Raw genomic sequence first — 60,948 nt, 5'->3', positions numbered from 1 at the left:
CATACCACGACCACAATTATAATTTAATCATTATAGATTACCACAATCAGTATTTTAAGAGAGCCACGCACAGGTCAGATCTACCACCATCACACACTATTGACGTTTTACCATCCATTATTCATTATTTCCACCACCCATGTTACATCATACCACCCACACACACACAGCTGGTGCACCTCGGGTGGTATTTAAATCTGGGATTTGCTGTGTGAACAATTCATCTCCCGATGGTCAGGTACTGCGCTATGCATCCGCCAGCGCACCCATATTAAGAATTTGTAAATGCATCATCCAGTCACAATCCACGCCTGTGGTACTCAACGGCTGTGTCCAATCATCGAGGAGCTTACTCGCGTGTGTTGTTGGTAAGGCTATGAATATAAGTGTTGGTTGCGTGTGTGAGACAGTAAGGAGCGGGTCGTGGTGGTGACACAACTCGCTCAAGAACTCCACAAGTGTAAGTGCTGCTCCTCCCCTTACAGGTTGTGTATCAAGCGACGAGTGTTTTTCAGTGGTGTTTACAGTGGTTGTGAGTGTTAGTGTTGAGTGAGAGTAAATGTAGTTGTCGGAGGTGGAGTGTATCCCGTGGGTCAGCCCCTGTCCTGCGTGCTGCACACCTGAATAACAAAGTAATTGCTGTATCTCGTCCGAGAAACGAAAAATAATAAATGTGACACTATTAATCGACAATGCTGGGTGATAATCGTTTTAAAGCTGGCAGGAAGTTTTTCTTCATACTGATCAAAAGATTAGAGTCTACTTACCCAAGTACAGGTACTTCAATGAAAACAATTGGCACTAATGGAATTTGTTGAGTTGCTTCTACTGAGTGCTTATGGTCAGAGGCCGAAGCGATATTTTTGTAAGGTAACATGAAACTTTTAGGGTGTACTTTTTTTATAGTAAACACTTAACAGTTTCTCGTAAAGCCACAAGCAGTAGATCACAATATTTTCTGCTCCATTAATTTACAGTTTGGAGGACTTGCCTGTAAGTGCTGAGGTGCTCTCCTGCTTGTTCACTTGTTTTCCCTCTTCTCCGACGTTAACGTTATGCCCAAAGTAATGGATGCAGACAAACAAAAACATCCGAGATTCAATGTTAACAATAAACAAATTTGCCAATTTGAGCGTACTCTTAGATAGACTTATCGGCTGTGTATTGTTGGAAATTATTACCAGTGACGGGTAATGCCGGTTAGTTTACCGACCTTGGTGGAGTGACTGAACACTTCCCCAGAGGAGCACTACAGAGCTTATGCATCACATGCATAGCGCGCTTTACTAAATCGCTTTTTATACCTAAATATTATTTATTTCTATGATTTCTTGTCTCATGGGTAACACAGAAGTAAAACAAGATAATTTTGATGGTAATCTGAACGCTTAATAACATCCTGAGTGAACGTTGGATGTCTACTTTTTCGGTGCTACTATAGTGTGCGGTAGAACGCATACTATAGTAGCATCGTTTTCATTTTCTTTTTATTTCATGGTAATATGTAGGTTGAGGATTGTGGTGATCGAGTCAGTGGTTCGATCCAGGGTACCCCCAGTTCACCCAGCTGTAAATGGGTACCTAAGTTTACAACTTGGGGAAGTGAGTGCAATCGAGTGCAGTAACGGCCATGCTGACTCCTAGTATACAGTGTGATGTATCCACACTGCTTAACGAGCAGTCACGTCTATGGGACCCACTTTCACTTTTCTTTTAATTCCCACTGAGTGTGTTAGTTGTTCGACAGACTCCCCCACGAAAGACTAATTAGAAAGGTAGAAGCTCATGGCATCAAAGGTGACATCCTTAAATGGATTAGGGCGTGGTTACAGGACAGGAAACAGCCAGTGAGCATTAACGGCACTAAGTCCCATTGGAGCAACGTCACAAGTGGAGTTCCCCAAGGCTCAGTACTTGGACCATTATTGTTTATTATATACATAAACGACATAGATATCGGCATAGACAGCAACATAAGTAAATTTGCTGATGACACTAAAATAGGACCTGTTATCAAATCTGACGAGGACTCGGCAAAACTACAGGAAGATCTAAACAAATTTTTCGAATGGTCTGAAAAATGGCAGATGAAATTCAACGTCGACAAATGTAAAGTACTCAGTATAGGAGATGTAAACAGGGAAACCAGATACCAGATGAACAACGATGCCTTAGAGGAATCCGACTGCGAGAGAGATTTAGGAGTAATGATAAGTAGGAACCTTAAGCCAAGTAAACAATGTGTTTTTGCTCGTAACAAGGCTAATAAAGTACTTGGGTTCATACAAAGGAGTGTTAGTTACAAGACTAGCGAGGTCATCCTAAAACTGTATCTTGCTCTTGTGAGACCACACCTGGATTACACAGTTCAGTTCTGGTCACCGTATTACAGAATGGATATAGAATCCTTGGAAAGAATTCAGAGGAGAATGACAAGACTAATCCCGGGCATTAGGAACCTTGAGTATAGAGACAGGTTAAAGCATCTTAATTTGCACTCCGTCGAGAGACGTAGAGCGAGGGGCGACCTGAAAGAGGTGTATAAGTGGAAGGCAGGGCTAAACAAAGGGGACATTACAAAGGTACTCAAATTATCCAACCAGGAGCGAACTCGTAATAATGGTTTTAAATTAGACAAATTTAGATTTAGGCGTGAAATAGGTAAACACTGGTTTGGAAACAGAGTAGTGGATGAATGGAACAAGTTACCAAATATCATCATTAACTCGAATACGCTGAATTGCTTCAAACATAGGTTGGATGCTCATATGAGCAATAGGGGTTGGGTGTAAACGGGACTGCCCAGTATGGGCCAATAGGCCCGCTGCAGTTTCCTCCATTCTTATGTTCTTATGGCAGACTGTGTTGTAGTGTGAAGGGTTTGCAGTACTATAAACACACTTTAACTTTGCTGTGTGTTAGTAGCCACTATCTGGTAGTTAAAGTCAACCTCGGGGTTTAGGTTACGTCAGATTAGGTCTGATTAAGTTACATTATACTAGATAAACTTGCATTACGCATCTCTGGCATGTTACATTTTTAGGGGAAAGATAGTTTACATTATTAGGTAAAGTTGGCTTTCCCTCGCAAATGACCTAAAAATTACTTAACCTAATGTCTTAACCAAGGTTTCCGCCCTCCTGGACCCCTACAGTAAAAGATGCTTGCGAAGGAAACGTCATAGAAGAAAAGTGGCTTAGAATTGTCGAAGCTAAACTATAGATTGTGAAGGTAAAACTCCAAAGATTCCCGTGATCCCCGAAAGTAAAATAATATTGGTTAAGTTAGTTTACTTGATGGTAGGTTTTAATCTGACTAAAATTCAGTATTGAAATATTTACATATACTAGTTTGTTGAAGTGCAACAAAATATTCAGGGTCATACAGACAAGGGCGACGAGTCCTAAATGCTCCTAAAACTAGATCAGTTCTTCGGAAAATAAATGTTCTGACTCGTTTTCCTAATCACTTTAAATGTGTGCGTTGTTTACAACCGTTTCAGAAATTACCTGCCAGGTGGGGTCCGATGAATTTCAAAATGAACAAGCGACTCCTATTGTGTCAGTCAGGTTGTCGAAGTCCTTCGTCCGTTGTGTCATATTGTCGAGCAAAAAAAATAGCAGATACTCTTTGTAGCGAGTGTACACGAGTTCCGTGGCGTCCTCAGTCGGAAGGAGTGTAACAGCGATATACCTGGAATATGTATTTTAATGTTGGTTTCATGCCGAAAACAGATTGTTACTCACTAAAATAAATAAACGTAATGACCTCTGCTAGCTTGACATTATAAACGAGTCTTTACGAAAATCGCTGACTTGACGCATTTAAAAGTAGGACCAGAGAGTATAGCCGCTCATAGGAAAAGAAACTAATGGAAATTACTTATTGCTAAACTGTTATATAATTGCTTAATCAGTAGAGGCACTTGTTACCGCTCTACCCGCTGTCGTCAGTGTCTTCACAACCCATTTCTTCTAGACTGCCATTCTTACTCCTTTCACGACGAAAGTGGATCCTATCAACCCATTAGGGACAGTGTGGATACGGAGCAGTGTCTGCTAAACTCTCGGTATATTAGCAGGCAACGTGGCCGGCACTGTAGTCGACCGCCTTCATTCCCCAAAAATATAAGGTTTGGGTACTCAATTCACAGCTGGGTGACCTGGAGGTGCCCTGGACGCGGCCAGATGACCCTTAGGACAGGAGGCGAGTCTTGTATTCATTAAGCCACCACCCCCTCCTCATTTACATGTTGAGGTAAAACTGCCTCAGTTGTCCAGTCAAAGTACAACTAGTTTACCCGTTTGTTAATACATTACCTTATAGAGTACAACCAACACTATTCTACCTAGAGGTCAGTGTGTCAGCCATGTATACAAAAGTTACACTTAATTCGTTTTGGAATGTATTATATCTTTCACGAGTAAATAATATACAGTACAGGGAGTACAGTTCTTCCTGGAGATGTAAGTAAGCACAGAGAACATAAGAAAATAAGGAGTCTGCAATAGGCCGGTTGGCCTGTGCATGGCAGCTCCTGTCGAGAGTTACTTCCACTCTCTATCATCCATGAATCTATCGAGCCTCCTTTTAAAACTTTCCACTTACTACAAAGTTGCTAAGTTTGTTCCACTTGTCTATACACTATTTGTGAACCAGTTCCTTCGTGTCTCCCTCCTATAACCTAAACTTATCCAACTAAAATCCGTTGCTACGAGTCCTATCCTGCTCGGATATTATAAGAACTTTATCTACAGGTATATCTCCTTTATTGATTCCTTTCACCCACTTAAATACTTCTACCATATCTCCCCGTACTCTTCATCTTTCTAGGGAATGAGGTTTGTCTACATCGTTAATATTTTTGAACACGTCGATGGCCAGAGACTGGTAGTTCACTGGCTACCAACAAGAATCTCGTATTAAAACATGGAAAACGGCTGCATTCGCATGGTCAAACAAATTGGCGCATGGAATGAAGCAAGGGTGTGCGTTGTGACAGAAAGCATGACCGCTTTTTATTATAAATATAATTGCCCAACCAACACCACATCACGGTTGCCTCTCGGGATACACACCATATTACGCAGCAGTGGTAGACAACATGCAATGTTGAGTTTCACACTAGAGTAAAGATAAAGATCAATGCTCCTTAACTTTAAATGTGTATTGTTATAAATGAACTGTAATTTGTTGTGTACCCTTATCAATTCATATATTTCCAATTTATATTTTAGTGGCTCTTGAATTATTTTAATAATCAAAAGTAGCTTCATTTAACTTTTTGTATTAATATCTTTTATATCTTCTACGAGAAAAATATATAACTTGAACAATTATATAAGCAGGTGGCATGAGAAGAAGGTGACGGTGCGTGTGACCCACTGCTGAAGGACAGGGAGGAAGAAGCGCCTCGCCATGTTCATGATGGTAAGTCACCTCTCTGTCATGATAAAAATTTGCTATGCCTTAAGATCCACTAGGAATTCAAATTTGCAATATATATATATATATATATATATATATATATATATATATATATATATATATATATATATATATATATATATATATATATATATATATATATACACGACCACTTAAATCATACTACGTTACATACTGTAGATGTAAATCAACAGTTTTATAGAAAAACTAATCTAGCCTAACTCACAGTAAATTGATGATGTGACTGATAGAAGAGAAATGATGAGCAGGATAATACTGTCCTGCCAAACACATAAGAAATATATTTACGCATGTAAGAGAGTCCCGGTAGCGGAATCTTAATTTTTTCTAGATTATCCTGTTAACTGTCGGTGTACTCGTATATGAACACTATATACACCTAGTTACCACTCCAGTTACACTGACACTTTATCTGGGTACATTTTATCATCCTATCAACAAAAAAATAAAAATATGAAAAAAAATATTCGATAATGTAAATCCGAGTTATCATATATTTATATGTTCGAAATTTCTTGTAACTTTTGAGGAATGTCTTCACGTCTCTCAGTAGAGAAAGTGACACAAGAGTCTTTGGGAGTCTTAATTGAGTACCAACACTTTCAGGCACTTGGGAGAGTCGCAGTAGTAGCGGCTGTGTTGGTGGTGTTGGTGGTGACGACACAGGCTGCTGTTCCTCTCAGTATCACTCAGTCTCAGCCGCCAGCAGCAGGGGCACTTGTCCAGCAGCAGGAGGACGTGGTGAGTCTCCTGGGTGAGGTGGCTGGGGGGCGTCTCGCTGCCTGCCATCCCATCATCCTCACACATAACATAACTGCTTCACCTCGCCTACACACCATACTTCTCGGGGTAAGACGCGGGCATCATGAGCTCATTTATTTGGTTAATTGTTATTTAAAACTCAATTATTATTATAAGTTTTTCTGCTGTTAACACTCGGGCGTCGGGTTATTTTTCCTTTTAGGATTGCAATTAGTCGTTAAAATACTGCCTCCTTTTATAAAATCAACAAATTGAATTTTATTCTAATTACTGTTCTAACACAACCCGATAATTGACTTATTAACTTCACAATAGGTGTATTAAGTGTTAATCCCAGTTCCTTTGTAATTTCCACTTTCTTAATCCATCGTTACGTCAGTGGGAAAGTTTCGTTTACAACTCTGTTGTTCATCGAGTCGGTTTAGAGTCAAAAGCTTCGTCGCTTTTGGTGTAAGAGTTAACGTTCCATATACAGTACATTCTCTTGTTTTCTGTTTTCTATTGTGGTTTTCTTATATAATTATTTGGAAGTACCTTACTTTTCCATCTTCCAATATATATATATATATATATATATATATATATATATATATATATATATATATATATATATATATATATATATATATATATATATATATATATATATATATATATATATGTGTGTATATATATAATTTTGTTTATGATGTGTGGAGAGCGTGGGAAGATTTTCCGAGGTTAATAATAATAATAAATAAGTTCACGTTGGATCTCATTTTCGGCAGCTGCAGCAGTCCATGACCAATGCATTCCTCATATATGATGTAGAGCCCTACCTCAGGAGCTTCCCGCCAGGTGTTCCGCTATTCCGACGTCAACCCCCAGAGTCTGATGGTACCTACTGCGTCGCCTACTACGTTCTTGCTCCCCTTCCACTCCTCGCCGCCGCACTCTCCGCTATTCCTAAGACAGGTGAGCTGTTGTATTCACATCTTTCATCACAAAAACCCCACCTCTTGTGATTTACCCTAACGTGGCCTAGCTTCGCCACGTTTAGGGTTACCTAAGCAAAGAGTAAACTCAACCTAAGTCTAACCCACCTTTAAAATTCCTAAACTAATATAACCGAAAAACCGAAACCAAACACTAATCCAACCCTATGCTAATATATACTAAGCCATAATCTACCAAAGCCTCCAATAACCTAACACCCTCTCTGTCTGTGTTGTATGAAAAGTCAGTTCTTCCTTATTCTTGTTCTTGTCATCAATGATTTCGTCCCCCAAATCTCCTGCCCTTATAAGAAGACAGTTCCCTTACTCCCTGTTACACTTTCATGACTTAATTGCTTCTCTTCCTCTCCCGGGCATGAATAGACTGGTTCCCCGGGGCCACCAGGTACTTCGTCTGCTGTACTGGGAGCAGCAGCAGCCTGGCCATCAACACCCTGGAGGAGGAACCCTCTATCCTGGCCTCTTACAACACGCTCTACGTCTCACACAACCCCTACCACGACCCCCAGGACAACAGGTCGTGGTCACTCAACCTCCTCTGTACGTAGTCTGTCTTCCTTCCTACCAACAGTCTTTTCTTATTGTTGCTCTTTTTCTTGAATGAAAATTATTGTCTAGCTGCTTAGCCAGTTCTCTACACCAGGTTTATTAATAATTAAACTGGTTTAGTTACCAGAGCCCCACATGCTTTTTGTTAAAATGAACGATTGACATAGTGAATCAATACATACCGTCTGTGTTCCTAAAAAATGTTTAATGGTCTTTAATAATTATTTATTTATTGTCTGTCCAATTATATATATTTATGTTCATTTAATTTTTCCATATCCACGTGAATCTTTTTGCGTATCAATACGTGCATCTGTCTATGTGCTCATCTCACACATCTATCAACTATAGAAAATTACATAATTGAGTTGAAATATTTTCATTCTCACGTTATCTTAAACAACAGATTTCATTCCTCATATGTAAAAAATGTTTTGGTAGTGAGACGTAATCATTACAGCCAACTGCCCGTTCTGTCGGTCTGGGGAGCCAGAGGTCATCCTGCGGAACAAGTGGAGTCCCTGGCGAGGCCTCCAACACCACACTGACCTCTTCCCTGACCTCTTCCGCGACTGTAACGGCCACGTCTTCAGGTAGGTGCTGAGGGTCACCAGTTGTAATAGTTTCCGTCTTAATGGGTCCTAGTTCCAAGCGAAGAAATCCTAATTGTATCCAATTCTAGCACTTGGATTAAGATAGGTATGGCCAAATTGACCTGCAACAGATACTGAGGTGGCCATGACCTGTGATGACCTGAGACATAGTGTGAAAATAAATAGGAAATGGAGAGCGTAGATGGTTTCCTTATGTAAATGCCATGAAAGGTAACTGACAAGTAAAATTTCACGATCATCATCATGAATTACTGCTGCTAAAGCAATGGTAGACGGAGGATGGCGGCGTGATGGTGTGAGGCAGGCGATGGTGGGGATGTTGTCTCTACAAAAGGTCAGGGGTGATAGTGTCTCCTACAATAAGACAAGGATGATAGTGCCTCCCTACAATAAGACAAGGATGATAGTGTCTCTTACAATAAGACAAGGATGATAGTGCCTCCCTACAATAAGACAAGGGTGATAGTGTCTCCCTACAATAAGACAAGGATGATAGTGTCTCCCTACAATAAGACAAGGATTATAGTGTCTCCATAGAATAAGACAAGGATGATAGTGTCTCCATACAATAAGTCCGGGGTGATAGTGTCTCCGTACAATAAGACAAGGATGATAGTGTCTCCGTACAATAAGTCCGGGGTGATAGTGTCTCCGTACAATAAGATAAGGATGATAGTGTCTCCGTACAATAAGACCGGGGTGATAGTGTCTCCGTACAATAAGACAAGGGTGATAGTGTCTCCATAGAATAAGACAAGGATGATAGTGTCTCACTACAATAAGACCTGGATGATAGTGTCTCCGTACAATAGGACCGAAGTGATAGTGTCTCCGTACAATAGGACCGAGGTGATAGTGTCTCTGTACAATAGGACCGAGGTGATAGTGTCTCTGTACAATAGGACAGGGGTGATAGTGTGTCCGTACAATAGGACCGAGGTGATAGTGTCTCTGTACAATAGGACCGAGGTGATAGTGTCTCTGTAGAATAGGAACACGGTGATAGTGTCTCTGTACAATAGGACCGAGGTGATAGTGTCTCTGTACAATAGGACAGGGGTGATAGTGTCTCCGTACAATAGGACCGAGGTGATAGTGTCTCTGTACAATAGGACCGAGGTGATAGTGTCTCTGTACAATATGACCGAGGTGATAGTGTCTCTGTACAATAGGACCAAGGTGATAGTGTTTCTGTACAATAGGACCGAGGTGATAGTGTCTCTGTACAATAGGACAGGGGTGATAGTGTCTCTGTGCAATAGGACCGAGGTGATAGTGTCTCTGTACAATAGGACCGGGGTGATAGTGTCTACGTACAATAGGGCCTATGTGATAGTGTCTCCGTACAATAGGGCTGGTGTGATAGCGGTAATGAGTTGTGGTATCTCCCTTACAGGGCCGTCACACTGAGTTTCCCTCCCTTGAGCCACTACTTGTCCGGTAACTCAACACATCCGCTGGTGATGGAGGACTGCCTGGACAAACGACTCATCGACACTGTCGCCCAAGTACACAATTTCACCTACGTGGTTAGTGGGTCATCTCCGAGCATCTCAAAAACATTAATTTCAAGCAAATACAGAAATAACAACGAGCACAAACACACACTCTCTCTCTCTCTCTCTCTCTCTCTCTCTCTCACCAGCTACCATGTTGGTCTGCCCACCTACATATTGCTGCAGAGAAATATGTAAACGGTGTGTACTAACGGCCGTAAGATGGAGGGCTATTTCAGCGAGGAGGGGCCATGGGTTGAGGTGTGTCTAAGGAGGAATTTAGGGCGGGTAATAGGAAGTCCTTAACATAAGTGGCACTCACTACCTGCAGAGGAGTCTTCAAGTTAAGGATACTCTCTCAAGCATGTCCGAGGTGATCTTCTGCACGATGGGATTGTCCCAATGTGTCTGTGAGTGTCTTCTTGGGTACTTGGTGGCTGCCTACTTGAAAATTGGATCGTTAAGTCATGCAGTCGGTTTAAAGTATCGTGGGATATTCCTCCAAAGCAGATCGTTGGATGCCATGCAGGAGGATAGAGGTGCTGGCATGCAATCTGGGAGTCTTTGTTGATGAAATTTCTTCCTAGATGGTTGGGGAGAGTTCGTGTTCCGATTTGAGTCCTCCACGGAGAGGTTCACGGCTTTGGTGAACCCGGCTTTACAGAGATAATTGTAATCTCCTAATTTGTGGCTGTTGACATCAGGAAGCTCTTTGGTAATGGTACAGGACGTCGTTCAGCTTATTTTGGAGGACGACGGGGAGCGCGTTTCATAATTTGAAGTGTTCAGGGCGAGACATAATGCCTCTCCTGTGTCATCACTCGCACTATTTCCAAACTTTAACCCTCTAGAGCAGGGATTCTTAACCTTTTTTGCACCATTTACCCTTTGAGCTCGGCATGACCAGCCATTTACCTCCACCCCTTGGGCTATTTCAACTCACGATTGGTTGTGCAAGTTTAACCCCCCCCCCCAAAAAAAAAGTATGCACAGCATTTATTATCGTAGTGATGAGCAATAATAAACTGTGATCAAAGGAAAAAAAATAATTATATTCTTGTCAATCAATATCAAACACTTTTAAAACACCAACAATAAGAGTGCCAATGGGAACAATGCTACTGCCTCGCCTTTGTCACTTTATCAATTTGATAAATTTATTTTCTCGGTGAAAGGAGAAAGGATTAAAAGTTGCAGTATTTTGAAATTGGTATATTTACTCCAGCCATGGGATTTTTTACCACATAAGGATAAATTTACTGAGACCCGCTGTTCTAGAGGGCAGGGATTTCTCTCAGCTGAATAAAATTTTCTGGCTTTAGTCAGAATAAAATACGTACTGTAAGTGCACCGCTGCTCTCTAAACGGCTATAGGGTTAATCGTATTATAGTTGCTGTAGAAACTAGACCTTCACTTTTCCTCCAGAATTACAGAAAGATAATTATGTACATGAGTGAAGGACACATAACTAAACTAAGTCTTCGGTTTATAATTAATTGCCCTTAATCTGTGAATATAATAAGACATGATTCAACAGAACACGTTTTTCAATTAGATACTCGATTTATCATACATAGCCCTGTGTTTGTTGAATTTTGTCATCCTTTTCAAAAGACACTTTTTATGTCACAATTATGGTAAAACTTGATTGAAGAGAATCGGTTTGTTAAATACTTTTCACATATATTTAGAAGACGTGTTAAGTACTATAGTACCGGGATGCCCATGAAATTGAAATACGATTCTCCAGTGCAGTTGACCACTGATGGCTACAACTTCAAATTGACTTAATCTATTAGTGAATGTTTTCTATTGTTTCCGCCATCTTTAGGTTCATTTAAATTTAGTCTTAAGTCTCTGGCATCTGGTATTGTGCAGACCTATTGATGGGTTGAGGGGTACCATCTGCTACTGTTGTGGACAGGTATATGAGCCAGCTGATGGAATGTGGGGTTACCAACTGGATAACGGCAGCTTCACTGGGGTGTTGGGCGATGTACAGCACTACCGGAAGGACTTCTCGTTTGGTGTCTCCTTAACGGCCGAGAGGGAGGAAGTTACCGACTGCACAATTGGCTACATATCGGATCCTATTACCTTCGTCACCAGGAAACCTAAGGTGATTGTATGGTCATTTTTCATGTTTACCACAAGATCGTCATCATCCTCCACGAACCTAAAACTTGATGAAAACTTCTTCCACCAAAGCCTTCCTTATATATCCTATTTTAAACCATAAATATTCAACGGTAAATGATAGATATCTTATATAAATCCATGTTAGATTATATAAAACTTTTAATACTTCTTATAATATTATTTTCCTTAATGGAAATATTAAATATTCTAAGAGATAATGATACTACTAACGTAATTTAAGTTACAAAGGGTTATACAAGTTCCTAAGTTTATATCGTCAACATTTCCTTGTTGGTAGCCGCTGCCACAATGGTTGGCTCTGGTGCGTCCCTACCAAGCGTATGTGTGGCTCTCCTTCCTGCTGATGCTGGCCGCTACTGGACCCACCTACTGGCTCCTGGAGAAGCTGTCGGGCAGCTCCCAGCCCCTCCTAGAGGCCACCTTCAATTTGTATGGTGCCATGCTCACTCAGGTGTGTGTATGTGTGTGTGTATAATAGCGTGCCATTTGTCTCTGTTGATGTACAGTTGCCTCCTTCTATGAAGGGTGCAGCGGCTCACGTGTTTTTGAGATCACTGTTTGCATACAGCGTAGTTAAATTAGCAGAATGGGCAGAACTACCTTCGCTTTGCTAAATAAGCAATCCTCCCTCTATCTGTGAATGGATGCATATCCTACATGGTTATAGTTTTAATTTAGATTACCTAGTCGAACATCATTGGCTCCTATCTGTTGTGTGGTGGGCTGTGGTGCCTTGATTACCTACAGTATATACATAAACAGTTGAGCATGGTTAGTGGTTTCATTTTGCTTGTGGGGTAGAGTAAATTAACTTAGGAAGAAATTGAAGTGACACTGCACTTTTCCCATGTTCAAGTGGTGCTCAAGCGGCTCTTAAATTTACGCTGTGTAGCTCTAGAGGCTGTGCCATTATTTTCCTCTGTCACGTATTGAAAACGTTTAGTCAACAGTTTAAAGTTTACTCAACTTTCAATAAATACCTTCTGAAATATCTATGTAAGATGTTAATTAGAAGTTCCTCTAGTGAACAAATTGTAGGGTGTTCCCAGTGGATTTAGGTATCAGGAAAGCAATAGTCAGTATTTCTTAAATATCAGTCATGAAGAGGGCAGTTAAACAGACATCAACAGCTAAGTGCTTATAATTGGTCTTATATATATATATATATATATATATATATATATATATATATATATATATATATATATATATATATATATATATATATATATATATATATATATATATATATATATATATATATATATATACACAAATATCATCAACAGGATAGACTGGATCATGGACAAAACGCCATTCCTATGCTAGGTATAGTCAAATGCACAAGAATTTAAAGTAATAAATTACAAAAGTAGACGGAAGAATAAGAGCACTGTGGTGGTCCCGTATAATGGCGCTCATAAAGAACAAGAATAAGAGTCTCAGACCTGATATCACTAATAAATGAGGAGTAATGATAACGGCTCACTGGCAAGAGCACGTAAGTCACATAATGAGCAAATAAGAATCATGCAAGTAAGACAAATAAGCATCAAAGTAGCACATGAAGCTGAAAAGGTCATTTAGATGATAGAGGTAAAATACACAAAGATCACTTAGCCGTAAAGTAATTGATACGATGCAGAATCGACAGTTCTACACACTGGCCGTTGATGGAAGAAGGAAGAGGGCAGAGATTGCTTGAGACTTTGACTTCCTCCTTCAACAGCCTGTGTGTAGAACTCTCGACATCTAAGCAGAAGGCCGGCTTCATGGAAACTCGATGACTTGCTATACACGAAGTTGATTGGCTGATAAGTGACGTCTTCTGAATTGAGAGCCGGTGAATTAGAAGGGGGGAGGGTTGGGGGACGTCAGGATCACTGGTGCCCGTGTGTCGAGTATGTGAACATTATTGTAGTTCATTTCACTAGATTAACTTGATTTCGTGGACAGGGTCGACGATGGCCGTCCAGTTCGGCAATGCGGGTGTACTCTGCTTCGTGGCTTCTCTTCTGCCTGGTGGTGACGGTGTCTTACGTGGGCAACCTGACAGCCTTCCTCACGGTTCCGGCCCTTTCCCCGACCGTCGACAGCTTGGAGGAACTCATAGACTCCGACTTTGTGTGGGGCATTAATGACATTGGCGCTGCTGACTACCAGCTCTTTAAGACCAGCAAGGTATGTGTATAATAATGATAAATATAAATTATTATGATACTAAGAAGATATTTCAAGTAATAACATTAATAATAAAGGTTCGCATAAATTGGGTTAGATATAATTTACAGGACAAAATGAAAGGAATTGTGTGTGTGACAGAGAGGTAAGTACTAAAAGACCAAGAAATTATGTATTCGTATGCAACCAATGATGCCGTCGAGACCACTATATCTGAGACCAAGGCATACATAAGAACATAAGAAAATAAGGAGTCCACTTGAGAACTGAACCTCGGCGAGGTAGGTTCTCCCTGCTCCCCGCTCCCTGCTCCCGAGGTGCCGCGTGACCATGTTCACCTTAGACCAGGCGAAGGTCGTTAGACTGATTCCGGTCAAGCACCCTTCGCGCAAGGAACGCAATCTCCTTGTCATGAGAAAATTTTTTGACCACTTCGGAATCACGGGGGTGACAGGGGTCGTCCGCAGTAAGAGCGGTAGCCTTATCGTCACCTTCGCGGAGTGGGGACAGGGCCAGCAATTTAAACCAGCCATGAGAATCAATGGAGTCGACGTCCTTTTTGAAGCCTGCCTTCAGGACAACTTGGTTTTGGGAGTCATTTCCCACACAGAAATTGAACATCTCGAAAAACAAGAACTTGCTGAGCTGATCGGAGATCAGCTCTCAATAGTTAGGAAGCTGACCAGCACAGCTGCCCTGGTTGGCTTCCCAAAGGAACTTCCTAACTCCGTTTTACTGGGATGGGAGAAAATCCCAGTAAAACCGTACCAGCAAAGACCTACTCGTTGCTACAAATGCCAGAAGTACGGCCATCTGGCTCGGAAGTGTTGTGCTCGGGATGTGTGTTCAAGCTGCGGGACACCCGGCCACATTGACGCTGACTGCCTGGCGGCCGCGAAGAAGTGCGCAGCTTGTGGTGGCCCTCACTCCTCCTCCGACCGGGAGTGTCCCAAGTGGAGGGAGGAGTGCAGGGTGGCCAAGCTGCGGGCTAAAGAAAAACTGAGCTACAAGGAGGCCCTCCTTGTAGTGAAAAATCAAGAAAAGAAAAAGCAAGACAAGAACAACCAAGACAAGAACAAGATCAAGGAACCCGATAACATTACACTATCTTTAACATCGCTTATTGATGTGTACGAGAATATCCTAGCAGAAGACCAGAAAGAAGAAGACCAGAAAGAAGAAGACCACGAAGAAGAAGAATGGAAAGTGAAAAGCAAAAGAAGAAACAAGAAAAGAAAGAAGTCCAACCAATCAGCTTCGGCCGAAATAGCCTAACGGCGAAGAGGCCAGTAATCCCCAACAACTTTGACTTAAGGAGTCTACAATAGGCCGGTTGGCCTGTGCATGGCAGCTCCTGTCGAGAGTTACTACCACTCTCTATCATCCATGAATTCATCTAGCCTCCTTTTAAAACTCTCCAGCGTTCCAGCACTTACTACAAAGTTGCTAAACTTGTTCCACTCGTCCACCACCCTATTTGTGAACAAGTTCCTTCCTATCTCCCTCCTAAACCTAAACTAATCCAACTTAAATCCGTTGCTACGAGTCCTATCCTGCTCGGATATTGTAAGAACTTTATCTATATCGTCTTTATTGATTCCTTTCACCCACTTAAATACTTAGATCATATCTCCCCGCACTCTTCGTCTTTCTAAGGGATGCAAGTTTAGTTTGTTTAACCTATCTTGATAAGGAAGGTTTCTAAGTCCCGGAATCATTTTCGCCATTCTTCGCTGCACCGACTCCAGTGAACTGATATCCATTCTATAATAAGGGCACCAGAACTTAACCTCATAATCGAGGTGCGGCCTGACTAACGCAAGATATAGTTGCAATAAGACCTCTGCACTCTTATTACTTACACTTCTAGATATAAAACCTAATACTCTGTTTGCCTTATTTCGAACATTAACGCACTGTTTTCTAGGCCGTAGGTCCGGGCTTACAAGTACCCCTAAGTCTCTTTCACAAGTCGACCTCTCTAGGTTGATGTTGTTAAGGCTGTATACATTGGCAGTATTTGTTCTACCAATATTAAGTACGCTGTACTTGCTGGTGTTGAATTTCATTTGCCATTTCTCTGACCACTACTGCAGTTTATTTAAATCCTCCTGTAGTGCATTTGCATCCTGCCCTGAATTAATCTGCGGCCCTATTTTGGTGTCATCCGCAAACTTGCTTATGTCACTACTGATTCCAGTATCTAGGTCGTTTCTATAGATTATGAACAAGTGTGGGCCCAGTATTGACCCCTGGGGAACCCCACTGGTTACCCAGCCCTACTCAGATTTAACACCATCTATGCTGACCCTCTGTGTGCTATCGGTGAGCCACGATTTTATCCATGTCATCTGAGACCGAGGTTATTAGAAATCAAGACCGATACTAAATGCAATTTTAGCTTTTGTTTATATGCATGTGCATAAGCCAAGTTTTTAATGTCTTTTTTTTTCTTAGTTAGAAATTAGGGTCTCTGTTCATACAAGTATGATATGTTGGAATATCTGAAAATTAGGCACCCACATTATTTCACCTGTAGATCTAACACTCTAACGCTGCCGTGTCTAATCTTCGAGTGATCAAATATCTTTGAGGGGTTAAAATACATGGAAGATGGAGATTCAGTGTTGTAGGAAAACATGGAAGCGTTTACCAAATAGTATAGGTATGTGTTAAGCCGACTACCATATGATTTTATTTGTTATAAATGTTATGATGAACAGTTCTTGTGAGTATTTAATACAGCGTCAGGGGCCCACTGTGACGCCTTCCTGAACGTGTGTGTAACGTGTAGTGTGTGGTCAGGTCATCACAGACTGATGGGGCCTCACCTGACACCGTGATTAGTGTCAAACTGTCGTTGGTACCGTACACAAAGGCGTGTCAGGGTCAATCGTGCCCATATAACAAAGTGTTGGCACAGTCAGTTCACGGCCGGTGCAGCCAGGGAGGTATAATAGGGTGGAGGCGGCATGAGCGGTGTATAGCCCAGTCGGGAGTGAAGCCAGCCAGCCTCCACACCTCACCAGCCAACGACGTGCGTACTGCTAGTCTACATGAATTATTGTCCTACTGTTCATTCATAAATACATTTGCTAAAGTGTAAACAAGTGAGAAAATTCATTAACCTTTATTACTCACAAAAATATGTACAAATAATACAATAAATATATGTGTAAATACGATGTTTATAGAGTATAGTACATAATCCTACTGGCCACTCAAATGAATGAGCTTTGTGTATAAATCTATCGACTCTTTACCCTAATTTGAATTTGTAACTTAGCAGTCCACTATTTGCAGCTTATGCAAAGCTTACTTGCAAATAGCTTTAATCAATAAATGTATGTGATTTGCCATAGGTTCTGTATCAAACATGTGGTGAGGTAGTTTAGGAAATCCTTCTCTCTCAGTGTAACTTAATAACACTGAATGAACAAGTCTGTGAAAATCTACTCTTCATAAAGCTAGATCTGTATTTTGTCTGCATGACATGGTTACTCTAAACTTTTTTTTCACAATTAACACAGATATCTATAACATCATCTGAAGGATATCTCCGGCCCCCTTTGGATTTCAACATAATCAGAGAATGCATCTCGCCAACATTAGTGCTTGTTAAGGCATGAACACAAGCTTCACAGTGTAGAGATTTCTTAAACCGAAACACAACCATGCCAGCTATATATATATATATATATATATATATATATATATATATATATATATATATATATATATATATATATATATATATATATATATATATATATATATATATATATATATCATGTAAATCCACAATGAAAACGTGGATAAGATAAATCTTGATAAAATCACACGGGAAAATGGAAACAACGGAACCTTAGCTTTCGTCTTTATTCAAGACATCTTCAGTTGCCTCTGAAGATGTCTTGAATAAAGGCAATATATATATATGCTAAATCACTATGATCTAGGTATATGCTGATAACACAAGGAAAAGAAAACACGAAGTTCCCAAGCGCTTTCGTGTAATTCACATCTTCAGGGGTGAGTACAGACTAAAGAGAAGTACAAAACAAGGTGTATATATACAGAGGAGGGTGAGACCAGGTCCACAATGGTCAGGTATTAGGTAATGACCCTACTAATCTTTAAATAGCACGGCAACGGTCGGTAGTCAGGTCAGAGGGTAAGGTGACCCAACCTTCTCACCTGGTTACAAATCTTCTTAATTACAAAGTTGTCCAGTTTGTACATGCCATTACTCAAATTCATCTTGAATGCTTCAGTATGTTTAATGAGACTAGATTCTATGATGTTCCTACTATCAATTGAATTACAAGGTAATATTGAGGAGGCATTATCCCAGTCAATGCAATGCTTGTTATCCCTCAAATGAACAAACAGAGCATTGGATTCCTGGCCTGTCCTAACACTATATTTATGTTGTTTAAGTCTAGTTACAAGATCTTAATATTACCATTTCACAAGAATTTCTCACACATTCCTTTACAACTAAAAACCTGGAACGTCAATGTGGCATTTAAAAACTCATGCACTGTTAAACGAATGTTAATCAAGAACTCCCCCAACAACACAATTGGTTGCATTTATAAAGTTCCTTGCAAGGAATGTAATATGTTCTACTTAGGCCAGACAGGTGGAAAAGATGATTTTAGACTCATGCTCGAGACTGCAACCAAAGTGCTTAATCATAGACATATTTGATGCTACTCCGTCAAAAGTTAGGGATATAACAGTAACACATACTGAATGAAGCTTAGTTAAACACTGTTGAACTAAATTTCCTTGTGGAACCTAGCAGTACATCCATAAAGAGCACACGATACTGGCATTTTTATACGTTATACACACTAAGAGAAACGTGTGCACATGTGAGCTGGTGACTGTTAACTAGCCGGACACGGCCTCGACTTTACCTTGTTTGCCAACCACAATTGGCCGCCGGCAGCTCAGTGTGACCTCGCTCTTCTGTGCGGATGCCGCCTCCACCCTATTATACCTCCATGGGTGCAGTGGTGCGAAACACTGGTCCACCACCAAATGTTTGCCCAGGGCCTCATATGTGCTGAAAACGGCCTTACATAATAAAACACATTGTACCACAAATTCAAATCCTAGAATTGTCGTGTTAGTTTCTACGGATCTCGGTTTCCGGTAGTAGGTCTTTGACTCTGTCTTGTTCCCGGATTTTGATGGTCTCGACTATAACGCTAACTCTAATCATAGTGGGTTTTATTTATAATGTATAAGTTGAATTAAGATGGAGATTGTAAGGTTTACAGTCTATAACTACTGCGGACCATTTAATTACCTACTCTGGTCTGCACCACAGGTGCCCCTGTACCAAGAGATCTTCAGGGGGCTGACGTTCTGCCCGTCGCTAGTAGAGTGCATACAGCAAACCCTGGACGAACGTTTCGCCTTCATCTCCTTTCAAATTTACCTGCGGGACGCCATCGCCATGTTCTTCACTGATAAGAACGGAGACACACAGGTGTACCTGGCCAAGCAGAGCTTTTTTCCAGCTGACGTCGCCTTCGCTACACAAAAGGGATCACCCATGAAGGTAAGCCCTTGGTGCATATAATAACATAAATAATGTAAAGAATAATGATAATATTAAGAATAATGAAAATAAAACCGTAACTGTATTAATTCCTTTATCACTAATAATTCTAAGAACAAGGTATGATAATAAGCTTCACTATACCTTTACTAAATTTCCTCATGGTTTTAGTTGTAATCATTAGTAATACCATTTAATGATGATATCTTGAAAGTCAAGGTCAAGATTCAGTAGACCCTCAAACTTTAGTGTCCTGATTCCAGACTGTGTTTCTTGACGTCAAAGTGGTGAGAGTTAACATAGCCACAAAATTACATTTTATGAAGGACAATTAATTTTTTTGCTTTACTAAATTATTTTCTCTGTATGATGGAACTTATGGAAGTAAATCTCATATTCACAGAGAGTTTTTGACAAAGTCTTCAAGCGGCTGCTGGGTGGAGGCTTTACTGCAAGATGGATAACTACACTGATCGAGGAGCACACGCTGGCCACCCGCAGGAAGGCCACGGTAAGTAAGGGCACACAAAGTAGTGCAGGGTTTGTGTGAAGGGGTTGAAGGGTGAAGTCAGGGAAGGTTTGTGTTGTTACTGGGCCACAGTACGTGTATGGGAACAGGTGTGAACCAACAGGTTATGAATAATAACATACGTGAAAGGGACAGTTGCAAGTTATAACATAGTTGTAACATTCTCACCTGTGATATTCCTGGGGCCACGGGCAGGCAGCTGCAGCGTTGTCGGGGGAAACGGAGGCACTGTTGGAAGGGAATCAACTAAGCCTCACCTTGCACCACCTGCAGGGAGTCTTCTACATCTATGCCCTGGGTCTACTTCTCTCTGCTCTCCTCTTCACCTGTGAGCTGATCCTCTTTGGACTGTACAACGACAAAAAGGGCTGAGGCCATCAACCAATCCTGAAAGACGTGCTTAATATCTTTCTTCCAATTTTTTTATCTAAAAGAGAGGTTTTTCCTAACTCCAACTAAAACTACATATCTCCAAATCTGAGTTATATAGCTTCAAGGTTTATAACACGTTTACTAAAAAAGGAAGTATTTTACATCTAAAAGTTTGTATTTTTCGTTTTGTCTAACTGCGTGTGTTAAACAAACTCCTTTTTATTGATGAGTTATTATGGATAAAACAGATGCTTACGCAGGTTCTTTGTAAATTTGCATAGATTCTCTGTGAGCTAAAATCCTGTGTTTTGTTGTATCTTTCTTCTTTTGTTCGTTAGGTTACTCGTTGTTTACCAGCGAGACAAAGCTATGGAGAGTTGCCTTTTTGAACATCCGTCACTGGCACTTTCACTTTAGCGAAACTCCCATTACCCCTCTGCTTTCTTTATCCCATCACTATACTTGTGACTCTTAAATATCTTACAGCAGTAGTTCATTCCACGCACCTTCTCGCTAGGTACTGTACTGTACATAACACTTAATCACCTCCTTACTAACCTTACAAGTTACACCACACCCAGCCGTACATGGCTCTGTCCTTACTCACTGAACATGTTGATCCTCAAATCCCATTCTGAGAAGAACAATAAGAATACTGAAAACCATAACGAGAAGATGAATAACAGCATCAAGATTTAGCAGTATAGTAGTAATAGAAAAAATGTAAGATCAAATTTGGCAGCTGTTCTGTCTTTTCACATTAAATTTTCACTTCTAAACAAACTTGTTTTATTTTCTTCATCCTGATGTACTTAATTTTCCAGTGTCCTTATTTTAAATCAGCTGACATATAAAGGATATTGCAAACGATAACCCATACTTTAATAAATGCTAATATTAGTGTGTTTTAAACAGTACGTTTAATATTACAAATTATTGTTCACAAGAGTAAAAACCTTCGTCTCAGCGAGTAAGAGAGGGCGATATAAGTGACACTCACACACTTACATATATTGTATATTTTATTAAACACGCACACACACACACACATATATATATATATATATATATATATATATATATATATATATATATATATATATATATATATATATATATATATATATATATATATATATCTATATATCTAGATATATATACAGGTAGATATAGATATATATATTGTATATAGTGTTGGAGAAAGGCATCCTTCTTGAGGTACTCCACTCTCGAGATTTAGCATAGTTCCCATAAAGCTTCCAAATTGAATTTGTGCTCTCCTATCATCCAAGTAGTCAAACAATATTCTTAGCATGTGTTCGTTAATTCCCAATTTTAATATTTTATATTTTAAGCCCAAATGCCAACCTTTATCAAAAGCCTTAGAAAAGTCCCTTAAAATTATATTGATCTGGTTCCCCTTGCTTTTTTCTATTGCCATTATTTCTGTTATTTTAGCGATTGCAGTTAGGGTATTTCTATTGGGCAAAAATACATGTTGTCTATTATTTGTTTTCCCATGTTGTGTTAAAAAGGTTATAAGTCTTGAATTTATATTTTTGTCCAGTATTTTCCCGGTATTTGCCCTGTAGTTTAATATTTCCTTATTGTCCTTACCCTCCTTGGGAATAAATATAATTTTAGCATATTTTAGTTTGTCTGGAGAGTAACCCTTTATTAAGCATGCGTTATAGATATTTAATAATGTTTTTAAGACGTTTTCCGGTAGATTTATGATCATGTTTCGTGTAATACCCGTGAGACCGGGGCCTTTTCTTTAAGCTTATTCAGACAGTGCATCATTTCTCCCATAGTTATTATTTAATTATTAGGTAATAAGTTATAGTCTATATATTGCTTTGGGGTGATTCTATGTATGTGTCTTCCCATTTCATCTTCATCTTCCTCATCTGATATTTTAAAGACTTTTGCCCATTCCCTTGTTCTTTTTCCTCGTACAGATTTGTTCCATTATGGTCTTTAATGTATGGTGTTTTTTTGCTTGTTGTGCCCCATCATCTTGTTTATGGAAGTCCAAAATGTTTTTGTGTCTTTAGTCTTGTCGGCCGCCATTATAATATCATTCCATTATTTGTTGTTTGCTTCCTTACATGCGTCTCTTAATTATATCTGTAGTGCTGTCTGCGTCGTATATAGCCATCTGTTACTGCCGTGTCTTTCCATATACCTGTTTATTTCATTGTAATGGGATTGGATTAATTTAACTTCTTCTGTTAGTCTATTGTTCTGAAGTGTGAAATATGTGTGTATTTGGTTATAGATGTTTTTATTGCTGAGTGCAGTCTGTCAATTTCTGAGTCTTATGTCTTCTGTTGTTTTCCTTTGTAGATTAATCGAATGGTGATTTCCTAATTCTTTTTTGTAGCCTTCCCAGTTTGTTTTGCTCATTTTCAGCCTCTTTTTTTATTAGTATCTGTATGAGGCTTGTTGACAGTGTTAGTATAATTGGTAGATGGTCACTGCCTGTAAGAGGTCCTAGTTTTATATACAGTAGTAATTGAAAAGACTTTGTTGGTAAAAATTTTGTCTGGTGTCGATTGTGTATTGTGATTTCTCCAGTTAGAACCTATATGATTGATTTTCCCTAGGTTTATTAATTGATTAAGGGCGTTTCCCACGGTGTGATTATTTGTATTGTCGAAAATCCTGTGTCTGGCGTTAAAGTCTCCTAAGATGTACATCGGATGACTATTGTTAACCAATCTTAATAGGTCTTCTATAGGTAAGTAGGGTCGTCTCGGTGGCAGATAAGTAGTAGCAATAATTACGTCTCCTTCAGTTGTATTTATTTTTATTGCTAGAAATTTATCCTGGAAGTCATCGATTAGTTTATATTTTAAGTTTCTTTTAACCGCTATAGCTACTCCGTCATTTTTCTCGCCCGATTTGTTTCTTTGGTTTACATAATAGTTAAAGAGTTTTCTGTTGTTGTCTGTCTCACCGTGACTGTTTATTAGTATCATGTCAGGGTCAATTTCTTGATATATATTACATTGGTTAATTGTATCAGTCTTCCAGTTTCTTACGTTGTGTTGTATTATTCTTAAAGTTCTTACTGTTTGTCAGTTGTCCATTATTTCTCAAACTTGGATTGTGGCAGTTGTAGTGGAGACCTGTCCTCCTGTGTTGGTGTAGTGATCACTTTTAATCCAATATCTTCATCAGATAGAGGTTGTCTGTTGTGACCAGTCTCCATCTTCTCCTCTCTCCTCTTTATCCTTTGTCTTGTAGACTGTCCTTTTGCTGTTTCTGTCTTCTCTGTCACTTCTAGTCATTTGTCTGAGGTCTCTATCAGTCGCTTGTATTTCTTGTGTATCAGCTGTTGCTCATTGCTCAAACCTTTTTCCTAGCTGTAGCCTTTCTTTCAGTTCACTTGAGTATGTTGCCTGAAATAATTTCTCAGATTCTAGATTCTCTGGGAATATCATCTCTGGTAGGCTATTCAATTTAAAAATTTTCCTTAATTCATCATTGTATGATCCGGTTGCAGTGATATTGTACAGATGTGCGTAGATCATACTGATCATTACCTTGTCGTGTATTGGTTCGCTTAAGTTTAAGATGGTTGCAGATTGCAGATTGCTCAACCACGCAGCAGAGAAAAAGGCAAGTCTTCACAGCTCCGGGTCCAGCAGTCCCCTTATATTGGAGATCCAAAGTCATCAGATGACCTCTCTTAATTAACACTAACCTGGGTGTGTCCAGACCGGCTGTTTGGTCAGGTAAAAGAGGTGCTGGCTGGATAGCAGTTCCTTGAATTAACTCGGTCATGACGCCGGGTTAATCTAATCGCGTGGCAGTGAGAATTCTGGTTCTCTTTGTGACCTTGACCTCCTTTGGGTCAGGTTCTAATCTCACCTAAGTCACCGTAGGGTGTGTCAACTTTCTTGGGTGAACACCTGCTCCACTGGTTATTGCTTTGTCTATGTTATTCTAATGGCCTGGATGCTTTGGTCTGATAGATAACCATTATACTTTACCCTCAAGCACCATTACCCGCTCGTACCATCATCCATTGATGACCACCACCCTACTATTACCACCTTTCCATTAATACTAACACCACCTACCTATTATTACTACCCACAAACACTCTTATTTACCACCCATTTATTATCAACATACCACGACCACAATTATAATTTGGGGGCGCCGGTGGTAGAGCGGTACCGCTCTTGCCTCGCAAGCGAGATTCCACGGGTTCGATTCCCGGGCTGGTGGAAAGTTGTTTGGACACACTTCCTAGCCCCCCTTGCTCCCTGTTCACCTAGCAGTAAAGTAGGTACCTGTTGTAAATTGAAAAGTTGCTAATTCTTATTCGGGGAAAGATGTTGGAGCTTCCAATAACTTGCTGACAAAAACCTATGACTCTTCAGGCTTCTACGCCCTTGACAAAAAAACTTATGACCCTTCAGGCTTCTACGTCTTAACTCATGAGACATAAAGGCAAGCATGAACTTAGCATGCTTCCCAGATGGGCGCTGTAAGCGTTTCTGCGCTTCACCTTACACAGGATGTTGGGGTGGTGCCCAATTAACTAAAAAAAAAAAAAAATTAATTTGATCGTTATAGATTATCACAATCAGTATTTTAAAGAGAGCCACCACAAGTCAGATCTACCACCATCACACACTATTGACGTTTTACCATCCACTATTCATTATTTCCACCACCCATGTTACATCATACCACGCACACACACACACAGCTGGTGCACCTCGGGTGGTATTTAAAACTTGGATTTGCTGCGTGAACAATTCATCTCCCAACGGTGAGGTACTGCGCTACGCATCCACCAACGCATCCATATTAAGAATTTGTAAATGACATTATCTGGTCACAATCCACGCCTGTGGTACCCGACGGCGGTGTCCAATCATCGAGGAGCTTACTCGTGTGTGTTGTTGGTGAGGCTATGAATATATGTGTTGGTTGCGTGTGTGGGACAGTAAGGAGCGGGTCGTGGTTGTGACACAACTCGCTCAAGAACTCCACAAGTGTAAGTGCTGCTCCTCCCCTTAGAGTTTGTGAATTAGTGATGAGTGTTTTTCAGTGGTGTTTACAGTGGTTGTGAGTGTTAGTGTTGAGTGAGAGTAAATGTAGTTGTCGGAGGTGGAGTGTATCCCGTGGGTCAGCCCCTGTCCTGCGTGCTGCACACCTGAATAACCAAGTAATTGCTGTATCTCGTCCGAGAAACGAAAAATAATAAATGTGACACTATTAATCGACAATGCTGGGTGATAATCGTTTTAAAGCTGGCAGGAAGTTTTTTCTTCATATTGATCAAAAGACTAGAGTCTACTTACCCAAGTACAGGTACTTCAATGAAAACAATTGGCACTAATGGAATTTGTTGAGTTGCTTCTACTGAGTGCTTATGGTCAGAGGCCGAAGCGATATTTTTGTAAGGTAACATGAAACTTTTAGGGTGTATTTTTTTTATGATAAACACTTAACAGTTTCTCGTAAAGCCACAAGCAGTAGATCACAATATTTTCTGCTCCATTGATTTACAGTTTGGAGGACTTGCCTGTAAGTGCTGAGGTGCTCTCCTGCTTGTTCACTTGTTTTCCCTCTTCTCCGACGTTAACGTTATGCCCAAAGTAATGGATGCAGACAAACAAAAACATCCGAGTTTCAATGTTAACAATAAACAAATTTGCGACTTTGAGCGTAGTCTTAGATAGACTTATCGGCTGTGTATTGTTGGAAATTATTACCAGTGACGAGTAATGCCGGTTAGTTTACCGACTCTGGTGGAGTGACTGAACACTTCCCCAGAGGAGCACTACAGAGCTTATGCATCACATGCATAGCGCGCTTTACTAAATCGCTTTTTACACCTAAATATTATTTATTTCTATGAATTCTTGTCTCGTGGGTAACACAGAAGTAAAACAAGATGATTTTGATGGTAATCTGAACGCTTCATAACATCCTGAGTGAACGTTGGGCGTCCACCCTTTTTTCGGTGCTACTATAGTATGCAGTGGAATGCATACTATAGTAGCAGCTTTTATATTGTTTTCTCTTTTTGTAAGGTAATGTGTAGGTTGAGGAATATGGTGATCGAGTCGATACAGTGCTCGCCTCCTGCTCCATACGTCAGTGGTACGATCCAGGGTACCCCCAGTTCACCCAGCTGTAAATGGGTACCTAGGTTTTCAACTTGGGGAAGTGAGTGTAATCGAGTGCAGTAACGGCCATGCTGACTCCTAGTATACAGTGTGATGTATCCACACTGCTTAACGAGCAGTCACGCCTATGAGACCCACTTTCACTTTTCTTTTTATTCTCACTGTGTTACGTAGCAGTGGTAGACAACATGCAATGTTGAGTTTAACACTGAAGTAAAGATAAAGATCAATGCTCCTTAACTTTAAATGTGTATTATTGTAAATGAACTGTAATTTGTTATGTACCCTTATCAATTCATATATTTCCAATTTATATTTTAGTAACTCGTGAATTATTTAAATAATCAAAAGTAGCTTCTTTGAAAATCGGTTGGGTAGCCCTGGTCTAGAATTTAACTTTTTGTATTAATATCTTTTATATCTACTACGAGAAAAATATATAACTTGAACAATTATACAAGCAGGTGGCATGAGATGAAGGTCACAGTGCTTGTGACCCACTGCTGAAGGATAGGGAGGAAGAAGCGCCTCGCCATGTTCATGATGGTAAGTCACCTCGCTGTCATGATAAAAATTTGCTATGCCTTAAGATCCACTAGGAATTCAAATTATATATATATATATATATATATATATATATATATATATATATATATATATATATATATATATATATATATATATATATATATATATATATATATGACAGTCCTGGTAGCGGAATCTTAATTTTTTTCTAGATTATACTGTTAACTGTCTGTTTACTCGTATATGTACATTGTACAATATATACACCTAGTTATCACTGCGGTTACACTGACACTTTATCTTGGAACATTTTATCATCCTATCAACAACAAAATTAAAATATTAAAAAATTCGTCGGGAATGTAATTCCGAGTTATCATATATTTATATGTTTGAAATTTTCTTGTAGCTTTTGAGGATTGTCTTCACGTTTCTCAGTAGAGGAAGTGACGCAGGAGTCTTTGGGAGTCTAAACTGAGTACCAACACTTTCAGGCCCTTGGGAGAGTAGCAATAGTAGTGGCGGTGATGGTAGTGACACAGGCCGCTGTTCCTCTCAGTATCACTCAGTCTCAGCCACCAGCAGCAGGGCCACTTGTCCAGCAGCAGGAGGACGTGGTGAGTCTCCTGGGTGAGGTGGCTGGGGGGCGTCTCGCTGCCTGCCATCCCATCATCCTCACACATAACATAACTGCTTCACCTCGCCTACACACCATACTTCTCGGGGTAAGACGCAGCCGTCAGGAGCTTATTTATTTATTTAATTATTAAATAAAACTCAATTATTATTATAAGTTTTTCGGCTGTTAACACTCGGGCGTCAGTTTGTTTTTCGTTTTAGGATTCTAATTTAGTCGTTAAAAAACTGGCTCCTTTAACAAAATCAACAAATTGAATTTTACTCTAATTACTGTTCTAACAAACACAACCCGATTATTGACTTATTAACGTCACAATAGCTTTATTAAGTGTTAATCCCAGTTCCTTTTTAATTTCCAATTTCCTAATCCATCGTTACATCAGTGGGGAAGTTTTATTTACATCTCTCACAATGCTTCATCGAGTCAAACAAAAGCTTCATTGGTTTTGGTGTAAGAGTCAACGTTCCATATATATTCTCTTGTTTCCTATTATAATTTTTTTAATTATTTGTAAGTACCTTACTTTTCCATCTTCCATTATATATATATATATATATATAAATAAATATATATATATATATATATATATATATATATATATATATATATATATATATATATATATATATTTCATGCAAATCCAATGAAAACGTGGATAAGATAGTCTTCTCAAACAAAATATAATTTAAACACATTAAATATTCCATTTTACATCTCAAAAACACACATTCTCATTAACATAGTTTGGAATGTAATGGAAGTGTTTATTGTATTCCATGTAGCAAATGTAATTGTAATTATGTAGGTCAGACAGGAAAAACACTGCAGCTTCAGAATCAAACAACATAAGTATAATATCAGAACTGCATCTGAAAGCAGTGCCTTGTTTGTTCATGTTAGGAATAATAATCACCCCATTGCTTGGGAAAAAAGCTTAGAAGTATTCAAATCATCTTGTGTCACAGAAAGACTTCTTGTTGAAGCTAGTTTGATTAAGGAATTAAAATCAATAAACCTTAGTGATGGTCAGTTCAAAACTGATAATATGTTACATAAATTTATTTGTCAGTGGCCCAAGGTTAAAAATGCTTTGAAAACCTTTGATCTAGATGTATGATAGTTATTTTGGGTCCCTTTTTTCTGACCTGACTTGGCTAGTCACGTCACCTCCCTTCTCTTAAGCTCCTCTACGTGTGTGTTGGTGTGGGGATTAGTGGATGTCATCATTTTGACCTGACCTCATGTTTTTTAGGTCACCCTGTATATTTAAGCCTCTCTCTGTCCATGTAATCCAGTTGCCTCTGAAGATGTCTTGAATAAAGACGAAAGCTAAGGTACTCCGTTGTTTCCATCTTCCCGTGTGATTTTATGAATATATATATATATATATATATATATATATATATATATATATATATATATATATATATATATATATATATATATATATATATATATATATATATATATATATATATATATATATATTGGAGCGTGGGAAGATTTTCCGAGGATAATAATAATAATAAAAGAGTTCACATTGAATCTCATTTTCGGCAGCTGCAGCAGTCCATGACCAATGCATTCCTCATATATGATGTAGAGACCTACCTCAGGAGCTTCCCGCCAGGTGTTCCGCTACTCCGACGCCTACCCCCAGAGTCTGATGGTACCTACTGCGTCGCCTACTACGTTCTTGCTCCCCTTCCACTCCTCGCCGCCGCACTCTCCGCTATTCCTAAGACAGGTGAGCTGTTGTATTCACATCTTTCATCACAAAAACCCCACCTCTTGTGGTTTACCCTAACGTGGCCTAGCTTCGCCACGTCTGGGGTTACCTAAGCAAAAAGTAAACTCAACCTAAGTCTAACTCACCTTTATAATGCCTAAACTAATATAACCGAAAAACCGAAACCAAACACTAATCCAACCCTATGCTAATATATACTAACTCATAATCTACCAAAGCCTCCAATAACCTAACACCCTCTCTGTCTGTGTTGTATGATAGGTCAGTTCTTCCTTATTCTTGTCCTTGTCATCAATGATTTCGTCCCCCAAACCTCCTGCCCTTATAAGAAGACAGTTTCCTTACTCCCCGTTACACTTTCATGACTTACAGTAATTGCTTCTCTTCCTCTCCCGGGCATGAACAGACTGGTTCACCGGCGCCACCAGGTACTTCGTCTGCTGTACTGGGAGCAGCAGCAGCCTGGCCATCAACACCCTGGAGGAGGAACCCTCTATCCTGGCCTCTTACAACACCCTCTACGTCTCACACAACCCCTACCACGACCCCCAGGACAACAGGTCGTGGTCACTCAACCTCCTCTGTACGTAGTCTGTCTTCCTTCCTACCAACAGTCTTTTCTTATTGTTGCTCTTTTTCTTGAATGAAAATTATTGTTTAGCTGCTTAGGCAGTTCTGTACACCAGGTTTATTATTGATTAAACTGGTTTAGTTACCAGAGCCCCACATACTTTTTGTTAAAATGAACTAGTGACATAGTGAATCAATGCATACCGTCTGTGTTCCCCCCAAATTGTTTAATGGTCTATAATAATTATTTATTTACTGTCTAATTATTTATATATCTATGTTTTAAATTTTTCGATATCCATGTGAATTATTTGTCTGTCCATATGTGCATCTGTCCATGTGTTCATCTCACACATCTATCAACTCTAGAAAATTTCACAATTGAGTTGAAATATTTTCATTCTCACGTTATCTTAAACAACATATTTCATTCCTCATATGTAAAAAATATTTTGGTAATGAGACGTAATCATTACAGCCAACTGCCCGTTCTGTCGGTCTGGGGAGCCAGAGGTCATCCTGCGGAACAAGTGGAGTCCCTGGCGCGGCCTCCAACACCACACTGACCTCTTCCCTGACCTCTTCCGCGACTGTAACGGCCACGTCTTCAGGTGGGTGCTGAGGATTCCCAGTTATAATAGTTTTCCGTCTTAATGGGTCCTAGTTCTAAGAGAAGAAATCCTAAATGTATCCAATTCTAGCACTTGGATTAAGATAGGTTTTGCCAAATTGACCTGCAACAGATACTGAGGTGGCCGTGCCCTGTGATGACCTGAGACATAGTGTGAAAATAAATAAGAAATGGAGAGCGTACATTGATTCCTTATGTATATGACACTAAAGATGTCTGTCAAGCAAATTTCACGATCATCATCATCATTATCATCATCATGAACTGCTGCTGCTAAAGCAATGTTAGACTGACGATGACGGCGTGATGGTGTGAGGCAGGCGATGGTGGGGATGTTGTCTCTACAATAGGTCAGGGGTGATAGTGTCTCCCTATGATAAGACAAGGATGATAGTGTCTCCCTATGATAAGACAAGGATGATAGTGTCTCCTACAATATGACAAGGATGATAGTGTCTCCCTACAATAAGACAAGGATGATAGTGTCTCCCTACAATAAGACAAGGATGATAGTGTCTCCCTACAATAAGACAAGGGTAATAGTGTCTCCCTACAATAAGACAAGGATGATAGTGTTTCCTACAATAAGACAAGGATGATAGTGTCTCCCTACAATAAGACAAGGATGATATTGTCTCCCTACAGTAAGACGAGGATGATAGTGTCTCCTGACAATAGGACCTAAGTGATAGTGTCTCCTTACAATAGCACCCAGATGATAGTGTCTCCGTGCAATAGGACCGAAGTGAGAGTGTCTCCGTACAATAGGACCGAGGTGATAGTGTCTCCGGAAAATAGGACCGAGGTGATAGTGTCTCCGTACAATAGGACCGAGGTGATAGTGTCTCCGTACAATAGGACCTAAGTGATTGTGTCTCCGTACAATAGGACCGAGGTGATAGTCTCCATACAATAGGGCTGGTGTGATAGCGGTAATGAGTTGTGGTATCTCCCTTACAGGGCCGTCACACTGAGTTTCCCTCCCTTGAGCCACTACTTGTCCGGTAACTCAACACATCCACTGGTGATGGAGGACTGCCTGGACAAACGAATCATCGACGCTGTCGCCCGAGTTCACAATTTCACCTACGTGGTTAGTGGTTCATCTCCGAGCATCTCAAAAACATTAATTTCCTGCAAATACAGAAATAACAACAAGTACAAACACACACACACACACACACACACACACACACACACACAGACACACACACTCGCACACACACATTCTCTCTCTCTCTCTCTTTCCAGCTACCATGTTGGTCTGCCCACCTGTATGTTGCTGCAGAGAAATATATGAACAGTGTGTATAACGGCCGTAAGATGGAGAGCTGTTTCTGCGAGGATGGACCATAGGTTGAGGGGTGTCCAAGGAGGAATTTAGGGCAGGTAATAGGAAGTCCTTAACATAAGTGGCACTCACTACCTGCAGAGGATGCTCTCTCAATCATGTCCGAGGTGATCTTCTACACGATGGGATTGTCCCAATGTGTCTGTGAGTGTCTTCTTGGGTACTTGGTGGCTGCTTACTTGAAAATTGGATCGTTAACTCATGCAGACGGTTTAAAGTATCGTGGGATATTCCTCCAAAGCAGATCGTTGGATGCCATGCAGGAGGATAAAGGTGCTGGCAGTCTTTGTTGATAAAATTTCTTTCTAGATGGATAGGGAGAGTTCGTGTTCCGATTTGAGTCCTCCACGGAGAGGTTCACGGCTTTGGTGAACCCGGCTTTACAGAGATAATTGTAATCTCCAAATTTGACCTCAGGAAGCACTTTGGAATTGGTACAGGACGTCGATCACCTTATTTTGGAAGACGACGGGGAGCGCGTTGCTTTGATGTAATCATAAGCCAAAATGATTTCATATTTTGAAGTGTTAAGGGCGAGAATATTGCCTCTCCCTGTCTCATCATCCCTGCTCTAGAAGGGCAGGGATTCATAACCTTTTTTGCACCATTTACCCTTTTGGGCTCGGCATGACCAGCCATTTACCCCGACCCCTTGGGCTATTTCAACTCATCAATGGTCGATGCAATTTTAACCCTTCCCCCACAAAATAAATAAATAAATAAAAGGCGCAGCATTTATTATCGTAGTGATGAGCAATAATATACTGTGATCAAAGAAATATATATATATAATTATATTCTTGTCAATCAGTATCAAACACATTTAAAACACCAACAATAAGAGTACCAATGGGAGCAATGCTACTGCCTCGCCTTCGTCACTTTATCTATTTGATAAATTGATTTTCTCGGTGAAAGGAGAAAGGATTAAAAGTCGCAGTATTTTGAAATTGGTATATTTACTCAAGCCATGGGATTTTTTACCCCATTGGGGTAAATTTATTTCTGGCTGAGACCCGCTGTTCTAGAGGCCAGGGATTTCTCTCAGCTGAATAAAACTTTCTGCCGTTAGTCAGAATAAAATACGTACCGTAAGTGCTCTTTAAACGTCTAAAGGGTTAATCGTATTACAGTTGCTGTAGAAACTAGACCTTCACTTTTCCTCCATAATTACACAAAAATAATTATGTACATGAGTGAAGGACAAATAACTAAAATAATTCTTAGGTTTTTAATTAATTGCCTCCAATTTGTGAATAAAATAAGACATGATTCAATGGAACACTTTTTTCAATTAGATACTCAATTTATCATACATAACCCTGTATTTGTTGAAATTTTTCATCTGTTTCAAAAGACACTTTTTATGTCACACTATGTAGTAATTAATGGAGAAAAAAACTATGCTATGACTGCCCTCAGATAATTCACTTCATGAAATGTTTCACTTGGTTTGGTCCTATATATTGGGGTGCGCTAAATACTAAGTCTGCAAAACAGAATTTTTGCTTTGTACAGTATAGTGTCTCTCAATCACAAAATAGGTTTCACATCCCATTTTGTCTTGGGACGACTGTTCCTCGCTGTGGGAGGCCAGGACGAGTTCTGGTGCTCTGTCGCAATTCCATAACAGACCCAACAGAGAGGTCCCAATGTGCCTCCCAATTCTAGGGTTGATCACATGACGAATAAAGCCATCTTATCACCTGGTCTTGATTTTCTCTAGTTGGTAGAGCTGTAATTACATTGTGCAGCATAACCAAAAAGTATCTAGACCCCAGGGTCCGTTGGAAGAGAAAACGAGCGATAACCTCAAATGTGTTCATTTATCTGTTGGGTTTATCTTAACCCAAGGTTTCATAATCTTTCGGACGCCTGGGGTATCGATACTTTATGGATTGGCTGTACACTAACTGGTTTAATTCTGGTACATCATTCGTTTGCACAGTAATGTTTTTACACAACATTCAAATGAATCTATATATATATATATATATAAAACAAAGAAGTATGTCTGTTTGTTTGTGTGTGTGTGTGTGTGTGTGTGCTTTTGTTTGTGTGTGTGCTTTTGTTTGTGTGTCCGCACGAGAATCTCGGAAACTACGTTACCGATCTGTAGTGATGATGGATAGTGTTATATGTAGTGATGATGATGGATGGTATGTAGTGATGATGGATGATATATGTAGTGATGATGGATGTTGTTATATGTAGTGATGATGGATGGTGTTATATGTAGTGATGATGGATGATGTTATATGTAGTGATGATGGGTGGTGTTATATGTAGTGATGATTAGACAATAAAATAATAACAGTTTAATAATAAAAAAATATACTTTGCTGTATCGTTGTAGTGAAAAACATGGTGGAACTTACATACACCGTTAATGAACTATTGATGGAAGAAGTAGTATTGGGGACTGAACAGTGAGACAATGTGGAGCTTCTCGGAGGGTGGCGTTCTACCGTTGCCTAGCGGGCGGCGATTCTGCTAGTAAACTATAAATATAAGGCTTTTCCGTCTGTCCGTCATTCTTAGAAGTCGACGTTGGACAGCTCTAAAGTGCCTTAATATCATTATCTTGAAGCATCTTGAGATCAATTTAAATGAACGTCTCTATTGGTTCTGGTGATGCTGAGATAAAACTTTCTTCTTAGAGGTCTTCTTGTTTGTCGTTTGTTAACATATTATAAGTTAATATTGTTGATTTATTATAACTAAGATAAATTTATTTTGATTCATCTCTGGTTGAGCCTCGACAACACAATTTTGGCGATACTGCCATTAGGAGTCCCCATTTGACAGCCATCATGAATTTTGGATATTGGATTTTATGGTGAAACTTGTTTGAACAGAATCGGTTTGTTAAATACTTTTCACATATAATTGGAAAACGTGTTAAGTACTATAGTACTGGAATGCCCATGAAATTGAAATACGATTCTACAGTGCAGTTGACCACTGATGGCTACAACTTCAAATTGACTTAATCTATTAGTGAATGTTTTCTATTGTTTCCGCCATCTTTAGGTTCATTTAAATTTAGTCTTAAGTCTCTGGCATCTGGTATTGTGCAGACCTATTGATGGGTTGAGGGGTACCATCTGCTACTGTTGTGGACAGGTATATGAGCCAGCTGATGGAATGTGGGGTTACCAACTGGATAACGGCAGCTTCACTGGGGTGTTGGGCGATGTACAGCACTACCGGAAGGACTTCTCGTTTGGTGTATCCTTAACGGCCGAGAGGGAGGAAGTTACCGACTGCACAGTTGGCTACTTTTCGGAACCTCTTAACTTCGTCACCAGCAAACCTAAGGTGAGTGTATGGTTATTATTCATGTTTACCACAAGATCGTCATCATCCTCCACGAACCTAAAACTTGATGAAAACTTCTTCTACGAAAGCCTTCCTTACATTTCTTATTTTAAACCATAAATATTCAACGGTAAATGATTGTTATCTTATTAAATCCATGTTAGATTAAATAGAACTAAGAAATTTTATAATATTATTTTGCTTTATGAAAATATTAAATATTCTAAGAGATAATGATACTACTAACGTAAGTTAAGTTAGAAAGGGTTATACAGGTTCCTAAGTTTATATTGTCAACATTGCCTTGTTGGTAGCCGCTGCCACAATGGTTGGCTCTGGTGCGTCCCTACCAAGCGTATGTGTGGCTCTCCTTCCTGCTGTTGTTGGCAGCTGCTGGACCCACCTACTGGCTCCTGCAGAAGCTGTCGGGGAGCTCCCAGCCCCTCCTAGAGGCCACCCTCCATATGTATGGTGCTATGCTCACTCAGGTGTGTGTATGTGTGTGTGTATAATAGCGTGCCATTTGTGTGTGTTGATGTACAGTTGCCTCCTTTTATGAAGGGTGCAGCGGCTCACGTGTTCTTAACATGTGGCACCACTGTTTTCTTACAGCGTAGTTAAATTAGCAGAATGGACAGAACTATCCTCGCTATAGTACCCAGACCAAAGATGCTAAATGAGCAATCCTCCCTGTATCAGTGAATGGATGCATATCCTACGTGGTTATAGTTTTAATTTAGATTATCAACTCGAACATCATTGGCTCCTCCTATCTGTTGTCTGGTGGGCGGTAGTGCCACATCTCACAAAACACGCCAGCCCCTGTACCCTTTATAAATGGAGGCAACTGTAGGTGTTTTGATAGTGTGAGTGTTTTAGTTCCTGTGTCTTTGATTTGGTATACGGCAGGCAAACACATTGCTTAATTACCTATATACATAAGCATTTGAGCATGGATAGTGGTTTCATTTTGTTTGTGGGGTAGAGTAAATTAACTTGAGGTAGAGTAAATTAACTTAGGAAGAAATTAAAGTGGGACTGCACTTTCCCATGTTCAAGTAGTGCGCATTCGGCTTTATTTAATTACTCTGTGTAGCTCTTGAGGCTTTGCCATTATTATCCTCCGTCACGTATTAAAAACCTTTAGTCAACAGTTTGAAGTTTACTCATAACTTTCAATAAATACTCTCTGAAATATCAATGGAAGATGTTAATTAGAAGTTCCTCTAGTGAACAAATTGTAGTGTGTTCCCAGTGGATTTAAGTATCAGGAGAGCAATAGTCAGTATTTCTTAAATATCATATATGAAGAGGGCAGTTAAACAGACATCAACAGCTAATTGCTTATAATTGATCACATTATATATATATATATATATATATATATATATATATATATATATATATATATATATATATATATATATATATATATATATATACACACAAATATCATCAACAGGATAGGCTGGGTCATGGACAAAACGCCATTCCTGTGCTAGGTATAGTCAAATGCACAAGAATTTAAAAAAATAAATTAGAAAAGTAGACGGAAAAATAAGAGCACTGTGGTCGTCCCGTATAATGGTGCTCATAAAGAACAACAATAAGAGTCCCGGACCTGATATCACTAATAAATGAGGAGTAATGATAACGGCTCACTGGCAAGAGCACGTAAGTCACATAATGAGCAAATAAAAATCATATAAGTAAGACAAATAAGCATCAAAGTAGCACATGAAGCTGAAAAGGTCATTTAGATGATAGAGGTAAAATACACAAAGATCACTTAGCCGTAAAGTAATTGATACGATGCAGAATCGACAGTTCTACACACTGGCCGTTGATGCAAGAAGGAAGAGGGCAGAGATTGCTTGAGACTTTGACTTCCTCCTTCAACAGCCTGTGTGTAGAACTTTCGACTTCTAAGCAGGTGGCCGGCTTCATGGAAACTCGATGACTTGCTATACACGAAGTTGATTGGCTGATAAGTGACGTCTTCTGAATTGAGAGCCGGTGAATCGGATGGGGGGGGCGGGAGACGTCAGGATCACTGGTGCCCGTGTGTCGAGTCTGTGGAGATTATTGTAGTTTATTTCACTAAATTAACTTGATTTCATGGACAGGGTCGACGATGGCCGTCCAGTTCGGCAGTGCGGGTGTACTCTGCTTCGTGGCTTCTCTTCTGCCTGGTGGTGACGGTGTCTTACGTGGGCAACCTGACAGCCTTCCTCACGGTTCCGGCCCTTTCCCCGACCGTCGACAGCTTGGAGGAACTCGTGAACTCCGACTTTGTGTGGGGCATTAATGACTTTGGCGCTGCTGACTACCAGCTCTTTAAGACCAGCAAGGTATGTGTATAATAATGATAAATATAAATTATTATGATACTAAAAAGATATTTCAAGTAATAACATTAATATTAAATGTTCGCATAAATTGGGTTAGATATAATGTACAGGACAAAATGAAAGGAATTGTGTGTGTGACAGAGAGGTAAGTACTAAAAGATCAAGAAATTATGTATTCGTATATATCAATGATGCCGTCGAGACCACTATATCTGAGACCAAGGCATGTCATCTGAGACCGAGGTTATTGGAAATCAAGACCGATACGAATCGCAATTTTAGCTTTTGTTTATGTGCATGTGCATAAGCCAAGTTTTTAATGTATTTTTTTGGGTATGAAATTAGAGTCTCTGTTCATACAAGTATATGTTGTAATATCTTGAAAATTAGGCACCCACATTATTTCACCTGTTGATTTAACACACTAACTCTGGATGGCGGGGGGGGGGTAAATTTACATCAAATTATATTAGATTATCTCAGGTTAGATCATGATATGTTTGATAAGGTTAAGGTGTTCAGCCATCAGGTGAAATAAGCTGCGGTGCCTAATTTTCGGGTGATCAAATATCTTTGAGGGGTTAAAATCCATGAAAGATGGAGATTCAGTGTTTTATGAAAACATGGAAGCGTTTACCAACTAGTATAGGTATGTTTTATGCGGACTACCAAATGATTTGTATTTGTTTCCAATGTTATGATAAACAGTTCATGTGAGTAACTTAATACAGCGTCAGGGGCCCACTGTGGCGCCTTCCTGAACGTGTGTGTAACGTGTAGTGTGTGGTCAGGTCATCACAGACCGATGGGGGCCTCACCTGACACCGTGATTAGTGTCAAACTGTCGTTGGTACCGTACACAGAGGCGTGTCAGGGTCAACCGTGCTCATATAACAAGTGTTGTCATAGTCAGTTCAGGGCCGGTGTAGCCAGGGAGGTATAATAGGGTGGAGGCGGGGTGAGCAGTGAAGAGCCCAGTTGGGAGTGAAGCCAGCCAGCCGCGCTGCCAGCCTCCACACCTCACCAGCTAACGACGTGTGTACTGCTAGTCTACATGAATTATTGTCCTACTGTTCATTCACAAATACATTTGCTAAAGTGTAAACAAGTGAGAAAATTCATTAACCTTTATTACTCACAAAAATATATACAAATAATACAATAAATACATGTGTAAATACGATGTCCATAAAGTACATAATCCTACTGGCCACTGAAATGAATGACCTTTGTGTATATCTGTCGACTCTTTACCTAAATTTGAATTTGTAACTTTTCAGTCCACTATTTGCAGCTTATGCAAATCTTACTTGCAAATAGCTTTCGGCAACTGCTTTAATCAATAAATGTATGTGATTTGCCATAGGTTCTGTATTAAACATACTTCTCTTTTACTGTAACTTAATAACACTGAATGAACAAGTCTGTGAAAATCTACGCTAACTAAAGTTATTGGTATTTTTTCTGCATGATATGGTTACTCTAAACTTTTTTTTCACAATTAACACAGCTATCTATAACATCATCTGAAGGATATCTCCGGCCCCCTTTGGATTTCAACATAATCAGAGAATGCATCTGGCCAACATTATTGCTTGTTAAGGCATCAACACAAGCTTCACAGTGTAGAGATTTCTTTAACCGAAACACAACCAAGCCAGCTATATGTATATATATATATATATATATATATATATATATATATATATATATGGAAACTGCTAGGAACATAAGTATAATCATGCTCCTCATTACCTAAAGATGACTCGGACACCACGTTATCTATAAATCTGTTTCAAAACAGAGGTATTAGTAGCATTCACAGAGAGTGTGTCTGCCCTAACATTATTTGCACAGCTGATAAGCACAGTGAGTATTGGTACAGTTTGTAGTGGTAAACAGTTGCCACGAACTATATCATTCATGTCATTATGCACCATGATCTTTTTGTAAGCAGGAGAAAACTGCCCAACTGTGGGGTTGTTATACTTCCTCCCAAGCTTCTAATTTTTCCGAAAAACAATTCAATATGATCTTGACTCATATTGTATGTCAACAAAAAGCTTAAAACAGGAGTACAACATACCGCCAAATTCTCATATAAACTCTGCAAACTCCGGATGCAAAATATGAAACCAATAAAACCAGTTTTACGATTGGACTTCAGTAGCTCTTGACCATCAGGGAGTTTTAATGATCTGTTACATGTTTCTGCTTTTCTCGGAAACTATGATTTCATCAGCATTGTTTTTAGGGAATTGGACATTTATAGCTACTGGCATGCAAATATTTTGAGTTCATTATGTCAAACAGTGTATTAGAAATCTTAATGGAATCAATAATAGCTGCACAATCTTAAAATTCACTTATTTTTTAATAAAAAGCGTAAGGACTTTTAACTGATTCAATAAGTATCTGTGCAGTTAATTTCACATTCATTCTTTTCTCTATCCATGCAATGTGTGCAATTCTCAGTTTATTGCGTAAATGAAGTCCTTTACGTTCTACGAGGTTGTGCATCTGTTCATTATACTCACATTTCACAAACTTACCATGACCATCAATGAAGGCTTTCTTATCTCCGAAAGAATTTCTCACAAGCTTTAACATGTGACTAAGGATCAAGAAATACATAAATTGGCTGCTGTGTCACTGGGTGTGGAAAAGATGATTTTAGACTCATGCTCGAGACTGCAACCAAAGTGCTTAATTATAGACAAATTTGATGCTACTCCGTCAAAAGTTAGGGATATAACAGTAACACATACGGAATGAAGCTTAGTTAAACACTGTTGAACTAAATTTCCTTGTCGAACATACCAGTACATCCATAAAGAGCACACGATACTGGCATTTTTATATGTTATACACACTAAGAGAAACGTGTGCACATGTGAGCTGGTGACTGTTAACTGGCGGGACACGGCCGCGACCTTGCCTCTTTTGCCACCCACAATTGGTCGCCGGCAGCTCAGAGTGACCTCACTCTTCTGTGCGGATGCCGCCTCCACCCTATTATACCTCCATGGGTGCAGTGGTGCGAAACACTGGTCCACCACCAAATGTTTGCCCAGGGCCTCATATGTCTTAAAAACGGCCTTACATAATAAAACACATTGTACCACAAATTCAAATCCTAGAATTGTCGTGGATCTCTGTGTTAGTTTCTACGGATCTCGGTTTCCGGTAGTAGGTCTTTGACTCTGTCTTGTTCCCGGATTTTGGTGGTCTCGACTATAACGCTAACTCTAATCATAGTGGGTTTCATTTATAATGCGTAACTTGGATTAAGATGAAGATTATAAGGATTACAGTCTATTACTACTGAGGACCATTTAAATACCTACTCTGGTCTGCACCACAGGTGCCCCTCTACCAAGAGATCTTCAGGGGGCTGACGTTCTGCCCTTCGCTCGTAGAGTGCATACAGCAAACCCTGGACGAACGTTTCGCCTTCATCTCTTGGCAAACTTACCTGCGGGACGCCATCGCCATGTTCTTCACTGACAAGAACGGAGACACACAGGTGTACCTGGCCAAGCAGAGCTTCTTTCCAGCTGACGTCTCCTTCGCTACACAAAAGGGATCACCCATGAAGGTAAGCCCTTGGTGCAAATAATAACATAAGTAATGATAAGAATAATCATAATATTAAGAATCATGAAAATAAAACCGTAACTGTATTACTTCCTTTATCACTAATTATTCTAAGAACAAGGTAAGTTAAAAAGCTTCACTATACCTTTAATAAATTTCCCCGTGATTTTAGTTGTAGTCATTAGTAAATAACATTTAATGACGATATCTTGAAAGTCAAAGTCAAGATTCAGAGGAAGCTGAAACTTTAGTGTCCTGATTCCAGACAGTGTTTCTTAAGGTCAAAGTGGTGAGAGTTAACATAGCCACAATTAATTTTTTTTGCTTTGCTAAATTATTTTCTCTCTGTGATGGAAATTATGGAAGTAAATCTCATATTCACAGAGAATTTTTGACAAAGTCTTCAAGCGGCTGCTGGGTGGAGGCTTTACTACAAGATGGATGACTACACTGATCGAAGAGCACACGCTGGCCACCCGCAGGAAGGCCACGGTAAGTAAGGGCACACCAAGGAGTACAGGGTCTGTGTGAGGGGGTTGAAGGGTCAAGACAGGGCAGGTTTGTGTTGTTACTGGGCCACAGTACGTGTATGGGAACAGGTGTGAACCAACAGATTGTGAATAATAACATACGCGTAAGGGACAGTTGTAAGTTATAACATAGATGTAACATTCTCACCTGTGATATTCCTGGGGCCGCGGGCAGGCAGCTGCAGCGTTTTCGGGGGAGACGGAGGTAGTGTTGGAGGGGAATCAACTAAGCCTCACCTTGCACCACCTGCAGGGAGTCTTCTACATCTATGCCCTGGGTCTGCTTCTCTCTGCTCTCCTCTTCGCCTGTGAACTGATCCTCTTTGGTCTGTACAGCGACAACAAGAGCTGAGGCCATCAACCAATCCTGAAAGACGTGCTCAATATCTTTCTTCCAATTTTCTTATCTAAAAGAGAGGTTTTTCCTAACTCCAATTAAAACTACATATCCCCTAATCTGAGTGATACAACTTCAAGGTTTATAACACGTTTACTAAAAAAGGAAGTATTTTACATCTAAGAGTTTGTGTTTTTCGTTTTGTCTAACTGCGTGTGTTAAACAAACTCCTTTTTATTGATGAGTTATTATGGATAAAACAGATGCTTACGCAGGTTCTTTGTAAATTTGCATAGATTTTCTGTGAGCTAAAATCCTGTGTTTTGTTGTATCTTTCTTCTTTTGTTCGTTAGGTTACTCGTTGTTTACCAGCGAGACAGGCTATGGAGAGTTGCCTTTTTGAACATCCGTCACTGGCACTTTCACTTTAGCGATACTCCCATTACCCCTCTGCTTTCTTTATCCCATCACTTTCTACTTGTGACTCTTAAATATCTTACAGCAGTAGTTCATTCCACACACCTTCTCGCTTGGTACTGTACTGTACATAACACTTAATCGCCTCCTTACTAACCTTACAAGTTACACCACACCCAGCCGTACATGGCTCTGTCCTTACTCACTGAACATGTTGATCCTCAAATCCCATTCTGAGAAGAACAATAAGAATACTGAAAACCATAACGAGAAGATGAATAACAGCATCAAGATTTAGCAGTATAGTAGTAATAGAAAAAATGTAAGATCAAATTTGGCAGCTGTTCTATCTTTTCACATTAAATTTTCACTTCTAAACAAACTTGTTTTATTTTCTTCATCCTGATGTACTTAATTTTCCAGTGTCCTTATTCTAAATCAGCTGACATATAAAGGATATTGCAAACGATACCCCATACTTTAATAAATGCTAATATTAGTGTGTTTTAAACAGTACATTTAATATTACAAATTATTGTTCACAAGAGTAAAAACCTTCGTCTCAGCGAGTAAGAGAGGGCGATATAAGTGACACTCACACACTTACATATATTGTATATTTTATTAAACACACACACACACACACACACACACACACACACGCTTTCAGCTCTCTTTGTTAGGGCAACCTCAGGCACGAAAACATCAGAATGTCCGAAAAGGTAAATTAGATATATTGAATCACCACCTTCCATATTTTGCTTTATACGTGCACTGTTGTGAATACTCTTGTGTAAGTACAGTTTGCAACAACTTTCGTAAGCGTAGATGAAATTCTGAAGGATGATTGAGACCAGGAAAGTAAACACAAAATAGTTAAAAACAATAAATATTCAAGATTTATAATTCAGGAGTCTTTTTTGGGTACTGGCCAAGGATTCGTAAGATTCATAACAAGGGTGACTATCATAGGTAGAGGATAATGTTAAGATAACACAACTTTTACGACTAGAGGATACCTGACCTACAGTAACTGAACACTACGAAGAAAACGTTCAAATATCACATATTATCCATCTCGATTATATTGTTTGTTAACTACTGTAACATGAAAACTTACATCGCGGGCAGAATATAACACATTCTACTTGGTCAGAATTGAGCTCGCAACGTTAATATGGAAACATTGGCTTTCACACAAACGCTTGGAGACATACACAGTCTTGTATTCCTTGAGGGTAATATTCATGGGTATAATATAATGAATGCAGTGTGGTTTTTGCTTTTGGTACAACATCAAACAGGAACGCTTTATTAAGACTAGTATATTTTTCTCTGTCGTTATTCAACCACTTTGAGTGTAAACGTTTATTATGTTTTTAGGGACGTTTGCAATCGACAACTGAAGGAATACCAATATGAATTAAATGAGTGTTTTTTGCAACGTTTATCTGACCGTTGACTGCACACCAGGTCTCTGGTCTGCAGAATTTTAGTGTCAAAAACTGGAACTAGCTGATCATATCCCCATTATCTATTTCAACTTGGTCACAATATTACCACTAGTACAGGTACAATGATCCAATTTCTAGAGGTATTGTAGAAATCGAACTTTATTTAACGGGATGCCACGGCCGAGTGGATATAACATTCGCTTCCTCTCCTTCGGGTCACCGGTTTGCGCCCGAGACACCCCTTTCGACCTTACTGCGAAATGTTCTCAAACTTCTGGTTGGTGAAATGAAAGTCTGTGCCGAATCTGCACTGCCCCTAACAGGAGGGCAAACCTATAACATCTAATATTTTCACAGAATATACTTAAGTTTTTTATTAGGAAGTAAATATGGATTAATACCTGATCAGAGGCACTTGTTCATTATGTTATCAGCATAATACCTGATCAGAGGCACTTGTTCATTATGTTATCAGCACAGTGTTGACACTTGGTAAGCTGAGCATATGAAGGTGTTTTCGCCAGTCAGTGAAGGGAGGTGTCTTGTTGTCATGGAGTTCTTATGTTTTGTTATGGAACTTTGAATCTAGTGTATGAGGTATTATAAACTGCATTTCATCGTGTTTAACTCATGGCGAAGAGCGAGCATTAGGTTATTTAAATATAATGAGAAAGGAGTCAATCCGGTCTAGGAGTTAAGTAAAGAAAGGATTCAGTACATTAAAGAGCATGAGAGGGTCTTGTAACTCTTATAAGATGTAAGACTTATTGGGAGAGAAAGTGTCAGCTTAGCCACAGGGAAGTAAACTGTAAAGCAGGATTACGTAATATCAGAAGTTACCCCCAAAATATAATAAAGTAACGGGGAAAATGAAGCAACAAACTTTGGAACTGTCGAACTTTGCAGCACAGTATGAAGCATCTCGAAGATACCTGTATCCTCCCATTTAATTTAGCTTTAGTACGAAACACAGTTGAGCCAATCACTACAGCCAACTAAGGAACAACTAAGACAAAACATAAGATCAAGTTGTTACCTGCCGCACTCTTGTTATTTTTCCAACGCTCTTCGTAATGTTCCAACGCTCTTGAGAAAATTCCTACGTTCTTGTTGTTTTTTCAAACACTTGACAATGTTACCATGCTTTTGAAAATGTTCCCACGTTATTGATAATGTTCTCACGCTCTGGATAATTTTCCCACGCCCTCGTTGTTACTCCCACGGTTTTGATGCACTTGATAATATTCGCACTCTCTTGATAATGTCCCCACGCTCTTGATAATGTTCCCACGCTCTTATTAATCTTCGCACATCCTTGATAATGTTCCTACGCTCTTGTTGATGTTCCCACGCTCTTGTTAATGTCCCAATGCTCTTGATAATGTTCTCATGCAAGAGGTAATATTCCCATGCTCTTGATAAATTCCAGTAGCCATAAGTGAGGCGAGAAATGTGTTCAGTATTGTATTCTGTAGATGACTTCTGACGAGTAATTGGAATTCTATTTTTTACTCGTTGACGAACTAAGGGAGACACACATAGCAGAGTGTCCTCCCTGGGGCATTATTACTGACAAGCCCATCCCGGTAAACTACGGATACAGTAAGAAAAATGAAAATGTAGGATTGATTGAGCGGTGTAAAAAAGGCGGGCATATATATGGAACTCAAACTAGGTCAAACATCATACGCTTATGTATACGTATGTAATCTGAACTTCCCATGTAAATGCCAGAAACTATATTGATGATAACAACGACTTACAATGTGTGGCAGCAAAGGAAGCACAGGATTAGACAGACAAATTTACTCCTGACCTTTCGTTAGGAGTAAAGTTTCCTGTGTTTCCTTTGCTACCATACAACATATATTGTCCAAATGAATACAACAACCACTTATGCTTCCACAGGTTGAACTCACTTCAGGCTGACCGGCACATGCCTATTAGTATCTTTAGAAACTCCAAGGAGGAATGTCTAGCATGTCACTGATAATTAAATGTATAAACCGAATGAATTATTATATTTTGTGGAGTGTGAGTTCTAGTGAACTTCCGTGTACACTGTAAAACACTTATACAATAGCAATACATAGTAATACACATGGGTGATCCAGTCAACGTTTGATTGTTTTCACTTTCTGATTTTTTCCAGATGAAATATAGCTTTACAGTCTTTACAGAGAAGTTTTAAATACAGTTAATCAGGTCCAAAAGTTCTCCCTTCCTCCGTTTTCTTACTCCCTACAGTGGTAGCACATGTATCTCTCACCAATATGTCAATGGTTCGAATCCAGCTTGGCCCAGACACACCACAGGTTTATCGGATTCCGGTCTCCTCTTATACTATTACTGGATAGAAGTAAGGCGGCGACTCCAATAGACCAACTACCCGTACGGCTAGTAAGCTGATAAGTGGTGAAAATGATAAAATAATAAATAAAAATGTCATATCCCACTCGTAGTCTGATCCATTACATATTTCGCTCTTACTCATCACACGCAGTTGACTTTACTCTCCTCAAGTATCCTCTTCTCCCTCCTCTTTAGACCTTCAGTTTTCTTTAGCATAAAAGCAGGACATTTTGGTTTCTTTCCCCCGTCTTAGTTTTATTTGCTCTTTTCTGAACATATTAATTACATCAAAATACTCAAACTCCACATTGTACTGTGTAAAAGCTCAAAACCCTTCATGATTGATCCACACATTTCTTTTGTACCAAAGCAGTATTTCGTTCCTTAGTATTATGACTAGAGTTTAATGATTTTAAGGTAGAATAATTTTGAGCCACTTAATTAGCTCGTTCATCACTTCGCAAAAAGAAAATAAGAAAAGAAAATTATGTTCATTTATGTGTCATCAATTTCACAGTTGTTGCACTTGTCACTGGGATAACTCTTTAATATTGTTTTCTTATTTCCCAGGTAAACGAATACTTTGTCAAATGGAGTTCATGAGGGTTGATGGGTCTTTTTCCATAGCTTGGACTGGTTATGTAATGGTTACTCATCTGCAACAGGTGAAATTAACATTTTGCTATTAGCATTTTCAATAAACACTTGTAATTTATTGTAAAAAAAAATATTCTTTAGGAAAAAATTGGCACTTCCAGTAAAATTTTCATTGTTGGTTCACTTGTTGAGACGTCAAGTTACTTCATCAATCGATTAATCTTATATTAGAAATGCAAAGGAATTGTAACTATTTGTTCATTACCTCTGAGCATTACAAGTAATGAATATATTTTAGTTCAGTAATATAATGTTTACCTCCACCATGAACAACAGGTCAGGAGAGGGAGCCCAGTGATGAGAGATGCTTCCTGGACACCAAAATGTGGCCTTGCCCTCAACTCCAACATACGCTGTTTCACAAGTTCTCTAAGTGAGTACAATTTCATAAATATCTTTCGTATTACTTAACCATTTATATGAAAATAGTCTTGTATAGTCGCTAACAACAGCAGCAGACATAGCGAACCATTGTGTGTTCTTCCCGCCTAAGGTCTCCAGACGCCAGATGATGACCGTCATGCAGGTACGGTACAATCAAAGGAAAAAAGGCGCTTTACACTTAACGTGCCTTATGTTCTGAAACCCACGACGAAGAATTTGGGGAAGTTCCCCGTTCAGACTTGAACCTCAAAGCTTCGTCGTCACTTTAACCCAAATTCTTCATCATGACTGAATGAATAAAGACTAGTGACACGGGGGAAGAAGGTTCAGGGGAAGGATAAAGGGAGGATGGAAGTGAATTTTAGGAGAAGAAGGATGCAGTGGCTTAATCATCGCTTGCGTGAGGGAGACGATCTGTGCTCTGATTGGTGAATGGCCTGTCCAAGCTCTGCAAACGTGATCTTGATAATTCCGTGTTACAGGCGTTCTACTTTGGTGATTCCTTCAATATTTTTGCTATCGAAGAAGTTCTTGAGGACAAGAAGGTTCAGTTTTTTAGGGGATGTTTCCTCGACCGGGCGCAACCTGGCCACTTTGGCAAGATCTAATAATAATAATAATAATAATAATAATAATAATAATAATAATTAACGGTTTATTGAAAGAGCTTGGCAGCCAGAAGGCTGAAAATATACAGTTACATATTTGGGGAATGGGTTTCGAATAACAAATAATATACAAGTAACATAAGTGATACAAATAAGATATATAATAACTAGATGGGGAAAAGCTCAAATTACAGTGCATTTCAACATAGTGACAGTGCAAGAAGTAGTATTTACTGGGAGTGAATACACTGGTTTATTACAAGTTATTGATAATTTTTACAATGGTTGGGACTGGGCTGTTCTTATAGCGGTCAGTTCGTGCACGTATGGGCTGGATGCGGTTGTGGTGTCGAACAGCATTCTCGGGCTGGGGATCTCAGGTGGTAGTAGGAGCCGGTGTCGAGGATGCTGTAGAAGCTTCTTACCAAATTTGCAGATGAGGTCGTGGTGATGGTCAGTGAGAGTCGAAAGGGTCAGTGTGCTGAGCGCTTCTTGATATGTGGAGTAGGAAGGGGAGAGAATAATCTTGCATGCCCTCTTTTGCACTTTTTCTAGGTGTTTACGTTGTGTGGCATTTAGGGAGGAAGACCAGGTGGGGGAGGCATAGGTGAGCTTGGGAAGTATGTCGGCTTGTGCTGTATTCGCCATGGGGTTCAGAACATAACGATTGAGGGTGTAACATGACTTCTTTCTTTGACTGTACTGTACATCGATAACTTAATTGCGATACGCACGTCTGTACAGTGTTGTTTTTCTTTCGTATGACTAAACTACGAAGTACAATGACTAAAGCTCCTGAAGTAGGCTACGCAGAAATGTGTTGCCTGATTATGACCGCAGAACAAATTAATCTTCATATTTAGCTTTTTAATAATTATTTCTATTTTCATTGAGTTATTTTGTTTATACAAACCTCCCAGTTATTCCTAAAAACGTAACTAAAGTGTTTACCATATAGGGATAACTTTGTATTTCTATTGCACGACTTTATTTAAAACATCGTTTGCTACCATAACATGGCCAAACTGCAGTTTACCTAAATGAGGCTGGTTAGGTTAGGTTAGGTTTGTTACGTTATATTGATGCTATTAAATTATAATTTGTATTATATTTACCTAGAGGATATTCCTTACATACAGAGCAGCTTCAATTTTCGAGAAAAAAATTATAGCTATTACACAATTAACCCAATTCTGCGTATACTGTTAAGTTGTAAAAGTAACTGTTTGGTGTCGTAATGAAGGTCGGATAAGAAGAGAAACACTCTATATGATGTAGTACGTGTGCATCACAAACACCAATGTTATTTTTCATATTTTCTGTACTGAGTTGTAGACGATACAGGAGTCCACAGTCACACATAATGCGGGAGGACATGTTGTTTGTCATCTCTCACCGGTGTCGATGTTTATATTTAAAAGTTGTTTTCCATTACCACTCGCAGAGAACTGTCCAACTCGCATAAGGGAAATTATATATTTACCTCATCTAATCGCAAAGGACAGACCTAATTTTTTATATAATATGAAAATTATTCATTTGAACTAGTAAAAGAACAGTACTGGAACATACAGCCAATAGAAGAACAGCACTGGAATATGCAGCCGATAGAAGAACAACACTGGAACATACAGCCAATAGAAGAACAACACTGGGACATACAGCTAATAGAAGAACAACACTGGAATATACAGCCAATAAAAGAACAACACTGGAATATACAGCCAATAAAAGAACAACACTGGAAAATACAGCCAATAAAAGAACAACACTGGAACATACAGCCAATAGAAGAACAGTACTGGAACATACAGCCAATAAAAGAACAACACTGGAATATACAGCCAATAGAAGAACAACACTGGAACATAGAGCCAATAGAAGAACAACACTTGAACATACAGTCAATAGAAGAGCAGCACTGGAATATACAGCCAATAGAAGAACATCACTGGAACATGCAGCCAATAGAAGAATAATATGGAAACTTAGTACTGTCACACATCATTACATTGAGAACATTGTTGAGTCTGGAACTGCGGATTCATATGCATTCATGATAAACAACTTAGAGAGGATTACTGACTTGGCCATTGAGACGAGGAATTGGATAGTTGTACTTGTTTTCAAGTCACGCCCACTGATTTTTGAAGACCATTGCAATAACTTACTTTTGTTCACTTACTATGTATTTATTTGCTGAAGATTTAATCATCAATAGATGGCGTAAGAATTAAATATTGTTCAGTGCCAGGGAGTCTTGTTGTTCGGACGTCCGTCATCATCATCATTAGTAGTAGTAATAGTAGTGTAAGCATTAATACGCTCATGATAGATAGAAAGTTCTTCAAATTACCATAGTTTACCATGACTCTTTTTCTAACAAGTACGGTTTAGTTAGTTTAATAGGTTAGGTGAGTGGATATAATATAAGAAGGAGCGCCGTTAACGTCAGTGTGTACGTCACTACTCTGACCTTTGTCGCTATCCAGGGATTGGTGGAGGATGTGATAAAACATTACATTCTGCCATTGACAACACGACACTGATGACCATTGTATTATACATGCACACATGATATACTCTATATCACACATGCAATTTTCATACACTTACACCTACATACGCAGAGGCATACTTAAACACACTCGCGAACATTCACTGCAAGTAATGGTAGTCGGGTTACGAAAAATGAATACACATTATCCGCACTTATGAATATATTTTTCATTGCTGATGACGTAAACATATGATCATGCAACATTATAGAGACACAAAATAATTTTATAATAATCAGTTCTGTATCAGACTATTGTGATATTTGATACTTTGATGAAGCGACGTCACAGACAATTGCTTATAACGTTGTAATCAATATTTTCACATCACTTCTTTCTTTTCAACCATTTTTTTTCCCAATTGGTGTCCCATATTAAAGGCATTTTGCAATTACATCCACGCGTTAAAGTGCTTCAACACATAAGATATAAATAAAGAACATAAGATACTTTACACAGCAGTTGTTATCAATTAAGAAAGATATACTTGAAAATGCATTGTTGTCATTTTTATGCACTTCTGTACTTCAGTGAATAAGTTCTTAGGGCGAGATATTAACTAATTTCATACACTAAATAACCTATATTCATTATTAAGGGACACTTTCTTTTAAAACATTCTGGTGCTTTGCATACTATTATAATTTCCACCATGTACGGTACACAGCGTCATCTCATTATAAACTTACTCATACTATTGACTATCGACACTATTGTTGTCAATTGTCACCCTGTGTTCAGTATCGCTACAAAATAAAAATATATATTTTCCTCTCTTCCCCGTAATGACGATGAACTTTTATCGTGAGATTCCATCCATTCATCATTTACTCCCTCTTTTCTGCACAGTTCCATTGTTTTAAAACTCTCACAAACATCACGGATGATATAGTAATGATACGGCCAGTGGGTGGACCATAAAACATACACAAGCCGCAGGTACTCCCTACTGCCCTGGTACCTACACCTAACCTGTTACAACAAAGCAACTACACGTATATGGTAATGATAAGGGGTGGGAGAGGGGGATGAAATATACACAAGCCTCTCGTAACGCAAAATCACGGGGGGTGTGATTGACATGTGTAGCAACTGACCACACAAATGTTGCTGTCTGTCACCAAGTCAGATAGACTTAAGGGGTTTCTGTGAATCTCGCGTCGGACGATCAATATCCTTACTGTAGGTTCTCTCTCCCCAGAGATGGGCATGTTTACTCTGACGTCAACGAGAGCGAGGCGGCATATTACTTAGAGAGAGAGAGAGAGAGAGAGAGAGAGAGAGAGAGAGAGAGAGAGAGAGAGAGAGAGAGAGACTGAAGCATAATAACATAGTTAAGATAACAGTCTAAATAAAGGTCCACAGCGCAGTAATTAACAAATGCATATGGGAATCAAGCAGTATATTACGACTTACGACTTACAGTGGTTAACGATCGATAGGTAAGAAGTGTCAAATTGACCTTCAAAAGTTGATTTTTCCTATAGAAATTGATGTAGTTGGTCAATCTGAGTGATCTTGGTGTCGATATGTATGTTTTCAAGCATGCTCAGATGATTTTTTTTATAGTTTTAAGTCCATTGTAACATTTTTATCCACAAAAAAGAACTTACTAAAAAAAAAGTACTCATTATTAGCACTCGTTCTTGTGACTTCTCCTGACAGTACATCTTTGTACATTTACTGCTATTCACATATGCAGCTGCAAAGTGCTATGCAGGAAAGTCCATAGTGAAAGCATTTGCATCTCTGGTTGCAGTCTTTCTTACAGGAACATTTGGTCAGCTCCTGACAGCATGTCGCAATCGGGGGAAGAGTCGTCCAACGTATCTGCCATGCCTCTCCCTTCTGCGTCCATCCCCAGTTGACAGGACTGCTGGTTTCTGGATTGGAGATTGTTGCCTGGCCCCAGATGATACCAGCCTGGTAGGCAGCCCGCTTTGCATGTTCCTTGAGGGCTGCCTGGGTTGGTGGAATGGAGTCATATGGTCTCTGCTTGCGGGAGATGATATTTAGTCTTGCCTCATCTACACCAGTGGCTGCACTAGATCTGTCGTACATGAGGACAACAAATCTTTCCAGCTTCTGCAGGTCAACATCAGCAACTGTTGTTGGACATTGGCTGAGTTTGGTGATTGTTTCTGAAACTTCATCACAGACATTCCATGTCTGCCATGCAGATTTCTTTCTTTTCCCACGGAAGTCAGACACAACGTCACAGCCAGTGAAAGCATGAAAGTATAGGATCCCACTAGCTTTCTTAGGCCCTATCGCAGAAACTACATCATGAACTGGAATCCATCTATGACTGGCTCCTTGGCCAAAGGCAATCCACATGTTATCAAGACCAAGCTCCTGTAGTGATGGCAGTACAGATACTGCTATGACGACCACGTCAATGTCATTGGCTTTGATGATGAGGGACTTGCTACCTTCCATTGCTGCATCCCTAGCATGCACAAATATTCGTGTGTCTGCTTTCTCATGACAGCATGGAGCCACAGCTTCTAGGGACTTCTATGTGTCGCTAATGGCATCTTCTCCCTTTGTCACAACCACCGTGCTTGTCGTCTGTGCTTCACACATTTTCTCCGCGAGAAAATGGAATAGTTCTAACTTGTTTTTGTCATCTCGCAGAAAGCTTCTCCAGTTTTTGGGAGTCTTACTGGTTCCTGTAACTTTTCTCTTGATCCCCTGTCCTCGTTTCGACCTGGCTTCAGACTTCATGCTTGACTTTTTGTACACATCAAAAACTACATCCACCTTATTGTATTTGGCACCATAGAATTCCACTTTGGGCAGGATGTCTTCTCTGGCATAGGCATCAAACTTTGAGGTACCTAGAGGCAGGGCATTGATCAGTGCTGAGCCATCTATGATGATAGCATCTCCATTGGTTCTGTCTCTGTAGCCTTCACTTGTGCTCGAAGAATTTCAGCCAGCTGTGACTTCTGACATGTATGAAGCTTGCCATTGTCACTGAGGGAGGCAGGAACTGACTGGTTCTCATGCTTGAAGAATTCTTGCAAGTCATACTGCCTGTTCTGACTGGAGATGAAGAGTCGCGAGAACAGCTGACAGTCATCTTTCAGTACTTTCTCTTTGGAACTGCTAACAACGTGGTCATGTTTGAAGAAGGAGGATCTGTTTTTCTTGATTGGATGGTAGAACAGACATTTACCTTCATTCTTTAGTCCCTCTAAGAATGACTGGAATTGCTCTTTTCCTCTGTCATGGTGTGTACCAACCATTTTAGCAATATCTGGATCTACAATGTTCTTTGTGTCTCACACCAGAAGGTCAGATGACTCTTCTTGGAAAGGGTTGCCCATCTCCCGCAGCACCTTGGAATGTGCTTCCACCTTCTTAAAGAAAGATTTCTGTGCACTCAGGGTCTGCTCATGATGTCGGCTGCTGGTGGTGGTTCCATCTCTTGCACCTGACGCAGCTTCATATCCAGCAACAAGACGACTCACTTCAGGTCCAGCCACCATCCACCTACGAAGTGCTGCTGGGTCCTCAGTCAACCCAATTGCTCCTCCATCGCCTTTAATCACTGCATTGTTTTGTTCATGGGCTTGATCAACAGCAATGGCAGAGAACTCTCTTCCTGACATGTGGACAACAAAGTTCCCCTTGTAGAGCTCCCTCGCTATCTCTGGACGTTGTTGCTCAAGGCACATTATGTCTCTAAAATGAATTGGAAGCCATCTGGCCTTTTGCCCTACACCTGGTCCTATTGTTCATCCAGTGTCATTAGTCCCGTGCGATCTGTACACCATCCAGATATCTAAAACCCCGTTATTCTTGGCTCGGCTCTCTCGCGCTGGCACATCCTGTCAATTCAGGTGCGGCTGCTTAACTGATTTGGGGTTGGTTAAGCAGCATTTGGGACACTAAGCTGTTGCAGTATGACATGCTTTTTCTTAGCTGACACTGAACCCCATGCCGGGTTGCACAGCAGTGATGTCACCAGTGTGCCCTGGTAGTGCCCGACAAGCACTCCCTCACATGCAGAGATCCTCTGCATGCTACCCTCACCTAGTTGGAAAAAACATAAAACCAGTACATAAAACCAGTCATAAATAAGACAAATATATAACTGAGAGTATCAGAAATAGAAAAAAAAAATCATCTGAACATGCTTGAAAATATACATATCGACACACAGATATATCAGCTTTCGAAGATCAATTTGGCAGCCATCTTGAAAAATGGCCGCCATCTTGCATTTCCAAATGACCAATCAGGCAGATTTGACAAGTAGCCCCTAGGGTATAATCATGCCAAATTACATTTTTGTATCACAATTTGCACGATTTTTCCATTATCCGCTCTACTATATATTACTGACCAAGTCGACCCAATTGTTAATGAGTACAGTACCTCATTTTACTTTATAGCTACAGAGGTGAAGGCTGTCGAGTGCAGCGCCACCTCCTTGTGTGTCCCATACTGAGACCTCTAGTACCCATTTTCACACATGCAAATGGACTGATCCAAACCGGGTTATCCAGGCTCTAGAACCAAGGTTGTTATCTTCGTTCTTATAATTAAATGTTGAATAAGTGACCATGATTAAAGTCGTTTCTACAGAGAAGTGTCACAAGTGTCTTACTCAGAGCGTTACAGCTGTCCCACTTTATTTACCATCACAGGACACTGCCATCACTTATTGGGTCATGGTCATGTGAGGTCGAGATCGTCACAGGAAACCAGATTTCTCTGTTTGGTCATGATCTTAGCTAACCTCTTGTTACCGCGACCTTCACAACCGAGTCACAGGGCAGGTCTGGATGTTCAGGCGTGCGTGGTTGTGTAGTTCTTTCTTGTACTCCTCTTCACCTCACAGTGGCTGTGTAGAGTGACTCCTCACATTTATTAATGGAACAATATCTCTCTCAGGGTCAGATATCACTTTCCCCTGACACTCGAAAAAATTACGACGTGTGTTACGGCTATTGCAAAGTTATACACTGGTTTCCATAAACAAAAACTAATATTCGTGGCCAATTAGTTTTCCATAACTCGGACATGTAGTCTGTGTTCTTATTGCCAAATCTTCCTATGTTTTATCCCTATATGTGGTTAGACAACCCATATCTCTGAGCAATATTGAAGTAACCTTGCCTATCATTTTTGTGTCATCAATATAGCCATAGGCAATTACAAATATTCTTGTATATCGGTTTAATAATATACACACCGTAAGAGCCTTTGGGACGCCCATCGTTATTCTTTATATACTGTAGATGCTTGAACTGCCTAGGGTCTAGGCTTTAAACTTTCCAATAATCAAGTTTTAAACATTCAAAAGTTTTGGGTCTAGATGATGGTCCTCAGTTTCCTCCGGGTGGAGATGAACATGGCGACACAACCTTGGTCGCCGTACTGCTCGACACACAAGAGGAAGAAACTGACTACTTCACACTCAAGACCAGTTCTCAGATTCAAAATTTAATATTAATGTCATTGCTACTTATTCCTTGGGCGAGATAACCAACTTCGGTTAAACATTTCCTGCTCCAACGTTGGTCTTTCCCAAAGGAACGCTTTATTTTAGGATTAAATTTGACAACGGCACTTGTCTGTTCTCTCTTGCGCATATGATTTCAGTTTTCAGGATCGGCGTCAACTGTTCAGAACCGCACTGCTTGTGACCGAGTGCTCCTGTGAGTTCTTAATTTTCCTGTTGTAGCAAAACGAGTAATATCTGGAAAGTTAATATTCCATGTATCTCCATCTTGTACACAATCACTGATAATAAAAAGGTAGTATTACAACTCTCGTTTTATTAATATCTATATTATCATGTGTATATTCTTTAAAATATATTACGAGTAAGCTCATTACGGGAAGAGATCTCTAAATGATAAATAAATCTTATGCTAACAATAAATGCACATCAGTTAAACAATATTCAAGTTACTATTTATGAACGATATGTTATTATAGAAGTATTGAGTTGTTTCCCTAATTCAGGTTCTCGCTGACACAAGTGTTACAGTAGCCCGTTGAGATGAACAGCCTGAATTTCTTTTACACCTCCCCAGTTCTTCGTTTATGGCAACTTTTTTTCAGTAAATATCGTTGGATTATGTTCCAACTGACGACGCCTTGAGATATCAGACAAACGTCGCGGCCAGACCTAGTAAAAAAAAAAGTGTCCCTTGTTAAGGCTGAAAGTCTGTGACACAAGATGTTTTGAATTGTTGGAGTTTGTATGCCACAGGATAAACTCTCTTTGACAGGGAGGTCCACGGAGTGTTTGTCAGGGGGCATAAAATAATTTTGATTGGCAGTTTCCACAAGAAGGAATACAGGGAAGGGGCCGGGAGTAATGTAGTGTTGGAATTGGAGGGCAGGAGTGTTGGTGATGACGATGTCTGGTGTGCCTTTGCCGTGAGCAGCGTAGAATATGGGGAAGAAAGGTCCAATGTGGTGAAGGTTTTTGTGTGACCAGAGTGTGTAGTTATTGGCCATGGGGGTCGATCAGGTTGTGTTGGAATGCGGTGTGGTGTGCATTGAGGTCGGCCATAAGTATCACAGGTAGGTGTGTGTTGTTAAAGATGGAGTTTAGGTATGTGAAGGGAATAAGTGTGTTTGGTCTTGAGTATGTTGTGCAGATGATTATCTGTCCGTGTTGAGTGTCGATCTTGGCGGCCATGAAGTGTTTGAAGGCAAAGTCGGTGATGAATTCGTGTTTGATGGAGGATCTGATGGGGATTGCAACACCCTCGTGTAGTTCGTGGGGTGATTGTCTGCTTGTGTAGCCGAAGTGCTTGATTTTGGTGTTTGTGTATATTGAGTTGAGGAGGAGAATGTCTGGGTTGTGCTCTTGTAAGAGGAGAAGGAGGTGAATGTGGTCTGTTTGGGCCTTTCGGGTTAGAGTGGCCGCTGGTGTTGTGTGTGCTTCTTGGGAGATTTGAGTTCTGTTTCGGAGGCTTTGGGTGACTTCGCAGTCGAGGAGATAGTGTTCAAGTGGGTTGGCTGCTGGCTCCTGACAGTAGGTGCATTCCATGACGTCATTTCCGATCATCTGCCAGGAGCACTTGTGCCCTAGTCGTAGTCGATGAAGGCTGACTTGGGTTTGTCTTGGTGTTTTCTTGTCAGCGAAAGGTGGTTCCCTTTTGTAGCCGCCAGGTATCATTTGGCTGATTGGGAACCAGCGTTGAATGCGTGAAGGAAGCTCTTTTTGATGTGGAGCTTGCTAGTCTTTCTGAGGTGATTCTTGATCTGTTGCACGCTTGCTGGAACTTGAATGTGTACGCTACTAGAACGTGTAGCTGCCTTGGCTGCTTCGTCTGCCACGTCGTTTCCTCCGATCCCTACATGACTGGGAATCCAGTGTAAGACGACTGGGCGGTTTTGTCTTTGGAATTCCTGTAGCTGTGCGAGGATCGAGGTTATGATGTGGACGTTGTCTCTTGGTTGACTGTGTTGCAGCGCCTGCGTGGCCGATTTCGAGTCCGTGTGAATTATGATGGACTTGTTGTGTTGTGTTGCAGCGTGTTGTAGGGCCTTTGAGATTGCTACCAGCTCTGTTTGTAGGGTGGAGCAGTCATTAGAAAGTCTCCATCGGAGGGTCTGACCTTGGGTGTAGAAGGCCGCTCCGGATGTATGATGTTTTGGATCCACCGAGCCGTCTGTGAAGTATGATGCTGCATCAGCCGGTGTCTCGGTGGCTATGGCTTCCAGAGTTATTTTTTTGAGGTCCTCCTTCTGGAGGTTGGCTTTACTATCGCCTAGGTCGGTAATTTTGAATGTGGCTGGTGGAGGGCTCCATGGTGGAGGAACTACGTAACCATTGTCTCGTGTGTCTTGGTTGTTCTTGACGAGTGTTTCTGCTTGCAGGTGTCGGATGACCTCGCTTGCCTCGTGCGCCCAGGTGGCCCCTCGCACTTTGTGGTCGAGGTAGAGGGAGGCACTGATTCGAATTTTGGCAACTGTGGGCTTATCTGATCTACAGATTTTGGCGAGGAGACCGGCTGTCACCTGCTTGACTCGTACTGCCAGGGGTGGTAGTTCGGTTTCCATTTGCAAATTGCAAATTCTGGTCCACATGGGTGCTCCGAGCATGGTCCTGAGAGCATTATTTTGGATGACTTCTAGCTTAGCTATCTGGTCTTCCCTCAGTCCAATGAGTGCTGGAGCACTGTAATCTACCAGCGATCTGATGGCGGCCGTGTAGTAGGCTTTGAGCACATGGAAGTTTGCTCCTGCGGTTGTGCTGGTGAGCGACCTCATTATATTGTGTCTGCTCTTCGTCCTGTGCCTGAGATACTCGAGTTGCGGCTTGAAAGTGGGTTTCTGGTCAAACCAGATTCCAAGTCACTGGTGGGTGTTGGTCCAGACTACCGGCGTGTTTTGTATGGAGAGCATCTTGTCTGGTGTGTCTGTGCAGATGGCCATCGCTTTCGACTTGGCTGGATTTATCTTGAGTCCAAGTCTGTTGCACTCCTCTTCTATAAGTTGGAGTGTGTGTTGCGTGTTGGCTAGTCTGTTTGATCCTCTTACTATGAGCTGTAAGTCGTCTGCATAGCAGAGGAACTTGGCTGTTTGTCTGAAAGGAAGTTTGACAAGATTTTCCATCAGGACATTGAACAGCATTGGACTGAGGATGCCTCCTTGTGGGGTTCCGTTTTCATGGACCCTGTAGCTTGAGGTTGCTCCCTGGAAGCGTACTCTTGCTTCTCTCTGTGTGAGGTAGTTCTGGATCCACCCCAGCAACCTTCCTTTGACGCCTTTTTCAGCGAGCGTCGTTGTAATGGCCAGTGGATTTGCTAGTTCGAAGGCCTTCTCCAGGTCGAGGAAGACCACCAGAGCTGGTTTGTAGTCCACTGTGCTGAGTATCTCGGCGATGTTGTTGCCTGTGCCGGTGTTCTCGGTGTAAGCAAAGATGTGAGGGTGTGGGCTGCCTACTTTCCACTTGAGTCGGTTGAGAGCCATTCTTTCTCCCGTCTTCGCTATGCAGCTGAGAAGGGAGATGGGCCTCGGTTTGTCTGGTTCTCTGGGCTTCGGAATGGGCTGTATATCTGCCTTCTTCCATTCCGGTGGGAGTCTTTGTGCTGTCCACGAAGCATTGATGACTTGTAGCAGAGCCTCGTGTCCGGCTGTACCGGCATGGGAAAGCATGGAGTAGGTTATCCTGTCGGCCCCTGGTGCTGTGTCCTTGCTTCGTTTTAGCGACTTCTGGAGTTCTTGCTGGTTGAAAGGTCTGTCGGTGTCATCTTCACTGTTGCAGGCCTCTTCGATCATCTGGAGTCTGACCTGTCGCAGACGCCGTTGTGTCTCCTCCGCCTGTCTCGGGAGGTTTTTCGTTGCTGCTCGGTCAGAGAACAGTTTTGCAAGTCTCTCGGCTTCCTCTTCTGGGTTGGGATGGGTTGGTGGTGGTGGTGTTGCCTTCCCAGATGCCCTTCGGATCTGGGCCCACATCTTGCCAAGGGAGGTGTGCTCGTTCAGTTCGGAGCACCACTTGAGCCAGCTTACGTTTTTTATTTCTTCCTTCTCTTCCCTGGTATCCTTAACTATGACTTGCAGGAGATGTCTGTTTGTTTCCGTGGGATGTCTCCTGTAGTTTCTTCGGGCCATGTTCACTCTGTGGTTGAGTTCTTTCACCCTGGGACAGTAGTACCAGTAATCATTGTACTGTCTTGATGTGGGTTTTGTTTTTGGGATAGCCTCTTCTGCCGCTTGGTGAAACGCCTCGACCAATTGTTGGTGGAGGGTTGTCTCGTCCACGGGTGCTGCGCCGGCCGGCTGTGATTTTTCGCGCCACTTAGCCAGGTGTTTCTTAAAGAGTCCCCAGTCTGCCTTTTGGGTATTGTATCTCCATCTCGGGGGGGGGTGGAGTGGGGAGTTTGTTCACCTTCAGCGTTGTTAGGGTGGCGAAGTGGTCGCTGGTCAGCGTGGGGTGTAGCTGCCAGGAGGCCGAAGGCTGTAGTGCACTGGAGACGAAGGTTAGATCTAGCCTTCCTCCCCTAGTGTGGGTGGGCTCTCCGGTGTTCAGGAGGCAGATCTCGGGTGTGTCTTGAAAGGTGGTGTATAGGTG

General features: G+C 40.4%; 2 protein-coding genes across 6 annotated transcripts; both read left to right on the top strand.

The window, feature by feature from the left end:
* Positions 1 to 401: 401 nt before the first annotated feature.
* On the top strand, positions 402 to 21,714 carry LOC121872577 (glutamate receptor ionotropic, delta-1-like). 2 transcript variants are annotated; one of them, XM_042375409.1, is made up of 13 exons: positions 402 to 460; positions 5,349 to 5,430; positions 6,076 to 6,318; positions 7,005 to 7,185; positions 7,590 to 7,766; positions 8,236 to 8,368; positions 9,786 to 9,918; positions 11,811 to 12,005; positions 12,324 to 12,497; positions 14,003 to 14,227; positions 19,569 to 19,802; positions 20,206 to 20,313; positions 20,527 to 21,714. In XM_042375409.1, the coding sequence occupies exons 2-13, from the start codon at positions 5,419 to 5,421 to the stop codon at positions 20,701 to 20,703; spliced, it is 1,992 nt and encodes a 663-aa protein (XP_042231343.1). In that variant the 5' UTR covers positions 402 to 460; positions 5,349 to 5,418; the 3' UTR covers positions 20,704 to 21,714. The 2 variants fall into 2 exon arrangements, with proteins under 2 accessions (XP_042231343.1, XP_042231342.1); XM_042375408.1 differs by having other exon boundaries at positions 6,999 to 7,185; positions 20,527 to 21,713.
* Positions 21,715 to 25,678: 3,964 nt separating this feature from the next.
* LOC121872576 (glutamate receptor ionotropic, delta-1-like) lies at positions 25,679 to 43,262 on the top strand. Of its 4 annotated transcripts, none has more exons than XM_042375406.1 (13): positions 25,679 to 25,723; positions 27,326 to 27,407; positions 27,884 to 28,114; positions 29,596 to 29,776; positions 30,186 to 30,362; positions 30,828 to 30,960; positions 31,941 to 32,073; positions 35,458 to 35,652; positions 35,967 to 36,140; positions 37,779 to 38,003; positions 41,368 to 41,601; positions 41,985 to 42,092; positions 42,306 to 43,262. In XM_042375406.1, exons 2-13 carry the CDS (start codon positions 27,396 to 27,398, stop codon positions 42,480 to 42,482), a joined length of 1,980 nt encoding a protein of 659 aa, XP_042231340.1. In that variant the 5' UTR covers positions 25,679 to 25,723; positions 27,326 to 27,395; the 3' UTR covers positions 42,483 to 43,262. The 4 variants fall into 4 exon arrangements, with proteins under 4 accessions (XP_042231340.1, XP_042231337.1, XP_042231341.1 ...); XM_042375403.1 differs by having other exon boundaries at positions 29,590 to 29,776; XM_042375407.1 differs by lacking the exon at positions 42,306 to 43,262 and having other exon boundaries at positions 29,590 to 29,776; positions 41,985 to 42,292.
* Positions 43,263 to 60,948: the final 17,686 nt, after the last annotated feature.

This window comes from Homarus americanus, unplaced genomic scaffold (assembly GCF_018991925.1).
Source record: "Homarus americanus isolate GMGI-L3 unplaced genomic scaffold, GMGI_Hamer_2.0 scaffold39155, whole genome shotgun sequence".
Classification (NCBI taxonomy): Eukaryota; Metazoa; Arthropoda; class Malacostraca; order Decapoda; family Nephropidae; genus Homarus; species Homarus americanus.
The sequence above is the reverse complement of the archived record's forward strand: the minus strand, read 5'-3'. Positions and strand labels throughout refer to the sequence as shown.

Coding starts and splice junctions, on each gene's coding strand:
- LOC121872576 (XM_042375403.1), top strand. Junction 28,115..29,589: donor TACACACCATACTTCTCGGG/GTAAGACGCAGC, acceptor CATTTTCGGCAG/CTGCAGCAGTCCATGACCAA. Junction 29,777..30,185: donor CTCCGCTATTCCTAAGACAG/GTGAGCTGTTGT, acceptor GGGCATGAACAG/ACTGGTTCACCGGCGCCACC.
- LOC121872577 (XM_042375408.1), top strand. Junction 6,319..6,998: donor TACACACCATACTTCTCGGG/GTAAGACGCGGG, acceptor CATTTTCGGCAG/CTGCAGCAGTCCATGACCAA. Junction 8,369..9,785: donor TGTAACGGCCACGTCTTCAG/GTAGGTGCTGAG, acceptor TCTCCCTTACAG/GGCCGTCACACTGAGTTTCC.